Source organism: Peromyscus maniculatus, chromosome 1, assembly GCF_049852395.1.
Source record: "Peromyscus maniculatus bairdii isolate BWxNUB_F1_BW_parent chromosome 1, HU_Pman_BW_mat_3.1, whole genome shotgun sequence".
Taxonomy (NCBI): domain Eukaryota; kingdom Metazoa; phylum Chordata; class Mammalia; order Rodentia; family Cricetidae; genus Peromyscus; species Peromyscus maniculatus.
In genome coordinates this window covers 127,136,351-127,208,439 of record NC_134852.1, presented here as the reverse complement: position 1 = coordinate 127,208,439, position 72,089 = coordinate 127,136,351, and the positions used below count along the sequence as shown (strand labels likewise).

General features: G+C 44.2%; 1 long non-coding RNA gene across 1 annotated transcript; it reads right to left on the bottom strand.

Moving 5' to 3' along the window:
- Positions 1-39,174: 39,174 nt before the first annotated feature.
- On the bottom strand, positions 39,175-48,491 carry LOC143272361 (uncharacterized). Its single transcript, XR_013049871.1, has 2 exons — positions 48,368-48,491; positions 39,175-40,731 (listed from the first exon to the last, which is right to left on the bottom strand). It is a non-coding gene; the product is annotated as an uncharacterized LOC143272361 (long non-coding RNA).
- Between the last annotated feature and the right edge of the window lie 23,598 nt (positions 48,492-72,089).

The following is a 72,089-nucleotide window of genomic DNA, read 5'->3' as shown; positions in this document are numbered from 1 at the left end:
GATCTCTGACTGGCTTACACCACCATATTCCCTGACTTTTGCAGGGCATGTGATCCCTGAAAGTCAGACAGCATACTTATGAACGTGGACTTCTCATCCTTGCATGAACAAATGCATCAAAGGCACTTGGGAATTCTCTCTGCTGCAAGTAATGGAACGTGCAATTAGCAAATGTGTTCTCTCCATCCCTCTAACCAGAGAGCCGCTGACTTGGTTCAGAGGTAAAACAGCCTCAAGCTAGAATTATGCAATTCTCACAGCTTTTTCCTCCTTTTTACTTGACAACCAGTCATCACATCCACAGACTTCAGGGAATGCACGTGTGCCCACACATGTATGCATGTGTAATATTATTAGCATTGATAAGTTCAGGAATGGACTAGCACAGTTCTTTGTTAATCCTACTGATCGATGAGCATGGGAGATCTTTCTATTTTTTCTGATATCTTCTCCAATTTCTTTCTTCAAAGACTTAAAGTTTTTGTCATACAGGTATTTCAGTTGTTTGGTTAGATTTACTCCAAGATACCTTATATTATTTGTGGCTATTGTAAAGGGTGCTGTTTCCCTAATTTCTTTCTCAGCCTGTTTATCATTTGTATACAGGAGGCTACTTATTTTTTAAAAATTATTCTTGTATCTAACCACATCACTGAAGGTTTATCAGCTGAAGGAGCTCCCTGGTAGAATTTTTGGGGTCACTTATATATACTGTCATATCATCTGCAAATCCTTTCCAATTTATACCCTTGATCTCCTTTAGTTGTCTTATTGCTCTAGATAGAACATCAAGTACTATACTGAATAGATATGGAGAGAGTGGACAGTTTTGTCTTGTTCTTGATATTAGTGGAATTGCTCTGAGCTTCTTTCCATTTAATTTGATGTTGACTACTGGCTTACTGCATATTGCTTTTATTATGTTGAGGCATGTTCCTTGTATCCCTGATCTCTCCAAGACCTTTATCATGAAGGGGTGTTAGGTTTTATCAAAAGTTTTTTCAGCAGCTAATGAGATAATCATGTGATTTTTTTTTCTTTCATTTTGTTTATATGGTGGATTACATTGATAGATTTTTATATGTTGAAACACCCTGCATCTCTGGGATGAAGCCTATTTGATCATGGTGGATGATCTTTTTGATGTGTTCTTTGATTCAGTTAGCCAATATTTTATTGAGTATTTTTGCATCAATGTTCATGAGGGAAATTGGTCTGTAATTCTCTTTCTTTATTGAATCTTTGTGTGGTTTGGATATCAGGGTAACCATAGCCTCATAAAAAGAATTTTGCAATATCCCTTCTGTTTCTATTGTATGGAACAATTTGAGAAATATTGGTATTAACTCTTCTTTGAAAGTCTGGTAGAATTCTGCACTAAAACCATCTGGACCTGGGCTTTTTTTAGTTGGGAAACTTTTAATGACTCCATCTATTTCTTTAGGGGTTATAGGTCTATTTAAATTGTTTGTCTGATCTTGATGTAATTTTGGTATGTGGTACCTACAAAGAAAATTGTCTTTTTTTTTTTTTTTTAGATTTTCCAATTTTGTGGCTGTTTCTCAGAAAATTGGGAATCAATCTACTTCAAGATTCAGCTATACCAATCTTAGGCATATACCCAAAGGATGCTCAATCATACCACAATGACCTTTGCTCAGCTATGTTCATAGCAGCATTATTCATAATAGCCAGAACCTGAAAACAACCTAGATGCCCTTCAATTGAAGAATGGATAAAGAAAATGTGACACATTTACACAATGGAATATTACTCAGGTGTTAAAAACAATGACATCATGAAATTTGCAGACATATGGATGGAAGTAGAAAAAACATCATCCTGAGTGATGTAACCCAGACTCAGAAAGACAAACATGTTATGTACTCATAAGTGTATATTAGCTGTAAAATAAAGAATAACCATGATACAATCTATAGCCCCAGAGAGGCTAGGTATCAAGGAGGTCCCAAAGAGGGAAGCATGGATTCCCCTAGGAAGGGGAAATAGAAGAGGTCTCATGGGTAAACTGGGTAGAAGGAGAGGAGGACATGGGGGATTAGGTTGGGTGGGTTGGGGGTGGGACAGAAGGAGGGAGTAATGAAAACGATATCTTGATGGGGGGATGGCATTTAGGGGTTAAGGAGAAAACTGATGCCAGAGAAACTTCCAGGAATCCATAAGGATGACCCTAGCTAAGACTCCCAGCAATAGTGGAGAGGGTGCCTGAACTGGCCATCTCCTGCAGTCACATTGCTGACTACCCTAATTGTCATCAGAGAGCCTTCATCCAGCAACTGATGGAAACAAATGCAGAGATCCACAGCCAAGCACTGGGCCCAGCTCTGGGAATCATATTAAAGAGAGAGGGGAAGGATTGTACAAGCCAGGGGAGTCAAGGTCATCACAAGAGAACCCACAGACACAATTAACTTGGGCTCATAGGAGCTCACAGACTCTGGACAGTCAGCTAGGGAGCCTGCATGGGGCCAGATCTAAGCCCTTTACATATGTTGGACAGTTGTGTAGCTTGGTCAATTTGTGGGACTCCTAGCAGTGGGATCAGGGCTTGTCCCTAACACTTGGGCTGGCTTTTTGGGAACCTATTCCTCATATTGGGTTGCCTTGCCCAGCCTTAATACAAAGGAAGAACTTAGTCATACCTCAACTTGATTTGCCATGCTTTGTTACACCCATAGGAGGCATGCCCCTTTCTGAAAAGAAACAGAGGATGAGTGGATGAGGCAGGTAGAAAGGAGGAAGGGGGAAAGAATGGGAGTAGAGGAGGGAAGGGAAAATGTGGTCAGAATATAAGATAAATGAAAATTTTAATTACTAATAGAAAGCAAAAAAAAGAATGTGCATATAAAACATACAAACAAATAACAACAACAAAAGAGTTATGGTCATGGTATCTCATTACATCAATAGAACCCTAACTAGGACAGTAAAGAAGGCACCCAACTTTTGATCACAAACTTTCAGATCCACCAATGGTCTTAACTGTGCTAGACTTTACAATGTTACAAAACCAACCTATCAGGCAAGTTGTGGCCACTAGCATAATAGTGGTGTGGCTGTCATGGGTATAATCAACTGCTTTCTGATTATATTTTAAACGTGTTCAAATCTCAGAGTAGGGGATAGCTGATATATACATAAATTATTAACCAAGGTGCTTAGTCACTAATTTTTCGATGGAAATAGATATATCATGTACTTTTATCAGTGACTAGAATATGATTTGTGGAGCTGGTGGTTTAAATAAATAATTATGCCCCAAGACATATCCATCACAAAGGTTGTAACTGAATCCTAGTTGTATCTTGGAGAGGATAGAAGTGGTCAACCTACCATATCTCAAGGAGACCCTTCTGTCCACATCAACTCCACCTCTACCGCCCCTGCATCTGCCTCTATTTCTCCTGCCCCGCCTCTGTGTGTTTTCCCCAGGCCTTTCTATCTCAGCTCTTATAACAGATCTGTTTTGAATCTTCTTTCCAAGATCCTGCCAGACCCAGGACTGGCTAAATTGAGCAGGAAGAAAGGGTATGGGGTTTCAGACAGAAACCTGGTGTGCTGTGTTACGGTGTGGTCATGCCTTTTGCTTGCTTTTGCAGTCAAGCAACTTCTTTGACCTCTCTGGAGCTTAACTCCCACAAACAACCACAGGAAAATCAATACTTCCTTGAAAAAACAAGTTTTCAAATTAAATAACATTTGCAAGGCCTCTGACAGCAGCACAGAAGTTAAGGATATGTATTCTGGTTAATGTCTGTATTAGTTACTTCTGTCTTGTGATAAAACACCATAGGAAAAAAAAAGAGCAACTCTGGTAATTTCAATACAATTGGTCCCCATAATCTCATAGGGAGTAGCACTATTAGGAAGTGTGGCTTTATTGGAGTGGCTATGGCCTTGTCAAAGGAAGTGTGCCATTGTGGAGGCAGGCTTTGAGGTTTCCTATGCTCAGGATACAGCCCAGTGTCACAGTTGACTTGCTGTTGCTTGTAAGATGTAGGAATCTCAGCTACCTCTCCAGTATCATGCCTGCTTGCATGTTGCCATGATGATGATGGACTGAACCTCTGAAACTGTAAACAAGCCACCTCAATTAAATGTTTTGCTTTATAAGAGTTGCCATGGTCATGGTGTCTCTTCACAGCAATAGAAACCTCACTAAGACAGCAACTTACAGAAAAAAGAGTTGATTTGGGGTATGGTTCCAAAAGGTTATGAGTCCATCATGGCAGGAAGGTATGACCATTAGCAGCAACCATGGAGGAAGGAGAAAGAAGCTCAGAGACCACAGCACAATGGCTAAGTGGTTGATATCACTAACTATGATTCCAGAGGACCTGGATTTGGTTCCCAGCTCCCACATAGCAGCTTGCAAATACCTGTAACTCTAGTTCTAGGAGATCCAACCTCTTCATAATGCGTATAAAACACCCATACACATAAAACACAAATTAACAAATTGTTGAACCACAAGCATGAAGCAGAGAGAGAACACTGGAAGTGAGGTGAGACTACAAACTCTAAGAGATAATTCCTCTAGCAAGGCCCCACCTCTTAAGCTCCCCCAAACAGCATCGCCAACTGAGGACCAAGTGTTCAAATGCCTGAGCCTATGGGGAATGTTTCTCGTTGAAACCATCATAACATCTCTTCAAAGAAACAGAGATATAGATACAATTCTAGTTTGGATCCAAATCTAGCAGAGCTAAGACTCCAACTTCGAAAGAAAATAACTTAATCGTGAAATCAACCATTCCTCAAGTTTCAATCCCTCCATCCCACCGGTGTCTGTCTAACTTTTAGATAATTTACTTAGCCTTGTTGAGTTTCTATTTTCTTGTCTATAAAATATGTCTGTCATATTTAGCTGACTATTCATTCAGCAAACATGCACCTGTAAAAAAGTACTTGATAGATAATGGTAATGCAAATCTTGGGAAGACGTAGCTCCTCTTCTATGGAGTTTGGAGTCCAGTGGATGAATGAACAGTATAACTCAGAGTGCTTCCATCTTACACACTATAGTGTTTACACACCACTTTTTTATCACATTATCTTGGGTTTGATCATTTTTTGAGATAATATTTTCACTGTGAAACTCAGACTGGTCTCCAATTTTCAATCTCCCAACCTAAAGCCTCCCACAAGGGCTGTGGTTACAGACATGCACCCCCACATTCTACTCATCGTGCCAATGATCTCATCTGAGTCCTCACAATTTACATAAGTGTATGCAAATCACTATCCCCTAACTCTCTATGAATTATTGGTCAGTAAGGCCCCAGAGGCATCCAATATGAGAGAGGCTATTTCCATTCCCCTTGGTAGCACATAATAACTACATTATAAGACCCTATTGCTGAAGACACCGCATACTTTGTAGGTTACAGAGAGATCAGTCTTGACCTGACCAGGAAAGCTCTTCCCTGCTGGCTAGCTTTCATAGTGTCAGAGTGAGCTATGCAGGCCACTAGGGGACAAAAGACATCAATGATCTTACCCTGCACTAGACCCTGCATGCTACAATACAAACTTGTCAGGCAAGATGTGCCCTTTGGGGAAATAATGACATGACTGTTAAGGGTAACTAACTACTTTTCCATTGGATTTGAAACATGTTCCACAGAAGGGAATCCATGACTGGTACTGTAAATCTGGTCAAAAGCTCATGGCTAGAGAGATAATAAGGGGTGTGTTTTGAGACCTGCTATTGTTATTTTTGCCATATGGTTATGTTGTGACACTTCCTTCTAAATATTTATGTTTGTGTCTGTAAGTCAATGTTGCCCAAACTTGGTCAGAGTAAAGCTTCTTTTTGCAGTGGTCAATGAACAATGCAAAGACTTGCAATTGAGCCAAGTGCTGAGAGTAAGTGACCATTGAGTGTGCTGCCCTAAATGAGACATCTATATCAGCTCTCCAACCCAAGGCTCAGGAAACATCATAAACAAGGGAGTAGAAAGACTAAGAATTAGAGCATGGGGATGGCTGCTTTAAGATGTTTCTTTCTGGACATGGCATGGCTATTGAACATATTAAATTACAGCAGCTGTGTGGTTTTCTACACAAACCCTACACAAGATCAAGCCACTATTACTGGGGGATTTATTAAGGCAACTCCATGTAGTTAAAAAGGAGGTGTATTTTGGGGGGTAACTTACAGCTAGTAAAGGGATTGGTTACAGGGTCCGGAAGAGGTGAAGTGCAGTCCAGCTGTGTTCTCTGGAGAACTCCTGCTCTGTCTACCATCCAGCATCCAGGATCACCAGGAACCAAAAGAGCCAGCACATCCAGATCTCAGGTCTTAAGGGCTCCCATCTCAGCCCTGTCTCAGAGGCAGGTCATAGGCAGACGTGACAGTTACCAGAAGCCTCACTGGGGGTATTACTTCCAAGTCAAAGCTGGAACAGCTAGCTACCCACTACACAGCATGGATGTGGGGTGGGTGGGGAGATAATGAGATCCCATCCCTAGCTGAAGATCTACTATCAGGTATGAGTGCTAAGGGAAGGAAAGCCATTTTCCTTTGGAAGTTCGGCCCTCAGTAGGTTGCCAATGTTTCAGTGGATGGCCTACACCTTTATACTCAGGGGTAATAGTAACAAGATTTGGTGGAATATAAAAGACATAAGAATAAGACATGAAATTGGGAAGGGAATGTGTTTGGGTGGCAGGAGGACTTGAAAGGGGAGGGTGGCTATCACCAAATTACACTGTACTCATATGAAATCATCAAAGAATAAATGAAAGATATGAAAAGATGGCACCCCCATTTTGTAGATGGGGCGACCGAGTACAGAGAATCTAAGGGAACTATTCCTGAACACACCATCAATGGTCACATGAAGAGTTACACTCAGACCCACAGATCTGGTGTGACACAGGGCACATGGCAAATGCAATCTAATGAAATGTGATCCAGAGAACCAATGCTGTATTATCTCCAGTACCCTCCAAGTAATGCCTGTTGAGAAGGAGACTGAGGCTTTCTCTGAGGCCTGATGTATGGAATGTATGAAGTAGGAACACAGTTCCTAAGCCAAGAACATGCTTGGCAGAGCTGGTAATGGCCTGGAGCCAGGGCCTAGAGGGAGCTGCAGCTTCAGATCCTGAGAACTCAACTCTTCTCACCCTAAGGAGCTATGGTTATCAGTCCCAAGGTCATCATGTCCTCTTGAGATACCCTGTGTTCCCTTTGTATAACATTGCTTGATTGGCTTGCTGCAGACTTTGTCCCATTGTAGGACAGCTTTCTGTTGACTTTGTCCCATTTCTCTCTCACAAATAGTATGTAAGATGCTGTACTTCTCAGTAAGCTTGCTACATATAAGCCATAGCTTGTGCAAGACCTCCTTACCCCAGCCTTTTATCTTCTTACCTTCGAATGCCCTGGTCATCTCTCTTTAGACCTGTCACTGATGAATAGCTTTTTATAAAATCATAAAAACACCTGAGATAATGAACTCATAGAGAAAAAGGGTTTTTTTTTTTGCCTTAAAATGTAGGTGGTTCTAATTTATAAGCAGGGAGATTTATATAACAGTGGGAGCAGTGGGGGTGTGGAATGGAGGAAAATGCCCACCTCAAGGCCAGGAAATAAAAGGAGAGTGAGGATGGAATAGGGTCCTCTGTGAGGTCAGCCCCCAGTGGCCTAAAGACTTCCCACTAAGCCACATCTCCTGAAGGCTCTACCATTGCCCAGTACCACCACCCCAGGGGCCAGTTCTTTACTCTGTGAGCCTTTGGGGGACCTAGGACCCAAATCATAGTGCTGATCTTTGTAACCATGTGAGCCAATTCCTTAGAATAAATAATTAGTCACCCCTTCCACTCTTCCACACATACATACACCTCTAGTTTCTATTGAAGAAAGCCAATATAGGCAGATTCCGAAGGCCAAAAGAGAGAACATGAAAGAAAAAAAACCACAGGCTTATTTGACCTACATGTGATCATTTAAAAAATAAATTCTAAGGACAAGGGCAGAGGAGAAGACTTCAGGGCCTATGAGATTACTTCACTGGTAAAACAGAGGGCAGGCAAAGAGCAAAAGCTTCCTTCTTCTGTGTCCTTATGTAGACTTCCAGCAGAAGGCATGGCCCATACTAAAGGTATATCTTCCTACCTCAAGATCCAGATCAAAGGCATGTGGCTTCCAAGCCTTAAGATCTCCAAAGGTCCTGACTAGAAGTGGATTCGCCCCCTTCAAACCAAGATTAAATCTCTCATAGATGTGCCCTCAATTTCTGGATCATAGTTCATTCCAGACATAGTCAGGTTGACAACCAAGAATAATCATCACACCAGTCTTATTCAGACTCTTGAGAAAATGACAAAGAAGTGGACAAATTCCAAAACCCCTCATGCTTTTTTTTCTATTATTGTTATTGTGTGTGTGTGTGTGTGTGTGTGTGTGTGTGTGTGTGTGTGTGCGCGCACCTGATCTACAGAGCGAGAGCCTGAATAGGCACCAAAACTACAAGGAGAAACCCTGTCTCGAAAAACCAAATCAAACCAACCAAACAAACACAGAAATGGCTTTCCCTCACAAGCTACACAAGGCATTCGAGAAAATTCTTGTTAGAAAACACACACACACACACACACACACACACACACACACACACACACACACACAGTGGTTCTCCTGATTCTTAAACATAAGTCCAGGTTAGCAAGGCCTTAGGAGGGGACACAGAGGAGTTAGAGCAGAATTTTTTCTTAGGTTTCCTGGAGGTGGAGTGGTCTGCAGCTCTAGTCAAAAGAGCATGTCTCCTTGTCACAAGAGACCATCCTCATCAGGACACTGCTGGGATAAACAACAGGCTCCATGGTGTAGGCCTATAATCCCAGTTATTATGGAGCCTAAGATGGGAGGATTTCAAGTTCAAGGCATACCTGGATAACTTAGTGGGACCTTGCTTCAAAATAAAAGGTAAGGCTGAGAATGTAGCTTATGTGAGGACCTGGGTTCAATTACCAATGCTAGAATAAAAAGACAGAAATGATCTGCATCTGGGTCTACCTGCCCCCGAAGTCCATGCCTTTGCACCCTTGTCTCTGAAGACATGTGTTCAGGAAGTAGGTACCACCTGATGCAAGAATGTTTCCATGGCCCACCTCAGCTCTGTGAGAGCACCAAGCGGTCAACAGATATCTCTTAAGGACCCCAAATGGAGCAGTTAATTCCCACATACATGCCAGGCCCTTTTTGACACAGATTTAACTTAATCCAGGTATCAGCCAAATAGTCTTCAGTCAAACTCTCAGTTTGCAAGCAGAAGGCATGGCCTGAGCTACTGAGCTCACCACAGGAATAAGGATCGAGACATTTGGTTTCCCCAGCGCTGCAGGTTAGAAATGTTTTAGTGTCAATTTTACCTTCGTTTGCTCTGATAGAAACAGGCAATTAAATATGTCCAGTGAAATTTGCTTTTGAGGGAAAAGTATGCTAAGATGGTATTGGAATGTGCTGAAGTGTGCCAAATGTCAAATAGTAGCAGCCATAGAAAGGGTAATTGAGTAGTAAAGACAAACTTGCAGTGATTGATGCTATGAAACGTGGAGAATTTCAGTGTAGAGGATGAGATGCACACGGAGCCATAGAGACTCCTCCAACCTCCTCACCTACAATTTGGTGAATCTGAGTCATAACCCAGAACTCTCAATTCTCGGGCCTGGGAACCCACCATTAAACTGGAAGCTAAGAACTAAAAACCACGTAATGGATAACTCAGTCTCTCTCCTTGGGCCAAATTTCACTGACACAATTAAATGTTTCAGAATGCATGCCCAGCAGGAAACTTCCAGCACCTTCCAGAGAGGAGAGAGTGTAGGAGTAGTTGTGGGATCTGTCTAGAGTAGGCTTCAAGTCTGTGCTTTACCTGGAGAATGGCCCCAGGTAGGAGACATTTGAGCAGTGTTGGACATCTCACTCCCTTTTCAGAGGGTCTCAGCTCTCCCTTGCTTATTGGACGTTCTTTAAGATCAACAGTAAAGAGGACACAGCATTTGCTAAGTTGTGCAGCCTACTCTCAAGATCCCCAGTGGGGAATACCTGACAGAAACACCTTAAAAGAGAAGGATTTATTTTGGTTCACAGTTTGAAAGAGTGCAGTCCATTACAGTGGGGAAGGAACAGCTGGCTTGTGACTAGAGGAGCCTACAGTTAGAATACCTCCTACCAACACAGACCAGTAAGCAGAGAGTATTGGAGTTAGAACTTGTGCTGGACTATAACCCTGAAGGCCAAGCCAAGAGTGACTCACTTCCTCCAGTAAGCATTCACCTCCTAAAGGTTCCAGAACTTCCCAAAACAGCACCACTAACTGGGGAGCCAGTGTTCAAATACACGAGCCTGTAGGGCACATTTCTTATTCGGGTCATAACAATGTCTGTGATAGCAGGCATTCCTTTGGCACATCTGGATGGCTACTTACTAACCTCTGGAGCCATTATATAGTGAAATAGTGTTTGTTTGAACACAAACAAAGGAAAACTACAACAGTGGATGACTAAAACGGTTACTAAATGATTAATGAATAGACAGTGTGCAATGTATGCTTGCAGGGCAGAGGGCCATGGCACCCTGTATAGGACAAGCAGATCTGAGCTGATTTCTTAGTACAGTAAGCAATTTGAAGCTCATAAGTTGTTTATTTCTAGAATTTTCCACTTACTATTTCCATACCATGGCTGACCACAGACAACTAACATCATAGGAAGCAAGGCTTCAGATCAAGGAGGACTACTGGATTTTGCAAATGAAATCTCACCAAAACAGCTTTAAAAACTCTCTGGATTTTCAAGCCCCTATCTCAATTTCTTCTTTCTGAGCAAAAATGGGATTTGATTCCAACCCTAGGGCACATTACTGCCTCGATTCCAGACTGGGACCAAAGAAGTGATGCTGCAGCAGAAGGAGTGTGTCTTGTGCTGTGAGCTCCGCAAGAGCAGCCGATCTCAGCGAGTCCCTGTTGCTTTGTAGGGCGGTGAGCGTCAAGCAGAGGACACCAAGGACAAGAAAACATGACAGGTGAAGGAATAGAAGAGTTCTGAGGACCAGGAAGATGGTGGGTAAAGTATTGGCTGCATAAGAATGAGGACCCATGTTCAGATTCCCCAGCACCCACATAAAAAGCCAGCAGCAAGAACCTAAAACCTCAGTGCTCGAGGGTCAGAGTTGCCATGGACACTAGTAGATCCCAAGGACTCACCAGCCAGCTAGTCTCCCTGAAACAGTGGACTTCAGAATCAATGAAAGAGCTTGTATCAGAAAGTAAGGTAGGAGGAAGACACCTGACGTCACCATGTACACATGCCCATATGCCCATTCGTAAACACACACACACACACACACACACACACACACACACACACACACAAGCTTTCAAACATCTACCTAGTGTCCTTACGGGTAGGCCAATTGAATGATTCTCAAGTCAAAACATCAGTGTCCTTTGGCTCTCATGGAGAGCCTCTGAAAGATGTACCAGGATCCATTTGCCCAAGTTTCTAATTTGGGCCCAAGAACTTGCATCTCTCACAACTTCCTAGGTGATGCCGCTGCTGATGGCCATTGGTAATCTGGTAATCTATTTTCTTATTTTTTAATATTTATTCTTTGAGAATTCCATATAATTTTTTATCATATTCTTTCTCATCTCCCAACTACTCCCAGATCCCCCACCAACTTCTTGTTCTTTCTTTTTCTTAAAACAAACAAGCAAACAAATAAAACAAAGAGAAAAGTCACTAAAAGCCAGAGAGTCCAATTTCTGTTGGCCAACTCCAGGTTTCCTAATTTAGGGCTTCTTAAACTTTTCCCATTTCTTTTTTGCCTTGGCAGTGTTTTACTCATTCCCAAGTACACAGGTATATAAAATAGATATGTTAATAAAACCTGTACTGATTGATAAACCATAAAGAAATTTATTTTATTTATGTGAATGTGTGTAGATATATGCATGTGAATAGCAGTGCCCTTCATAGGCCAGAAGAGGACGTTAGATCCCCTGGAGCTATAGTTACAGGTAGCTGTGAGCTCCCTAGGAACCAAGTCTCTCTGTGAGAGCAGCAAGTGCTCTTTAACTATCTTTCCCATGCAAAACAATATTTTGAAATAATTCATTAGTATACATATAATTTTACCACCTACTAAAGAGGAAAGCAAATTTGCATGCTAATGAGAAGGGTGTGCTTATTTATTTTTTGCATGAAGAATTAAATCTTAGCTTACTAAAGGACCTGGAGTACCTTCAACATTTTTCAGAGTTGATCTATATTTACTGTATAACCATCAGTGCCAAGAAATCTGCTTCACAAAAACGTGCAGTTCAAAATGTCAGGAGCATGTTTAGGGCCATATCAGAAATTGTGGAAATTCTATCTTAATCTTGAACCAAATTTTATTTCATTTTTTATTTATGAAATCAAGTACTCAAATTTCAATTTTTAAAAGCCACACATTGCCGGTGCGACTGTGGGTGTAGCTTCTGGTGTTACTAGGAGACACAATCTCACAGCAGACTTCCTGAACCTCTGGCTCTTAATGATCTTTCTGCCCCCTCTTCCACAGTGACCCCTGAGACTCAGGTGTGGGAGTTTTGTAGACGTATCCATTGGAACTGGGCTCCACAACTCTGCATTTTGATTGGTTGTGGTTTTCTGTAGTGGTCTCCATCTGCTGCAAAGAGAAGTTGCCTTGATGAGGTACATCCATAAAGTCTCACCAACATGACTGCCCAAATATGAGCTGAATAATAGACAAGCCAAACTGGACAGGGAAAAGCCTATGAGGTCCCAACCCTACACAAAGATCTATAGGCAACTGAGAAAAACTGGGGGCGAAGTAGTCTTCCCAAGGGAATAACACTCCAATTGGTCTTCTGGTGCCAAAGAGTCAGCCCTGAAAACATACATGTAAGTAACATTATATGAACTAAGAAGGTTATATTTAGGAATATATGTATATGTATACTTATATGCACATAACAACAAGTAGTAGAAAAGGGGGGGCATGAAGTTGAAGGAAAGCAGGAGGGTTTGGAGGGAGAATGGAAAGAGAGAAGTCTTGTAATTATAATCTCAAAAAAAAAAACCAAACAAAGCATTGGAACACAATATAACTCAAAGATATGCCCACTTGATAGATGCTGAGAAACAATGGTAGAGATATATTAAAAGTCTGTTTTCTATAATTAAACCATTATGTTTCTATAAGAGCAGAAAACTTTGTATAGACGGTATAAACTGCAATCCATAAAACAATAATCTCACATATGAGACCAGGAGTCTCAGGCCGTGTTCTTTGGTCGTGAATATCATGATGGCATGTACAGTGCAAACTGTGCATATGTGTTTAGAACCAAGACTATAGTGAGATCACATGATGTAGCATGGGTAAACACTGCCTGGAACAGCTTGGGTTCACTATACACCTGATTTTAAATCAAGTTTTCATCATTACATGCTTAGAGCTCACTGGCCTGCCAGTACATCTGAATCAATGAGCTCCAGGTACAGTTGTCAAATTTTTCCTAACCCAACCCCACATTATGAGCTCATGAACCACATTTTAAGGCATGGTACAGATGATTCATTTGCCTACAATATCTAGCATGGATACTCAGACCACCTACCTTTAAGCTTCTTTGATGTAAGGTACCTTTTGTGGGCAACATCATTATTACATGGATGTTTTCCCCATTCAGCATCCTGGACCACCTCATTGGAACGTACCATCTCAATCACCCACACTGTCTGCATGGACATGGCTGTCAGTCAAGTGATTCTCACTCCCTGGTCAGAGGGTGGACATGTGGCTCTAACCATGGGAAGACCCAGCAACAGTGAGTGGGGAGGAGAAATGAAGAAGACGGATGGCACTTAGTTGTTTGTTGTTGGGAAATGAATAGAAAAAAAAATGTGGTGTTATGATTTATCTATTTTCCAGGTATTTGTTTTATGTCTATTCCCTCCATTTGGAAACATTCCGTCCTGGAGGAAGAAGGGAGAATCATAAGACTTAAGAAGCAACAAAACTTACAAGGCTTGGGAAGTTCATCAAAAACTGATTTAGCACAGGCCTCGAGACCATGTGCTGCTTTAAGGGCTTTGCTGAGCCCCACTGCAGGATGTGACTCGTCCCAACAGCTAAAACCTTGGTAGATCCAGGTGACTTAGACAAGTAAGAGTCAAGTTCATAAAGTGTTAAATCAGTCAGAAAAGAACAAAGCGGGCTGGAGAGATGGCTCAAAGGTTATGAGCACTAGCTGTTCTTGCAGAAGTCCTGAGTTCAATTTCCAGCAACCACATGGTGGCTCCCAACCATCTGTAATGAGATTTGGCTCCCTCTTCTAGCATGCAGGCAGAACTGTATACATAATAAATAAATTTAATTAAAAAAAAAAAGAAAAGAAAGAACAAAGCAAGTAAGAAGTCTGTCCAGCACACTTGAAGGCAAACATGGCAAGATTTTTGTCAAGTCAGAGTTCTTAAGGAAACTGCTGGCCAAAAGAAAACCAAATGCTGTGCTGGTGAGACTCGGCAGGATGTGAAGCCTGAGCAGTGGTTCAAGAATGCTGGACATGAGGAAATGATCCAGGTGAGAAAGAAGAAGCTAGTCTTGAAGATGAGTGGTGAGTGCTCCAGAATAGGCTGTGTGCACTTCTCCCTTGCAAGAAAGATACTCAGGGTGGACATTAGTCCCCTAGCCTGGGCCCTTTAAACATGGCTGATGGCAATACAAGGGCCATGCTACTGCCCCCGAGTTCATCAGAGCTGGGGAGCTGGTTCAAGCAGCAGGCATAGCAAGCACGGCAGGCTAGCCCATAGCCTTGGCCCCCCTTGGATCATTGTGGGTGGAGTGATACACAGGGGTGATTCAACTGCAACATCACCTGAGATGAGGAGGGCAGATGACTCCCAGACACGACTGTGGATTTGGAGGGCTGGATGTGGTAGTGCCTCCTATCTATGATTCTGTCCCCAACATTGTCCTTCTGACAATGATACAAGTGACAGGATCATTTCAAGCTGTACTGAAGCTTGTTAATAGTTCCTTTATAAACTCATAAAAGCGTCTTCTTAGCCTTTCAAAACTAATTCTTACTTGCTTGGAGCACCATCAGTAGACCTTCATAAATCCTGCTCACCTCCTGTAAGACAGTTTCATTATATAATGTCAACCCTAAAGTGTCATATAGACTTAGAAAATCATCTTTATGGGTATAAAAAAAATAGCAGTCAAGGATTTTAAGTGAACTCATTCTATGTGAGTATGAAAGGGTACTCACATAAGCCGTAAGCTTATTGAAAGAAAACTCTAGTGCCAGGGCTGAGCTACCTCCCTATGAGTGGTTGACTACAGAGGCTGCTTCAATCCTCCAAAACAAAGTGACCATTGCCACTGGTTTCATACCAGAGCTATGCTCTAAGCCCATCCTGTTGAATACACAACACTCTTTGGTTGTGTTTCATGGAGAAACCCACCTTGGACTGAGCTCCAAGTTACCTCCCTGTGGGTTGGTTTTTGTCTTGTAAGAACGATTATGTGGGCTGCTGGGGGAACAACCGTCCTGCTCAGTTATGGACCTTGCATACTACACTACTGTTACTTCTGTCTTAGTGTTCTGCTGCCGTGAAAAGAAACCAAACCTCAGCAACTCTTATAAGAGAAAGCATTTAATTGGCTTGCTTATAGTTTCAGAGGTTGAGGCCAGAGAGCATGGTGGATGCTTGCCATGGTGGTATGCTTGTCATGGTGGTATGCTTGCCATGGTGGTATGCTTGCCATGGTGGTATGCTTGCAGGCTCTGGAACAGAAGCTGATGGCTCTATGTTTTGTTCTGCAGGCAGAGAGAGAGAGAGACAGAGAGAGAGACAGAGACAGAGAGAGAGACAGAGAAGAGAGAGAGACAGAGACAGAGAGAGACAGACAGACAGAGAGACAGACAGATAGAGACAGAGAGACAGAGAGAGAGACAGAGACACAGAGAGAGATTGGACCTGGTGTGGGCTTTTGGGCTCTTGAAAACTCAAAGCCCACACCCCCCCCCAGTGACACGTTTCCTCCAACAAGGCTACACCTCCTAATCATTTTAAATGGTTCTAATTCCTGATGACTAAGCATTCAAACATATGAGCCTATGGAGACCATTCTTAACCAAACCACGACAACTACCAAAATACCACATAGAATGTGCCTCCTGGAGCATTAGTGGCCAAACTCTTGTAGGTAAAATCAATTGCCTTCTGATTAAACTTAAGACCCATTCCATAGGAAGAAATCCATATCTGGTCAGATAATTTAGGGCACAGCCCTGAGATCATAGTGAGGCAGGAACAGGTAGGGAAAGCTTAGCAACTGGGACTCAACTCAGTTTGATCTAAACACAGTTCCTCTCCTGGAACACTGAACTGCATCAAGCTACATTTACACCCAACTTCTGGTGTAAAACTGGAATAAGTTTTCCCTCACTAGCAATCATTAGTAACTTCCCTTTTATGGTTAGTTTCCACGTAGGAGCTAGAGCCAGGAGTCAATCCAGCCTGGACTGGTTTTGTACGTACACACAGCAAGGTAAGTTGTGTCCTCTGAGTCAACTTTTAGGGGAAAACTTGTATTTATCATCTTATGCCTATGTATGTCTAAGTATGCTTGTGATTAAAATCAAATGCATCATTGGAAAGACCATGCATAGTGAGTGAAGGTTTACATAACTCATGTCTGTCAATCAAAACATGAAACCACCCAAACTCCACCCCTTGGCAATTGAGTTCTCTTCTTCTTAGACACCTAATAGGAATCCCTATCAAAACATTTTGTTTTGTAGTGAGTTACCTCCCATGACAGTGACTCATAACTGGTTAAACTTCTAAGAATAAATGATTGTTGTAGCATAGGCCTAATGCTTACCTATAAATGCAAGAAAATATTGAGACATTTCCTAAGGTTCCGGGAATGTTGCAGAAGAGGAGTGGGAAGAATGCAAGAGCCAGAGAAGGGTAGAGTGTCACATAGCTGTGCCATCTAATTTTAAACAGTCTTTCCTGGAGGAAGGAATAGGCATATCAAACTCAGAAGCTGATAAAATTTACAAGGCTTAGGAAGATGAAGAAATGTACAAGGCTCAGAAAGCCTTTTCCCAGGGTGAGGAGACTCTCTAACCAGCCAAGCCACCTGTAAATCATGTAGGGAGCTTAAGGAATGCAGCTTCTGTGAGATTCTGGAGTAGACTTTTGGAAGATTCAGCTGCCGTTGAGCCACCCATGTTCCCATAAGCAACACTAATAAACTCACTGGTTCACCAAGTTAGACTGTTTCTTTGGCGTGCTTCTTGGTGTCTTATCTGGAGGTAAATACAAGTTTGTTCACATCTCTGCAGGAAAAGTTACACATCTAAAAGCCCTTCTTTAGTATTCTTCAAGATCATCTCAGTAGTCATGTCCATGTCACTTTAATCTAAGAATACATCACTTTAAAATGAACCTCTTGGTGATGACATGCCATATGCTCCCATTGCCTGATGTGCTGCTAAAGTTCATGGGGCCAATGGACCATGGACTCAAGATCCGAACATGTGAGCAAGGTAAATCTTTCTTCCCTTAAAAAAATGAGCAAAAGGGTATGAGGAAATCCTTATTCACTGTTGGTAGGAGTGTAAACTGGTGCAGCTATTGTGGAAATCAGTGTGGAAGTTCCTCAAAAGCTAAAATTAGAACTGACTTATGACCAATTTAAGCACTACTGGGGATATACCAAAAAGACACTATATCCTACTACAGAGATGCCTGACCATCCTTGTTCACTGATGCTCTATTTATAATGGTTCAGGAATGGGAAAAGGCTAGCTAGCTATCTACCAGCTGATGAAGGATTATGGTAAAATAGTGCATGTATACAATGAAATTTTGTTCAGCTGTAGAGAAAAATGAAATTATGAAATTTGAAGGATGGAACTAGAAATACTATACTCAGCGAAGTAAACCAGACCTAGAAAAATAAATGTTGCATTTTCTCTCTCATATATGTGTCTTTGCTGTGAATTCTTAGTGTATTTATGTGGAGTACACACAAACAGAGGCCATGAGGATAGAAGGGTCCAATAGAGGATGGAGGGGGTAAAAGAGAGGAAGGCCTAAGGGGAGGGGAGAGTCACAGGTGCTATCAAAGTAGCAAGGGGATACTGAAGTAAGTGGAGATAGACTGAGGGGAAGGGCAGAGGAGGACATGGGCATGGGATAACCAACACTAAAGATATATGAAAAGGCTGGATGGAACTTACTATTTTATAAGCTTATTAAAATAGAATCTAAAAGTTTGGATGGAGATATCCTCCATAGGTGCATAGTGCTGCTCCCAGAAGAACCATAAGTTGTTAAATAAAAGTCCCAATGCCATACATGAGATATCACCTGCTCTAGTTTTCTTTCTGATGCTATGATAAGAACCATGACCAAAAACTACATGAGGAAGTGAGAATTGACTTCAGTTTACTGGTCACAGTTCATCACTGAGGTGAGCCAGGCCAGAAACTAAAGGAGGAAGCTGGAGGCAGGAACTTAAGAGGAATGCTGCTTACTGGCTTACTCTCCATGGTTTACTCAGTTTGTTTACCTGCGAGTGTGTGAGTGTGTGAGCGTGTGTGTGAGTATGTGTGTGTGAGTGTGTTTGTGTGTGTGTGTGTGTGTGATTTATTTTAAAAAGAATAAAACAGAACTTATTAGTACTTACCCTTGATCCTTGTTCCCTTGTTAAAAAGGAAATTCATCTTGCCTTCCTATATAACTCAGAACCACCTGGCCAGAGATGGTACCATCTACAGCAGGTGGGGACCTCTCACACCAATCATCAATCAAGAAAATGCCCCGCAGACATTCCCATGGAACAACCTATTGAAGGCAATTCCTCAACTGAAGATCCTTCCTCCCTGACTCTAGTTTGTGGCAAATTGACAAACAAACAAACAAGCATACAAATAAAACCTATTTGTTTGTTTGTTTGTTGTGGGGTTTGGGGGGAGGGTGGTTAGTTGTTGGTCACAGAGACCACAGGGGCACCCCAAACAGTGCAGGTTATTTCTATTTATTTTTGGTAAATCACCAGAATTTGATAATATGTTATTGCTATAGACATCATCAGTCACATGACATGGAGAAATCAAGGTGGGGCCCACAAAGATGTCTCAATGGCCAAAAGCTGATAACCTGAGTTCAATCCCATTTCCCATCCCCAAAGGCCACGTGATAGAAGGAGAGAACTAATTACTGCAGCTTATCCCATGACCACATGCACGCTATGACGCTCATGTGTACAAACAAGTAAATAAATGTAGAAAGGAATAAATTGGACACTGAGCTAGATGCTTCCTCCTTGCTGGCTTAAGTTCATGGTGGTAGAAATTACTTTGCATACCATTGCTGAAGAGAAGTCATCATCTTGCCCAGCTGTGAACCCTGTGAGCTACATTAATGACTAGCTTGGAAAGATGAACCTATTGGTCCAATAACAGCATGACTGTCATGGGAATAATGAACTGCTTTCTGATCTCTCTCCTCTCCTCTTCTCTTCTCTTCTCTTCTCTTCTCTTCTCTTCTCTTCTCTTCTCTTCTCTTCTCTTCTCTCTCTCTCTCTCTCTCTCTCTCTCTCTCTCTCTCTCTCTCTTTCTTTTCTTTATGGCCTCCTCCTCAGGGGGAATGCATGCCTGATACTGTGAACCCAATCAGAGCTGGAGGCTTGATACCCCTAGGGGAGAACCCATTACCACCGTTTCGTTAAATGGCCATGTGGTCAAACTGCCTTCTAAATACACCTTTATACTCATAATCAATGCTTCACCAGCCTTCCTAATGCAAAACCCCCCAACTGGCCAAGGAGCAGAGAATGAGTGACGTTGAGGTCCTCAGCTCTAGATATTATCATTTCTTCCAAGGCTCAGGGAAGGAAGGAAGAACCAGAGGAGCATCTTCTATGCTGTAGGATGGTCTGTATGTCAAATCTGTTGTTCTGACTGGTCAATAAATAAAACACTGATTGGCCAGTGGCCAGGCAGGAAGTATAGGCGGGACTAACAGAGGAAAATTAAAGAACAGGAGGGAAAGGGAGTCACTGCCAGCGGCCACCATGACAAACAGCATGTGAAGATGCCGGTAAGCCAGAAGCCACGTGGCAAGGTATAGATTTATGGGAATGGATTAATTTAAGCTATAAGAACAGTTAACAAGAAGCTTGCCACAGTCATACAGTTTGTAAGCAATATAAATCTCTGTGTTTACTTGGTTGGGTCTGAGCGGCTGTGGGACTGGCGGGTGACAAAGATTGGTCCTGACTGTGGACAAGGCAGGAAAACTCTAGCTACACATCTACATATGACAGCTTTCTGCACAAGATTTATGAGAAGGGGGTGTCACTTTATTCAGTGGTGTAGCCAGTGATATGCTGCCCATGCCCCAGTAAATAGCATCCCCCATGCTCCTCCAGGCAACCCTAATTAAGGTCAGTGGGTCATACATACACACACACACACACACACACACACACACACACACACGACATGAAATCTGAAAGAAGAGCTGTTCTAAGAAGAACTGTTTCATCGGGAGAAAGGGGAAGATAAGAGAGAGTAATGGAGGGGATGTGAAAACATCTAAAATCCACAATGCACATGCATGGAGCTCTCAAAGAATTTTTAAAAAGAAAGGAAGGATAAGCTTATTTGTGCAATTACTCCTTGTTCTAACCAGAGCCAATCAGACTATTGCACCTGGGAATTTGAACACAAATACATAAATCAGTTCCTCAAGCTGACTCTAGACCATTGGAGCCATGGGCACCCTGAAAGGTCATTGTATTCCTGTTCATGGTACCTGGATGCCCCAGCTGCCCTAGGTCTGACATACCTGAAGCCAGTGATATCACTTCCACTTTGTTTTGCCATCACCTCTCAGTTCTCTTTTGTAAATTCCTCCCCTTTCTTTTCTAAGCATTCCAGTCTGCTTCTGTGGCTTAAGACTTTGCAAACAATCTTACAGAATAAAAATGAGAGCTCCTCATCTTAAGCAGAAAAGATGGGATATGAGCCTTAATGCTCAAGCTGCATGTTCTCCATACCTTGGAAACAACTCTGGCAGTTTCTGAAGAAGTTGAAGTTCCTGGAGACACCAACAGAACCCTTTGGCCTACAACACCTGCTCATGTTTGGGGCACATTTCCAAAGTCAACGAAGAGATAAGGGCTTGGGTGGAGTCTGCTTAGTTTTAAGGGTCAGTGGGTAAAATATAGAGTTCTTCCTTCAAATTTTTAATTATAAATTCCAATATTAGTTCATCCTCAATGGACTCCCCCCAAACCCTGTTGTCCTGGACCACCTGGTAGTTTCTCAACTCAACACAGATGGGCTTCAATCTTTGGCTCCAGCACACATCTGAGGACCTGCTTCCTCCAAAGAAACACAATAGAAAATAACAGCAGCAAATGAGCCAACACACATTAATTTCAGAAAAATAGTTAAAGAGCAGGCATCTGCAAAGATGTGGCCACTGAGGAAGCCCACACAGCAGAAATACTGAATGCTTACAGCAAGGCCCCACCAGGACTGTCTCACAGACTTCCATACTGAATTTCTTCCGTTGGCCAGCTTCTCTAAGTGTCTTCAGGAAGCAAGGGCCCTGCCACCAAATTTGGGGCAATTTTGCTTCTAGATTTGGCTATTTCATGAGACAGCATATGGGCCCCAGGAAATCACACAAGCTAAGTCTAGACTGTTCTATTTTAGAAACTAGAGGCTCCAATTTAAGAGTTTGAGACAAGTCCATTCTCAAAATTGTCTTTGATTGGGACACTCCACCCAAAAGATAGGAGGCCTTAGCAATGCTGATTACTAAATCAGTCCAACCAAAAACCTGCTCATCAAAAGAAGCACTTTAAAGCACTTCTGTCATTTAAGGGCCAGAATTTGAGAAACACTGGGTTATATTAGCCCATTAAGGGATGGGATCATTTAACAGAGAACAGGACAGTCCATGAAAGGACTCAGACTCCTCTGAGTGTTCATTAGTCATTTAAGGAATCATGGGTTCAAGTACTTTAGAGAAGTCCAATCATGTTCCCAAAGTAACTATCTTGATATTATAAATCCCCATGTTAATTCATTAAAAAAAAACTTCCTGAAGAAAGTCAAAAGAGTATGAGGATTCCCCAAAGCCCAATCCCATCTTGGGACTCTTAACCTGCAAAGAAGTCAGGGATGAAAGGAATTGTTCCTGGTACATCTCATCACATTTGTTCAAACATAGAAAAACTACTCCTGACAGAGGCTTGACATACTCTCATAGCAGTCAGAGGCTAGACCTATTGCCATACCTGTCAAAGGCTAGACCTATTGCCATACCTATCAGAGGCTAGACCTATTGCCATAACTATCAAAGCCCTATTTAAACCCTTTCTCCTTTAAGTCGCTTTTGTCAGGGTGTTTCATCACAGCAACATAAAAGTACCATCTTTGGACCCTTGTTCATTTATGTCTTCTCTGTAGTTGAACATGTGTCCTGAGATGCCCCCACAGCCCTACAAATGCTGGCTTTTGTTTATAGTTGATTTCTTCTCTTGCAACCACAGAACTTTAACAGACACAAAATTCCAAGTTCCTAAAAAAAGCTAGCCCCCATGATCTCATCTCCTTTCTCCTCTCTATAAAATGCCTTCAAGCATGTGCTGCTTCATCTGAAAAAGTAAAATGTCTCCAGCTATGTTTCTGCATCCAAACATCTGCATGGCATTTCAGCCCACAGTTTCACACCTTCATTAATGGGGGTAGAGTCCTCAAACACTTGTGAAGTTAAAAATAAGGACTGTTGGCGTTATCTCAACTTTACAGAGAAGAAACAAGGTTTCTGAGATAAATGATCTTGTCCCAAGATATCATAGCTCACATGTGGAGCAGGAACACAGAATCAGTTGTGTCTGTGTCTTGTCTACTCTGAGAGTTCAGTGTTCACTGTCAGTCTTTGGTGCCTCCAGATTGATGTTTATAACACTGTGTTGGGATCCTGGATTCTGATTTAGTGGTCCACCGTGACCGTGATATGTGATCTTGAACAAGCTCCCACCTGCTCTGAATAAGGTTCAGCATCCATAAATTAAGGACCGAGCAGCAACCTATTCTCATTAAGTTATCACATTGACTGATTGACAAAAGATCCTTAGGGAATAGGAAGTAGGCTCAACAAGGTCAAAAGACACTGTTTTATGTAGAGAGATGCAGAAAGTGAGAGAAGAGGGAAAAGAAGGAGGGGAGGAGAGAGAGGATTTCTCACAGCACAGGAGGCTGAAAGCAACCATTCAGACCCAGAAAGCCTTGTTTGGCACAAAACAAGGGAAGTAGACATTAGGAAGCAGATTCCAGAGCCAAAATAGCACATTCAAAAAAGCAGTGGAGCATGGATTAAACATGTCTGACCCTGAATTCTGATAGTCATTATTTACCAACACAGTTAGGGATGTGCTTCCTAGTTTCTAAACTTCAAAGGAGATAACTACTATTCTACTCTCAACTTCTTTGAGATCAGTGTTTAACTTTCACATGAAAGTGGGGTCACAGTATGTTTGTCTTTCTGTGCCTGGCTGTATCACTTACCATAATGTCTTCTAAGCTCAACCTATCAGGATTTCATCCTTTCTATGGCTGTACAATTCTCTCTCTCTCTCTCTCTCTCTCTCTCTCTCTCTCTCTCTCTCTCTCACACACACACACACACACACACACACACACACACACACAAAGACAGGCAGACAGACAGATTTTTTTCATTATTCCATGTAAACATGAATCAGAACATTACATAGCTCATAAGCATGTATGTGAAAGAGATGAAATCAGAAGACCTCTTTGAGCACCAGGAGAGCTAAAGAAAGAGGAAATGTGATTGATTGATGTGGGAGCAGTGGACATCATTAGTTGACTCTCAGATTTCTCACATTAGGATTCAGGTAGATGGAACAGGACCCACAGGAAGCAAACACATCTCAGCAGACAGTCTGGGGTGAGCAGTGTGGTAGATACCTCCTGTGCTATCAGGATGCTCAAATGAAACATGAAGTCAGATGTTCTCAGGAGCTGGACCAGTTATCAGAAAGTCCACCCCTCTCTCTGCTGGGTTACTCTGCATCCAATAGCTGGTCCTTTAGGAACTCAGTGTATTATCCCTAGTCCTACAGAGCCCAAACCCTTCCACAGCACACACACACTCTCTGTGTTTGTCTGTTTCTCTCTCTTCTCTCTCTCTCTCTCTCTCTCTCTCTCTCTCTCTCTCTCTCTTCTCTGTCTACCTATGTCTCTTTCTCTCACTCTCTCCCTCCCCCCTCTCCACATAAATCAACAGAGAGCTATGCTCCATCCCAGGTGATAAATGAAACCCTTCCCTAAAGAGCTTGGCCCAAACCCAAAGCAACAGCTTGCTTGTCGATTTATTGTCCATTTAAATCATTCTTGCCTCTCCTGACAAAATGTTAATGACAAAATATAGGTGATCTTCCAAGAGATGGAAAAGCCATATTTTTGTAACTGGAAATTAGAAATGCATTATTAACAATGAGCATTAATTATATATTTGAATGCCCACATGGGAGGGGTGATGGGGGCATAATTTGCAGAAAGGGTGGGGATATGGAGTCCAAAACTTAGCAGGATCATTTTATTAAGCACTGATACTATTTCCTGCATCTATGAATATTTCATTTGGAATATTTATTCCATCTTATTATTCAGCCATTGCTCCTCAGCTAAGCCCTGGTTTTAGACAAGTTTCTCACTTTTCCTGATCTTGTTCGTAAGAGACTGATCCCTTTGCAGAGGTGATATATGGTTCTGAAAAAAGAAAATCCTGGAAACAAATTAAAATCGACTCAGCCCCCACAAAGATACATAAGCAGTGGTGGCCCTAAGTGCGTGAAGGGCAGTGAACAGTTCTATGGGCAAGGATGGAGTATCCTCAGTGCTGCAGAAGTCTTCCTCATCCTTGCAATAGAATCCCTGTCCAAGTCTAGACAATGCCTTGTCCTGCCCATGTCACTGGCCCCCTACCATGTCCTGACTGAATGTGCCAGTCCTGGGCAGATGCTCCAAGCATGCTTTTTTTTTTTTTTTTTTTTTTTTTTTTTTTTTTTTTTGGTTTTTCGAGACAGGGTCACACAGATAAGCACAGACATGTAAACACACATGGCCCACAACATGTAGACATCTGAATACACAGGACTCACAATAAATGGTTATAAACACATAAATTGATCTTCAGACATGCACACTCACATAACTCACACCCCAGTACATGTGACCAGCTTCTTGAGGGTAGAAATGGCAGCTATGTTTGTATCTGTGTCTACATGTAAGGCCATTCCTGTGACTTTTGTGATGATATAAATACTGTGTCTCATTTCAGAGGTTACCTTGTGCCATACTCACAGCAACCAGGTCTTTATAATGGGCCCTTTGATACAGACAAACAGAGCTTCACAAAGGCTAAGAAAACAAGCCTTATGGACAGACACTGGTACATGCTTGTACAGGACTGAAAATGAAGACTGAATGGCCAGACAGGTGCTCAATGGTTAAAGCCCCTACCATGTGGTGGTTAGTTTTAACATTCAACTTGACACAATTTAGAATCACCTCTGAGAATCTTACTGAGGATTTATCTAGATCAGGGTGCCTTGTGGACTTGTCTGTGGGGGATTGCCATGATTGCTGACTGGGCTGAGAAGACCAAGCCTGAGTGTGGGCATCACTTTTTCATGGGCTGTGCAGTGGACTGCCTGAGAGTAGAGGAAGCTAGCTGAGTATTAGCAAGAAGGAGCCATGTGTTTCCTCTGCTCTTGAATGTGGTCTGGGGATTTAAGTTCCTGCCTTGATTTCCCTGAAATAACAGGCTGAATCTGGACTTGTACACCCTATAAATCCTTTCTTCCCCAAGGTTGCTTTTGGTCAGAGTATTTTACCACAGCAACAGAAATGAAACTACAGCACCTTGAAAGCATGAGTACCAGAGTTCAAATCCTTCAAGCCCCATAAATGCTCAGTGAATGTGGCAGTGGCCTGCCTGTAATCCCAGCACGAGTGAGGTATACACATGGGACCCCTAGATAATCCAGCTACCCAGAATAACCATATTAGTGAGCATCAGTTTCACCTGCCTCGATGAATCAGGTGAAAAACAGTGGAAGAAGACCCCCAGAGTCAACCTCAGGTTTCCATAGGCATAAACACACACACACACACACACACACACACACACACACACACACACACACACACACACACTCACATTGATGTGAGCATGCAGACCCACATTCACTCCATACACATGTATTAGAAGACAAAACTGATTCCAAAGCTGCTACATTCAGCCACTGTATGTAAGACTGCTAAGCATCACTGGTGTCTTAGGGTTTCTATTGCTGCAAAGAAACACCATGACCAAAGCGACGTGGGGAGAAAAGGCTTTATTTGGCTTACATTTCCACATTGCTGTTCATCATTGAAGGAAGTCAGGACAGGAACTCAAACAAGGCAGGAACCTGGAAACAGGAGCTGAAGCAGAAGCCATGGAGGGGTGCTGCTTACTGACTTGTCCCTCACGGCTTACTCAGCCTGCTTTCTTATAGAACCCAGGACCACCAGCCCAGGGGTGACACCACCCTCAATGGGCTGGGCCCTCCTCAGTCAATCACTAATTAATAAAATTTCTTACACCAATGGTTCTCAACCTTCCTAATGCTGTGACCCTTTAATACAGTTCCTCATGTTGTAGTGATCCCCAACCATAAAATTATTTTCGTTGCTACTTCATAACTATAATTTTGCTACTGTTATGAATTGCAATATAAATATTTTTGGAGATGGGGGTTTACCAAAGGGCTCTTGACCCACAGTTTGAGAATAACCACCCTACAGGCTTGCCTATAGCCTGATCTTATGGAAGCATGTTCTCAATTGAGGTTCCCTCCTCTCTGATGACTTTAGCTTGTGCCAAGTTGACATAAAACTAGCCAGCACAACTGGCAAGCTTGAGACAGTAACAGTCTTGATCTTAAGCAGCAGGACTACATCCTGTGACCACGGATGAATCACTCCTCATTTCATTCTCAAGTACTCATAGAAACTAAGCATGCTTATTCTCCCTAGTCGTCTAAGAGAAGGTAAGCCACTTACCCCCCCCCACACACACACACAGCATGTAAGTGTTAATCAGGACTAAAACCTCCACCTCTAAGGCAGGAGAGTTCCCCCTTGAATCTCAGGCAGCAACGCCCAAGGCGTGGGACACTTTCCCAGCAAGCTGCAAGGTTCCATGTGATGTTTCCTTGGCTGTTATATTCCTTCCTGTGTTGGGCTCCAGACCCCAAAGGCTTGGTCCTGAGTTCCCACTTTCTGCCTCAGAGTCCCTGAGAAAATAGGTCCCTAGAAGTTGCCTTTTCCCCCCTGCCCAAAGATGCTCTCTAGCTTTGGAGTTTTGTTTTGGCTTGGAAATAAACTCCAGTGGGGAAGGTCGGGAAGAGACTTCACTGAAATTTTCTTCTGGAGCATATTCCTCAATGAATTATCAAAACCATGACCTCAGAGGTTCCTGAGTGACTGCTAAGAACTGCCCCCCATAAGATGATCCTTTCCTCAAAACCCTAAACAAATAGCATATGCAAGTGGAATCATACAAAGCCCCTGAAATAGAGTATGAAGTTCAAAGCACCGTTCCCATTTCCTAAAGAGCATTTGGTGACATTCTCATGGAAGCACATTAAGGACAAAAGAACAGCAGGTTTGGAAGCTGTGTGAAGTGTGTGATCACAATTAAGTAAATTATCTGGAAATGTGGTGGGGCACAAGGATCGGCTGGATAACACACAGAGATGCTAACAGCGTTCGCTGCTACATGAACCCTTTAATTTTCTTCTCATAGGAATTTTTTTCTAATTTTTCTCAGTTTAATAAAAAAACACAGTTGTCTTTGTCACCAATGGAAATAAACATTTAAGAAACTACAACACATTAGCTGTCTAGCATTTAAAATCTACAAGGAGGCCCAGCATCATAGACTTGGGAGAGACTTGCAAGATTCTCCAGTGTGCTCCTGTGTCCACCAATGCTAGTGTTCTGCTTACCAATTTCCTCTGTTCCTCCCCTTCAGAGATAACAGTGTCTGTGCTAAACAAACGCTCCCAGAGGATGTGGCCTGGCATCTGACCACAGCTCTCCTCTCCACCTTGGGAGGCAGCAGAGGAGCATTGCCACCCTCACTGTCTGGCACATACTCAGCACCTTCCCAGGCAACAGTTGCTCCTGATTGTGTCCCTGCTACTGCCAAACTCCTGTGTGCCTCGCGGGTACTGACTGTGGTGTGTGGAAAGCATAAAGGGAGGAGACTGGGCATTTTCTTACCAAAGACTTCTGCAAGACTGAAGCCTCCTCCCTACACCATGCCCCAGCCAGACATGCCAGATGCAGAAAAAGCCATGCGGACAGTCAAGTGTCCTATATTTCTATGGAACCCATGGGCCTTCGTTCATATCTCCACAAAACTCCACAAGCAATGGCATTAACAAATGAGTAAACAGGTTCTGAGGACTGTACAAAAATTCATCCCATTTACCATAGATCTTGTTTTCCTGGAAATAGCCATGAGAAAACAATTGTTTCTTTCAGACTTGAGGTGAACTTTCTACTCACTGTCTGGGCAATTCACATTTACAGTCACCTTAATCCTATAGAAATGAAAACTTGATTTAAAAATATAGAAAGAAATGAGAGCTGTCAGTCTATTTTCTAGTGGTCCAGGTTTTCCCTTCAAGGCCAAAGCTATAACTTTAATATTAAAATATATCTTCATCATGGTCCTTACCAGTGCCTATTAAGCCAGGGATGAGGCAGGAAGCAGAAAAGATCGACAGTATATTTTCATTCAATCTCTCTTAAAATAATGGTGCATGGAACTTCATGTCATTACTTTTTAATGATCTTAGCCTAGTTAATAGCACAGTAATATTCCAAAAAGGAGTGGGGAATTATTTCCACATTTAATTTTCATTGCAAAAAATTGAAAGGAGCCGTCTCTATTTTTTTTTCTTTTTGTCAGAGAAGCTGCCTGCTGCCTGTGACTGCATTAGCTCTGCCACATTACAGCTGAGCTAATGGATCAAAACCAAGTGATTAGTCTCCTATTCTTCTGAGCATTTCCGAGCACCAACGGACTGGCTCCCAGAGACTTGGTCATTCCAATGACTACATGAAGTTTGCTTGATTTCCCATCAAGTTGGGTCCTTTCCACCTTCCAGGTCACATGACCTGGGGTTGTGATAAGTGCTGATTGATGTCTGGGCTACAAAGATAATCAGGACAGAGAGTAGCAAGACAGTGCCTACAGAGTGTAGATGTTCTGATGTGGCTCAGACAAGGATCTGCTATCAGTTCATGGTTTGTTCATGAACTATTCTGTGCCAGGAACTGTCCTAAACTTTTACTTTTCTCAGAGGGTGTTCCTGTGATGGACTTGGGTTTGTTTGTTTGTTTGTTTTTTCCAATCCTGCTGGTTTCCCCATTTTAAGAGGATCTTTGCATGTGTGGAGGCTGGGGGATAACTTTAGGTATTATTCCTCAGGTACAGCCCACCTTGTTTTTGAGAGACAGAATTTCATTGGCCTAAAACCCACCAAGTAGGCTAGGCTGGCTGGTCAACAAGCCCCAGGAAACCGCTTTCTTTGCTGCTCTAGCAGTGGGAATATAAGGCATGCTGCCATGGACAAACATTTCTTCTGTTTTTTAAAAAAATGTTAATTTTTGAGACAGGGTCTTACTATGTACACTGGTTGGCCTAGAACTTACTATGTAAACCAAACTGGGTATGAAATCCTAAGGATCTACCCACTTCTGCCTCCAAGAGTTAGAATTAAAGCAATGTACCATCACATCTAGCCATGGTCCAACTTTTTAATGTGGATTCTAGGGTTTTAACTCAAGTTTTCAACAAGCATGGTACCAACTGGGCCATCTCTATAGATGCAAGATCACTCTTGACTAAAAGTAGAACTGACATTGATGAGTGTAGGAGCTTACACCTTTAATCCCAGTACTTGGGAGGTAGAACAGGAGAATTACTGCAAGTTTGAGACCAGCCTGGTTTACATAGCAAAGTCCAAACCAACCAGGGATATAAAGTGAGACCCTGTCTCAAAACAAAAACAAAAACAAACAAACAAATGAGTACAACTGATTTATAGGAATGTTTGCAGATGAGGGAGAATGAAAGTCAAGAACCTAACTTCAACAGCTGAATGCATGTATGGTGCATCCCAAATGGCATGAATTTTTAAAAACAGAAGTATGTCATTGGACTACAATGAGATGTGATATATCTGAAGGAATTGCTAAAATTAAAAAGACTGCCTTATGGAAATTTACAAGTTCAAAGGCTAGTTTTAATAATGGAATTTGAACAGAAATGCCCTGCATGGGTGGACAGTGCTGCTCCTAGAAGCTGTGAGTTATTAAATGAAAATCTTAGCTCTAGTCACATGTTACCTACCTGCTAGGCAGAGACTCCAGAAGTATCCCAAGTAACAAAGACTACTGCTGTTGCTCTTGGCTACCCACCATAACTTCATTATAAGTCTCCATTCTGGGGATACCACCCTTTAGAAGCAGGACATAGAGACACAGATAAGTCAATTTTGAACTGATGGACACTGTATACCTGTTTGACTTTCAGAATAAGGTATCACATGGAATTCTAGGGAGAAAAGACCTTAATGATCTTGTCCAGTACAAGACCTGGCATGCTACAATGTACACCTGCCAGCCAAGATGTGCCCACTGGTGAAATAGAGGCATGATTGTTATGGAGGTAACGTTACTTTCTTATTGATTTTGAAGCCTCCTCCACAGGTGGTAATTTATGCCTAAGATTATAAACCTGGTCAAAAGCCCATGTCTAGAGAGGTCATGGGCCCCGGGGGAAACCTAAGTTGTTTCGCTAAGTAATCATGTTGTCAAATTGCCTTCTAAATATTTATGTTTATACCAATAGATATATGCTGCTTCGGTCTTGCTTTTCTTTGCAGTGGCTAGTGGTTAATGCAGAAATTTTTAATTGATGTATGAAGAATTGCTAAATGGTCTTATTAATAAAAAAAACTCAGAGCCAGATGTTGGGGTGAAAACTGAGAGATCAGAGGAATAGAACAAGCCACAGCCAACCTCAACCTTACCAACTCCTCAGCCTCCAGAGAGAGCCACTTCCTGTATACTCACTCCTATGTGCCTTTCTGTGCCCTTCACTCTTACTTTCTTTCTCTGTCCAGCTTCATCACTTCCTCTTTCCACCCAGCTCTATCAGATTCTTCTTGCCTGTCTGTCCAGACCTCCAGACCTCTATGGCTAACTAGTGCTAGGATTAAAGGTGTGTGCCACTACGCCTGGCTCTGTTCACAATGGCTCTGTTTCCATTGTGGCCTTGAACTCACTGAGATCCGGATGAATCTCTGCCTCCTGAATGCTAAGATTAAAGGCGTGTGCTACCACTGCCTGACCTCCATGTTTAATATAGTGGCTGGCTTTTTCCTCTGATCTCCAGGCAAGCTTTATTGGGGTGCACAAATAAAATATCACCACATAACTGCTCAAAGTTCCGAGAATAAATGACTCTGAGTGTTCATTGGTGGATGGATCATCTACCCAATCTTCTGCAGGAAACATTTTGGAAGAGAGAGGGCAAAGAATGTAAGTGCTGGAGCACATGGAGGAGAGCTGTGAAATGCTGTCCTTTGTATATGATATGGCCATTGTACACATGAATCCACAGTACTTGTGATTACCTGCACAATATCAAGCCAGTTAAAACTCCAGCATGGAAGGCAGAGGGGCTCCCATGGCACCACCCCTAGTGAGAAGCGACTGGTAGCTGATAACAGATGGAGAAGGAAGATTTATTTTTCTTTTGGGCCTGTGACTAAACTCAGTGGGTTAATTGGGAAGGAAACACATTGGGGGATCCCAGTGAGAGCTAGAGGGGGGTAGGGATGGATGTGATCAAAGTATCTTCTATATATGGATGACATTTTCAAAGGATAAATTAAAATATTTTTTTAAAGACAAACACCACAATAATTTTTAAAAGTTGCAAAGGAAGTGTGAACTTCATACATTTTCATTTTGAGTATAAAATAAAGTGAATGGTTCTGACAGTTTCTTACAAAACTAAACTCACACCTATCCTTTGAACTGGGCCTTCCACTCATAAGAAACTATCCTAAAAAAAAGTGAATCGAACCTTAACAGAAGATGTGTACTGCATTGTCAGTAGCAGCCCTATTCATAACAGTCAAAGCTGGCACAAAGACCCAAGAATGAACAAACCAGAGCATCTCATTCAATGGAGTACTGCTCAAAAAGCAAAGAAACAAACCACAGGTCTCTGCCCCAGTAGTGATGAATCTCAGGCACTAATGAGAGTCATGATGCAGGAGTATGTGTAACAGGACTCTGTGAATATCGAACAGGTAAAACTAAGCTGTGGTAGAAAATGAATCAAAATAGCTGAGGCATCTTCAGAATTGTGGATTATAAGGGATGGTTTAGGGATGTGTAGGGTAACACTTGTGTCCATTGGCATGACTGGTCCTTAGGTTACACAGATCTTCATTTATCAAAACTCATTCAATCCTATATATAAGAATTGTCGATTTCATGGTCCATGCAGCCACCGAGGGCTATGTTGATGTCCAAGGTCTGTGCTGCCCCTGGAGACCATGCTGAGGTCTGTGGTCCAGGCTGCCACTGACTATAAAGGGCTAGGCAGCTTTTTTTTTTTTCCAATGGTATGGATGACTGCACACTCACAATTGAGAAATAAAGACATGGAAAGCTTCTATGACAACATCCCCTCCACTCTCACCTGCCCCCCCTCACACACAAAAGAAACAATCTAGACAGGAAACCATTGAAGAGAACTCTAAAAATTATGACAGGGATGCTGAGGTGTAGCTGTTCACAGTTGATGGCTTCTGGTGGAGGTGAGGGCTCAGTTTTCTTTAAGAGGCTGGTCACTGAGAGTTTGACCATGCTCCAGTGAGTATATGAACAACACAAATTAGTCTTGGTATATTTTTTCTTCTTTTTTTGTGGGGGAGGCCACAAGGATGGGGCACATTATGTTAAATGCCCAAATAGTCAATAAAAATATTACATTGGATAAAAGAAATTGTCCATTTTATTGTTTATAAAATGTATTTTAAAATATCTCTGGATTATTGGCTCTAAATAGGATATCTGTATCACTTCCTCCAAGGCTCAAGAAACACTGTGGAAGAGGAAACAGAAAATATGACAGAGGACTGGGAGATGAACAGTGAAAAGGCATTTTCTGAACATGACATAGACAGCATGCTTATGAACACACTGCAGCTGAGTTTACCTGCACAAGACTGGGCCCCTTCAAATTTTATCATGGATGGAAAGGGGCGCATGGAAGTGAGGGACCCTGCTGGCAAATGATGGTTGTTGGGGAAAGAGTATCACTTTTACCAGTGGTGTTGTGGTATAGATACTGATAAATATCCTTACTTCAGTAAATCACCTCCCACCCACACCCAGGCATGTCCACACATGAAGGGAAGATATGAAAGTGGAAAGGGGACTTGTTGAGAAAAACGGTTCCAGCAGGAGAAGGGGCAAATAAAAGAAAAGTGGAGAAAAATGATTAAAATTAATTTCAAAGTAAAAAAAAAATCTGAACTCTAGTTAATGAAACATATGCTGATATCTGAAAGCTGTTCTGAAATACATCGATAATATTGGATGGATAAATGGGTAGATGGATGGGTGAATGGATGGATGGGTGGATGGATGCATGATAGATGATGGATGGATGGATGGATGGATGGATGGATGGATGGATGGCCCAGAATAAAACAGGAGGAGGAAACCATCTAATGCAGGTAAGCTCCTCAACGAGGGTTTGAGTTTGCTAAGTGCTTCACCATTGCCCCAGGCATCAGACTCCAGCTTCTTCAGCCTTTCAGTATAGACTCACACCAGGGACTCACTAGTGAGCTTCCCTGCACTCAGCCTCAGACTAGGGTTGTGTCATTGTTCTGAGGCTCCTGAATTCAGTGACCAGATTCTCTGCCTCCCCAGGGTGCTGATGTCCAAGTTGGGCTTCCTAACCTCCAATGCTGGAAGCCAGTCACTAGTTCCCTAATGTAGAGCTACTATCGCATGAACATCAGTGGCAAAGTGTGTTCATAAATTATCATCTTTTACCCATCTTCAGTTTAGGAGTCATTGTACCTGATTTGCAGGTGAGGACACAAAGATTCAGGCAGTTTGGGAAATTCTTGTAAGGGTACATAGCCATGATGGACAATTTAGTACCAACATTAAAATCTAGGATATCTGATTTTAAATCCTGTATGTTTTAATATGCCCTAGTATCAGTAGTTAGACAAAATAATCTTTAATGTTCTTTCTCATTGCTTAATTCTAATTCTATAGGGGCAAGAACCATTGTTGATTATAGTCATTAGGTTTAAAGGGTTTGCTGGAATTAAGTATAAGTTAATATCTCAGACTATCTGAAGTCCCTGCAGACTCCTGAGACATAGCGCAAACAAAGCCAAACACAGCCAATGACACAGATCTGGGAAAGGAAGCCAGCTGTCCCCAGGATCCGAGGATGAGCTGATTGCTACAGTGAGCACTGAATGCTTTTCAGGAGCTGCAGCCAAGGGAAAGTATGGACAGTTCATGGCATTTGTTCTCAGAGCAAACAAGTGCATTGATTTTCCATGAACCACTTGGTAGGAATGTACCTCATTCTTAGTCAAGAAATGATAGCTAAACAGTGAGGAGTGTCTGACTTAAACAACAAAAAGAAGGATAAGGAAGCATCATTCTACTAGACAAATCCGGGGCATGATCCGAAGCCACGATAGAACCTTACATAGAAACTAGGTGAAATCTTTGCCTAGAATTGAGAATTAAGCTCATGTATTTCATTTCATGATAATCTCATAAAATATTGAATTATAACTGGGAGACTTGGGATAAATGATGGCATTAACTGGTCTTTCATTTGGTCTGGGGCTGAAATAGATTAATGACTGGTTTCTAACAGAAGTTCACAGAGTTCACAGGTCAGACACGCTCTGTGGTTATTGTGCACACATTTCACATTCTGCTATTAAACGTTGGGAATGTTTCTCACTCAGGTGATCAGTTAAACTGTGGCAATATCCCCTTTTATAAGCAGCATTTTTTAGCTTTCGAAGACTTTGAACGCCATTCTCACGCTTCCCTTCCCTTTCTCCCTCTCTCCCTTCCTCTCTTTCTGTCTCTCCTGTCATCCCTCTCTTTTTCTCTCTCATCTCTATGGTAGAGCATGAGGCACTTATTTTCACCCACCACACAAGAAAACAGAAGGAGGGTTATTGAAGCACCCTGGGCATGACTTTGCCTTCCTTTCCCCTATCACAGCAGTAATAGAAATATCAGAAGGAATAGCCAGTCAGGTATCTGTAGGTCAGAGATTCTCCAGCAGAATATTGGAAGCTTCCTGAGCTCAGCATCGTCCTCTCCTGGAGGATTCAAGAAAGGAAAGTCTGTTTTATTTTGACCACCATTTTGAGATTCCTCACCTCTGCCCAAACATGAAGTGGAACGTCCTGTCTGGGCTGATTAAATGTTCAGACCTCCTAAAACATCCCATAAACTGGTAGTGAAAGGACCAAGAAGATGCCACAACAGGCTGCTCAGTCTTCTCTCAGAGATCAGGCCTCAATATTAGTTTCCTGAAACTTAAGCAAGCAGTTTCTGAAAGGGCTAAGACATAGTTCTTGCAGTAGCTCCCTTTCTGCACGTACTCTGACTGCTCAAGGTTCAGCCAGTTGTTTACTGTCTGGGATCCCCCACCAACTTAGAGCTACATGGATGGGTCAATGTGAACGTGTGAGGCCAGCCAGCCTCCATGGCAGCTCAAGGACAAAGCCTGGGACTTGTCCAGGCCTGCCCAAAAATGATAACTGTAGCCCTCAACCAGTAAATTCAAAGGTTACACACCCTCACCCAATCATATGATACAAAGGCTTGTACCACCCTGCTTGCAGTTTTTTCCTTTAAAAACCCCTCACTCTGGGAGCTCGGGGCCGTCCTCCTCCACCCGCTGTGTCGAGTGTTGGACACGGACCAAGCCCTCGCTTGCTTGTTATCAATAAACCCCTGTGTGTTTTGCATCGGATATCGGCTCTGTGGTAGTCTTGTGGGGGCGGGGGGATCTTGTGGCTCTGGCACAACAGTAGCAGTGAGAAACTCACAGAGAAATAATTTTTCACCCTCTCAATTTCAGCAATGCCCTGAGACCTGGGCCTTCTAGATTAACCTACTTGTGATATCTATTTGGTCTCTCCCCATAGAAGGCATGTGCTTAGGATTTCCAGGTGGTTTGGGGGACACATACTTTTTATTTACTTCTCCTTATTCCTTAAGGGAAAGCTGGTGGATGCAGAGAAGGCTAAAGTGCGTGCTCTATGCTAAGATTCATGAATCATGGGCATATTATCAATGAAAGCTGGTTCATGGCCACCTCTCCTCCAGCACAGGCTGCCACATTCAATCTCTCTAACTGAGCCTTTTAGAATACCCATCTGCCTATAAACTAATCAAAAGTTGCAGTGACCCTATGTGTAAATTCTAATTTAACATTTTACAATTAGGTTTGTTCTTTGCCATTAGATCATATCCATTTAAATAACACATTTGATTAATCTCTTCCTTCCACTCCCCATCTTCCTCTCATTCCTATTGAAACTTCCTCCTCCCTACTAGTCCCTTTCCTAGACTCATGACACATGATTTCTGTTTTCTCCCCCTACATTCATGACCCCTTTAGTTTAGACAGGCTTATCATCGGTGTGACTGCTGGTTTGGAGCTCTCCACTGTAGCCTGTAAGGACCATTGTCTGGTAAGACACAACCTTTGAGTCATTAACCCACAGCAGCTACAGATGTTTGCACAAGATCTGCGGTGCTTGGTTTCTTGTCAACCTGACACAAGCTAGAAGAGGGAAGAGGGAATCTCAATTGAGAAATTTTCCCACAAGATTGGTCTGTATGCAAACTTGTGAGACATTTGATTGTTGATTAATGTAGGTGGGCCCAGCTCACTGTGGGTGGCGCTTCCCCTGGCCAAGTAGTCCTGGAGTGTATAAGAAAGTAGACTGGGCAAGCCATGGGGAGAAAGTGGGTAAGCAGCAGTCCTTCATGGTTTCTGCTTGAGTTCCTGCTTCCAGGTTCCTACCTTGAATTTCTGCCCTGACTTCCCTTCATGGTGGACTATAACTATAAGATGAAATAAATCATTTCCTTCCCAACATGCTTTTAGTCATGGTATTTTATCACGGCAATAGAAAGTTAACTAGGACAGGGTTTGCACAAAAGTGGGCTCATCAATTCTCAAGCAAAGAGAGAGGGAGGCTCAGGGGACTCTAACAATATATTATAAATTGTGTGTAAGCTTTAATATAATACAAGAATGAACAGCATTCCACAGATACCTATATGTGCACATACAAGCAAGGGTCATTTATCTATTTATCTAGACACTACTGAGTCAAGGATAACAGATGTGTATGTTCATGACATAAGATCACTGTGCTTCTTGGGCTCATGGATGGTTCTGTTCAGTGTTTGTGAAGCAGTAATTGAGCTGTGCAAAATTCATTATGCTTCTTCTCAAATGTGGTTCAGAGGTCTTTGATGATCCATGGGCCATACTCAAAAATAAACTAGGGGTGGGAGGTTGTTTATTTGGGAAAGCACTTGCCAAGTATTATGAGGGTCAGAGTTCAGAACCACAGAACCCAGGGGAAAAGCTAGGATGATGGCATGCTCCTATAATCCTAGTTCTGGAGAGGGAGAGACAGGAGGACCCTGGAATTGCTGGCAACCTGTCTAGCTGAATCAGGGAGCTTGAGTTTCATTGAAGAGACCCTGTCTTAAAAAACAAGATAGATAGGAATTAAGGAAGATACCAGATGTTGACCTCTGGCCTCTACACACATGTGCACCCTTGCACACACACAAACATATGAACCAATGAGCAATGATTGAGCTCCCACACAGGAATAAAAGAAAAAGAAAGAAGTGAATCACAAATAACCACCAGAATCTCTGCTCCAAGAAAATTGCATGGCCTGTCTCTCCCTCCACTAGTCCTTCATTTCCTGACTGTAACTGACCCACCTTCCTAACGCCCTCCCAGCAATGCCTCAATACAGCTCATAGACAACTGAGCATTGCCAACTAGGTGAGGTCATGAGGTGGAGGAGGGTGACATGGCTGCAGCCTGTGTGAGTCTACAGTGAATCCTTTATTGAGCTCAAGGCTGCTTATGAAGTGAGATGATTTATGTTAAATCTCAGCACATAATAAATGCTCAATAAACATCATGCCCTCTCTATCCCTCTTCCTAAGGAACACAGTTTATTTTCTACCTGCTGATTAATTAGTGAGAAAACTGCATAGCTGAGCGGCGTGCCATTCAGACCGTGGACACTTGGTTCATCATGAATAATGTAATGTCACAATCTGGACTATTTATATTCAGATGAACTATACCTAATGTGCCACCCATGCTAAAGAGGAGCATTAATATTCAGCATTCCATACTAACTATGGGGGATTAATTCGGCCTTTAACTCTATGTCTTCTTTGCAGAATTCTCAGTCTCCTCTCTCTTCTCAAAGGGACACCATAAGACATATTTCATAAGAACATAAGCAGGCTTTGTTTAGGCACTGCTAAAAGCAGTTGAGTGGGATGTTTCAAGAGCCTTAAATGTCTCCACATAGCTGTTCATCCAGATGTCTCAGTTCTGAGACTACCCTAAACAGACATTCCAAAGCATGGCAAGGTAGTGGTGGGGGGTTTCTTTACGCACAAATGTATAATGATAGATGATTGGTTGAGTCATTCATTCATTATGTGGAACATTATGCAGTCATTAAGAATGATGTACACAAAACATTAACAGCACAGGAACATATTTCTGTCACAGATTAAGTAAAACTAATGAACACAGAATAAGGAACGGAAGGAAACACCAATGAGCTCATGGTGACTGGCATTTTTGTTTTGTTTTTGACAGACTCTTCCAGTATGCAAAGTGTGTGTTCATATCCCCTTCCCCAATGGCCTGCATGCATTCCCATCCTCTTGCAGGTGGTTTTGGCAACTGTGTTCATGATCACAGAGCCATCCTTTTAAACATGTATTTATAGCCACAGTCTGGTGCAACATTCTGCCGTAGTCAGAGAAGCTTCTTGGCCATGAGTGACAGTCACAGCAGATACTCAGCACTTGTCAGAGCGTTGAGAGCATGAAACTGTTCAGCCCTCGGCCCTCACTGGGGCACCTGGAGTACAGCAAATGCTCTGAAGAAAAAAATCGATCTGCTGATTCTTCCCTTGAGTTTCTAGGGATGGATTTCCCCATTTGCTTTTGTAACCGGTGAAAGGATCCTTTATAAATAAGCTAAACATCCCCAACTCCAAACTCCCACTCCACGAGGCCAGAGTCTTTGTCTCTTACTCACGGTGGTGATTCTCACTTGAGCACAAGGCCATCCCACCAGCAGATCTGGGGGAGTGTTTTCCACTGAGTCTTCGGCAATAGCTTTTGTTAACTCTCTTTTCCTCCAGTATAATTCCCACTGGTCATCATTGTTGTGTGGCAACTTCCTGGAGCCATGAACAATGGGGACAGGGGGAATGGCAGTATATTGAGCAGCTCTGTCATGCTGCCCATGGCACCTGCTCTAAACACCTTCTGCCTAATCCTTTTACTAGCCTTAGGATAGCTGCCATGTCTATGCTTTTCACACAGGGGATCAGGCATACAGGGAAAGCTGTGGAAATTGCTGGAGTCCTGTCCCATGGTTATGTGGGAATCAACCAAAACTACTTTACTCCCATTTTTCTAATAGGGATCACCTAGCTACTTGGACAATTTTAGCAAGCTCTATAAGCTCTCTTGATACAAAGGCAGACAAATTTAATTCATATTAATTAAATATGTAGGCCTTGTGTATTTCATGCTACTCTTGAACTTACCCTGTGGTGTAGGATACAAGTGAACTTCTGATACTCCTGTTTCCACCTCCTGAGTACTAAGATTATAGATGGTTACTAGCATGCCCAGTTTTGTATGGTTCTGGAGCTTGAGCCCAGGACTTCAAGGAACATACGAAATGAGCCACATCCCCACTTTTAATATTTCAGTTTCTCATTGCAGGTTTTCCTGACAGTTTCTTGTGAGGACACATAACAAAGATCTACAGGACATTAAGTGGACACTGTTGTACCTTGCACTCTGCTAACCACATCCGCTCTGACACTTATACTGAAGCCTTAGGACTCAACCTTGAGACTCTTGGCTCCCTGGCAAGATCCTGACCTATCTTGGCCATACTCTTACCCACACCATGAACACAGATACTGTGCTCACTACAGACTCAGCAGTGAGCTGTGCTGGAGGCCTTTTCATGTTGGATTTGCAGGATGAGGTCTCACTGCCTTCAAGGATCCATCCTTCTTTCTGCCAACACTCACTGGGCTGTAGCTGTGCCAGGGTAAGCTAAAAGTTGAATTCTAAGAGCATCCAGATCCAGGTCCATCTGTAACACACACATACATGGATGGTCAGAATCACACATAGAAGCATATAGACCACTCTGCCTGGATGGAAGAATGCATGGAAATTGTACCAGAGCCAGAGACCACCTCAGAGCTCAGAGATCACTGAGGGCTTAGGAAGGTTGAGAATTAACTTATCCTGAGAAAGAAAGTAGGATGGAAGGAAGGAAAAAGGGAAGGAGGTGGGAGGGAGGAAGGGAGAGAGTGAGGTGGTTTGAATGAGAATGTTCTCATGGGCTCATATATTTGAATGCTCAATCAACAGTTGATGAACCATTTGAGAAGGATTAGGAGATGTGGCCTTGTTTGAGTAGGTGTGTGTGTGGCTTTGCTGAAAAAGATGTATCACTTTGTATCATTTGGGGTGGACTTTGAAGTTTCAAATGCCCATACCCGGCCCAAACTCTCTCCCTCTCCCTCTCCCTCTCCCTCTCCCTCTCCCCCTCCCTCTCCCTCTCCCTCCCCCTCTCCTCCCTCTCCCTCTCCCTCTCCCTCTCCCTCCCCCTCTCCCCCTCCCCCTCCCCCTCTCCCCCTCCCCCTCCCCCTCTCCCTCTCCCTCTCCCCCTCCCCCTCCCCCTCCCCCTCTCCTTCTCCCTCCCCCTCCCCCTCCCCCTCCCCCTCTCCTCCCTCTCCCTCTCTCCCTCTCCCTCTCTCCCTCTCCCTCTTCCTCTCCCTCTCCCCCTCCCCCTCTCCCCCTCCCCCTCCCCCTCCCTGGCTTTCTCTGGCTCCTGCCTGTGGATTAGGATGTAAAGTTCTCAGCTACAGTTACAGCACCATGCCTGCCTGCTCCCCTGCTCCCCACAGTGATAATGGACTAACCCTCTGAAACTATAAGCAAGCACTTAATTAAATTCTTTCCTTTATAATTTGTTTGGGTCATGGTTTCTCTTCACAGCAACAAAATAATAACTAAGACAAAAGTTGGTACCAAGAACTGGGATATTGCTGTGACAGGTCAGACCAGGCTGTTGTTTGAAGGAATGTGGAAGATTTTGGATGCAACAAAAGCTGTTGAACTCTTTAAAGCAGAGTTTGCTGAACTACCCTAGTGGGAGCATGGAAGACAGAGATGTTGAGAGTGATATGGCTTGTAGTTAGAGTTTTCCTGCCTTGCCCACAGTCAGGACAAATCTCTGTCACCCGCCAGTCCCACAGCCGCTCAGACCCAACCAAGTAAACACAGAGACTTATATTGCTTACAAACTGTATGGCCGTGGCAGGCTTCTTGTTAACTATTCTTATATCTTAAAGTAACGCATTTCTACAAATCTATATCTTGCTACGTGGCTCGTGGCTTACCAGCATCTTCACATGCTGCTTGTCCTGGCAGTGGCTGGCAGCGTCTCCTTCTGCCTTCCTGTTCTTTTATTTCTCCTCTGTTAGTCCCGCCTATCCTATACTTCCTGCCTAGCCACGACCAATCAGGCTTTATTTATTGACCAATCAGAGCAACTTGACATACAGACCATCCCCCAGTACAGCCAAGTGCAGACCATCTCAGACACCTGCACTCAGGCCCATGGTCCTAATCATCCTCTATGCAAACCTGCTGGGTAACGCCACAAGGAACCCAAGAAGGGCTCCCACAGGACATACATTAACATCCCACAGCAGGCCCTCCTCAGAGTTTCAGAGAGGAAGAATTTTAGCAGCTGGCCTAGAGACCATTCTTGTGATATTTTGCTTTTTGCCCTTGTCCTAAAAATTTACAGAAGGCTAAACTGAAGAGTTTGGACTAATGGTAGAGGAGTTTTCAAGACAGCCTAGTATTGACTGTGTCCCATGGTTATTAGTGATGACTCTTATGCAGATTTAAAATGGAAAGGAGCAAGTGGGACAATGAGAAATACAAAAAGAGTACCAGAAATGTAATGTTTGAGCCAAGTTCTGTGCTCAAGGAGATAATGAGTTTAAGAAAAGCCTGATTCAAAATGGAATAAAGGGAGTAGTACCTTCAAGGCAAGAAGACCCTACCCAGCTAAGTTTCCAACTTATGGAAAGGAATAAAGGAAAGTTTAAGCAATGAAGGAAGACATCTTCAGAAATCTTATGCAAATGCAATGCAAGGAGAAGCCCAGGTTCCAGCCTTGGCAAGCAGAAGACCTTGGCTGCTTCAGCCACATGGTTCTGGCTTTAGAGTAAAGGACACAGGACAAGGAAAGGGTTATAGAATTTCCCTCCTCAATTAAGGAAATCTGAGGCTGGGCATTTGTCAGGGTAGTCTCTGCATGGAGGCCAGAGAGGCCACTGCATGTTGTTAAGGTGAAGTTGGATTGCACTGAAGACCCTAACACATTGGAGATGCCAAAGTCATGGGATACCTGCCCACGAGAGCTGCATCTTGCAGACAGCAAAGCTGGAAGGAGTTGGAGATCTGAAGAGAGTTTTGACTTCAGGTATGGAGGTACAGAATTTGGAGTTTGCCATGCTGGTTTACCATCTTGCTTCAGATCAGTATTCCCTCACTATGCTCCCTTTCCTCCTTCTTGGAATGGTAGTATATTTTGTTAGATCTGCCTTTTGATTTTGAATTTATAGGTGGTTACAGTTAAGAGATTACTTTGGGTCTCAGAAGTGACTTTAGATTTTTAAAAAGTCTTGGGACTGTGATAAACTATGGGGACTTTTGAAGTTGGACTCCATGCATGTTGCACTATAATATGGCTATAAGCCTGTGGGGGCCAGGGTGTGGAATGTGATCATTAGAATGAGAATGGCTTCCTTAGGCTCACATATTTGAGTACTTAATCGCCAGTTTGTGAACCATTTGACAAGAAGTAGAAGGGTTAAGGGTTGTGACCTGGTTGAAAGAGTTGGATCATTGAAGCTGGGCTTTGAAGTATCAAAAGCTCACGCCAGGCCCTGTCTTTCTCTCTGCCTGTTGCCTGTGGACCAGGATGTAAAGCTCTCAGCTAACATTTCCAGCCACCATGCCAGTCTGTGATGATAATGAACTAACCTCTCCCAAAAAGTAAGCAAATCCTTAATTAAACATTTCCTTATAAGTTTCCTTGGCCATGGTCTCTCTTCACAGTCACAGAGTAGCAGCTAGGACAGGAAGGAAGAAAAGTTATTTGAAAAAGAAAAGTGGCCAGAATTTCCTAGAATGACAGGAGCAAATGAGAATATACACCAGAGAGACGTAGAAGCAGGTACAGAACCCCGTGTGTTCTGCCTTCACCCTGCAGCACAGGAAAAGTAATTGCTGCTCACTAAGGCGGCTCCGTTCGCATCTACACAGGGATCTCTTTTCCAATGTGGGGAGTGAGCAGAGAAGCAGGGGAGGGTGGGTGGCTTCCCTTGACTCATGCCATTTCGAATGCCATCTTTTTGATGGATTCTTTTTTTTACCACAGAAATCCCCTCGAGGCCTCTAGTACCCTGTGCCATTCCTGCCTTAACACATGTCACAGAGTGACTGGAATTCTAGGGGCTCAGGCTGTCAGTCAACACAAATGCCAACGAGTGGAGACAGGAGTTAACTCTTAAGGTATGCTTTATTCAGAGTTGGTGGTCTGAGAATATGGGGAGAATCACCTCAGGAAAAGATGCTATGTTATCTCTGTGAGATCAAAATGAGCCATCTTAGAAATAAGACCAAAATGCTTTCACCCAAAAACTAAGGCCTAAGATTTCTCCTCCTAGGAATAGGCCAATAGTTACTGAAACAAGTCAGTCCAGATTCCAGAAACCAGGAAGTGTAAAAGTACAGAGTCACAAGGTAGTCACAAGGTAATGCCTGGCGGACTAGGGAACGTCCACTCCCTGGTTTCCAGGGTAACTGACCATAAAAATGGCCCCACCTGAGGGCAGCCAATGAGAAATGGTGGTGGGCAACCACTCCCTTAGAAGTAAGATTAAGCCATGATTTCTAGAAAGCCCCTAGAAGCAAGCCAATCAGAATTGTACCCGTACTAGCACCCCTAAATGATGTAACCTTGTGGTTTTTCCCTTTAAAAACTGAGCTTACAGACAGGCGGGCACTTCCTCTAGCCTCCACTGCTTTGGATGTATTGGACGAAGTCCCTGCCTAGGCTTGTATTGCTTTTGGATATCCAGAATTAAACCTTGCTTTTGCATTCCGGCATGCTCGTCTTTGGTGGTCTCTCTGGAGGTCACGACCTGGGCACAACAATCTCCAGCAGTTCTACAGGATGCAGCACAAGGCAGTCATTTGGGCTAAGGAAAAGGCTCAGTTAGTAAAGTGTGGTCAGCATGAATATCTGAGTTTGCTTCCCAGCAGCTACACAGAAAAAAGCTGGGCATGATAGCACATGCTTATAATCTCGAGGCCAAGGAGATGGAGTCAAGTAGCTCACTGAAGCTGGCTGGCTAGTCAATCTAGGCAACTTGGTGAGCTCCAGGCCAATGGGAGACATTGTCCCACAAAACACAACCCACACCAAAGTAAGGACTCCCGAGGAAAGATAACCAAGGCTGATCTCCGGCCTCTACACGTATGCACTCTCACATGCACATGCATGCACATGTACTCACAGGTACACACACATAAATCATTTTCAAAGGCACTCAGTGACCCCAGAGCTCAGCCTTGCTGATTCAATCAGGTGTCTGCCTCATGGTGTTGAGGCCTCTCTCCTTACTCCCTCCTACACTTCTTCACCGATGTCTTTCTGGACATCTGGGGTAGGGCACTTGGTGACTATGCACTTGGTCAGTGTCAGCTGCGGTCAGTCATGCCGTCCTCTGGCCACCACTCTGCCTGGGGAACATGCCAATTTAGAATAAGCAAACTGAGTAATGTTCTATACTACACTACAGACATGTATGTCCAGATCCCTTCCTGCAGTGTGGAGATCTAATGTATGCTTATAATATATGCTAAAAAAGTAACCTCAGGCCAGTTATAGGGCTCAATGGGTAGAGACACTTCCTGCTAAGTCCGATGGCTTGAGTTTGATCCCCCGGACCTACATGCTGGAAGGAGAAAACCGACTCCCAAGAGTTGTCCTTTGGCCTCTACCTGCAAGTCTTGGCAGGTTTGTGTATGTGTGCACACACACATAAATAAATACATTTTTTGAAAAAAATTCCATACAACATCTTCTGATCAAAGTTTTCCCTTGTCCAACTCTTCCCAGATCCTCCAACTCAACTCTATGTTCTTTCTTTTTCTCTCTCTTTAGAAAACAAACAGGCAAACAAAAAACAATGAACAGAAAGAAACCCATCACCTCACACCATGAGGTAAAATGCACCAACCAGGAGCCCACCAGCACCGGGCCTGGTGACCGGGCATTATAATGATCTCTTTGTGGTGAGGAAGCGTGGAACTCTGTTCTAGTGAACTAAGTGAACAAGGTGACCCATATGCAGGCCTGGGGCTGACCACCCTGGGCTCTGAGGAGAAAACATGGGCCCACCTGGCACCTTGTAGCACCAACCAGATGGGCACTATTAGTGTGAACAGAGGTATGGTATGGTGGTTTATGGAGAGAGAGAGAGAGAGAGAGAGAGAGAGAGAGAGAGAGAGAGAGAGAGAGAGAGAGAGAGAGAGAGAATGGTTCAGGTCCTGTGGACAGAGGCATATCTGAAGAGACTAGAGAGGAAGGAATCGGGGGAAAGCTTGCCCTGCATGTTGTCTGGGCAGCACAGCAGAGATCACCCTGTTGATGAAAGCACAGGTGAGCCCACCCTGAGAGTGTGACCCTGGGAGACCTACCCCCACCCCTCATCTTCTACTTGGCTACATGGGCTGGGGAGAGATGCCCTTTCCCCGCCCCCGCCCCCCAACATCTAAGGCAGGTGGAAGAGGTGACCCTGACTTCACAAGAGTGGGAAAGCTGTCCCTGCTTCCCACAACCTGCAACACTCAGAAGAGCAGGTCCTGAACTTTGCCAGGGCAGCACAATAGAATCAACCCTGTTAGCAGAGGTGAGGGTGAGCCAGCCCCAAAGTTGTGAGCATGGGAGAGATGGGTACATCTTTTCTTGTGGTGCCATGGGTGGGGAGAGTTGCCTTCCGCCCCACTGGCCATCAGTGTCTGGGACATGTGGGAGAGCTGTCCCTGTGCTCATAAGAGTGGGAGAGCCAACCCTGTTAGTGCAGGTATGGGTGAGCCAGCCCCGAAGTTGTAAGCATGGGAGGGCTGTCCCCATTTCACATCTGGCGGACCAACCCTACAGCTGCCTAGGCCCAGGCTCAAGGTTATGACCTGGCCTACCCCATCATCCATTCTGTCTATGATCTGCTGGAGCGCATGAAGGGACCTGACCTGCAGACCCAAAGCTACAGGATCTCCATAATACAGGGCAACAAACAGGATATCCAGGAGGAGTTCTAGTAAGGGCCCAATATCAATAGCACAGAGGAGACCAGAGGCCTTGAACCAGACCAATGACTCTTTGCAATGAACACTTGTAAGTAAAGATATATCAACAAAGGGAGTTTACAGCGTAACTCACTGTGTCTGTCACACTGCAGCTTTCATGAAGACGTTTTTAAGTTTTTCCCTTTTTAATTTTATTATTATTATTATTTTCTATTAAATTTTGTATTTTGGGGGGTGCAGGGACAGAAGGTGGATGAGAAGGGATGGGGAAAAGATGGGATCAGGATACAAGATGTAAAAGACACATAGAATAAAAAAAATGAACAAACCAGAATTTCCTCTCTCTCTCTCTCTCTCTCTCTCTCTCTCTCTCTCTCTCTCTCTCTCTCTCTCTCTCTCTCTCTCTCTCTCTCCCCGTCTCTCTCAGTTTGGTTTTTTGAGATAGGGTTTCTCTATTTGTCTCTGGTTGTCCTGGAACTCACTTTGTAGACCAGACTGGCCTTGGGCTCACAGAAATCCACCTGCTTCTGCCTCCTGAGTGCTGGAATTAAAGGTATGCACTCCATGCCCAGCTCCACATACACTTTTTAAAAGTGGCCTGTCTGTCCTTCTTGTACCCTCTCAATATTATACTGGAATTGTCCCTGTAGTTCTCTGCCACATTGCCAATCTACAAAGCTCCCTGGATGCAGATATCATGTTTGTTTATGCATTTGTATATCTGCATTGGCACCAACAAATGTTGGTACATGGAGCCTTTCTACCCATATTTATAAAATGACATCTCATGGAGGGTCTGCTGTGTCCTAGGTATCTTTCTAGTCTTGTCCTGGGTACGAATTCACCAGATTCTTGCCTTAACTCCTTTGCAGAAGAGTCTATAGCCATCCATGACTGTACCCGAAAAATTGTCAGGGAAGGCTGGGGAAGAAAGCCTGGTTACATGGCTGGTGTGTGGCCCCATTGCGTTTCCTGGTCCCTGCTCCCAAGCACGGCACTGGAATAGATTAAAAAGGAAGGATGCATGTGTCATAACCAGCATTTAATTGTGTGTGCTAATGGCTTGGAGCAGCAGGCTGAAGCACCCACCACAACGGCTACCCTCACAACCAGCACTCACAGCAGTCCCTGGTGGACACCATGATACATGCGGACTCTTCTCAGCAGACTGACTTCCGCAAATTACCACTTAAAATAGCCAATGACAAAACCCATTGCTGTTCCCTTAGCAGCAATCAAACTAATGGGCAGGAAGTAACTAAGAATTAAACTAGCTAAGCCAAAAAAAAAAAATCCTCCATCAACAAAATTAATTAAGCACTTACTTCCTCGGATCCCAATATATTTCCAGGCTCAAGACCCTGCCAAAACTCTCAGGCATGCCACAGTCTTCCTTTTCTACTTCTGCCCATAGTCCCACACATTTGTGTCTGCTCTTCACACACAACTCCACCGAGGCTGCGGCTGCTTCGATATAAGCATCACTGTGGACCATGGTGCTGTTACAATGCTGTCTCTGAAGCTGTTTGCTCTTTAGAGTCTGTGCATGTGGCACCACCGTCTCCTTGGACACCAGCCCTGCTAAGCGCCTTGGAAAGGGCTCGTTGGTTTGAAGAGTACAGTGTCCCAAGGATCAAGCATCCAGGGTTTGCTGTACCTCTTTCTCACCTCATTAGAGCCAGGACTCAGGGAGTCACACCACCTCTTTCCACCCTGAGTTTTAACCTCTGTGTACTGCTATGAGATAATGACATCATTCATCCCCCATCACCCTCTTTGTGCCCTGTTCCCTTTCTTTCATCTTCCCAAATGGTCCTACTTCTGCTTCGACTCCGTGTAGTGGGTAGCTGTTCCGTGGATTTCTCATAATAACTCCATAGTAATGTTTGTTTTGTGAGTTTGGATTATTTCACTTAATATAATGATCTCTAGTTCCATCCATTTTCTTGAAAATGACATAATTTTGTTCTTTGTGGCCGAATAGTACTCCATTGTGTACTATATTTTCTTCAGTTTTTTATCATCTTAGGCTGGTCCCATATCTTAGTAATTACGAAGAAGCAGTAATAAACATGGGTGAGCATATGTCTTTGCAGAATGCTGACTTAGGGGCTTTCAGGTGAATGCCCAGGAGTGGCATAGCTGAACCACACTACCCTGACACCCTGTTCAATTCTGACAGTGGAATCCAGTAACAGTAGGGGCTGGCTTGGCCCGCCAGGCTGATTTCATGTTTTGTTTTGTTTTGTTTTTATGCTGACAAAGAATTTTCTTTAAAGACACTAAGGCTCTACACTTCAGAGGTGTCTTGGGATTCCATGGGCAGGAGGTCCCTGAAGCTTCGTTAGAATAGTATGGAGGGAATAAGATCTAGAGTCCTGGTATCTGAGATTCTGGATGAAATTCCAGTTCGTCAAATCCCCAGTAGTGTCAATCTGTATGCCCACACAGAAGCCTTTGGACGCTCAATGCCTTTGTGAGAAAAACAAGAATGATTGACAAGAGAGGAAGGAACCAGTGGAATTGTTTTTAAACAAGAACCCTGGCCTGAGGAAAGCTCCTTCCTCCCTTTGCCCAGTAGATTCTCAGTTTTGAGCTTCACCATGGTTGTGGTACAGATCTGAAGTTCCCTGCAAATGTTCATGTATTGAGGATGGGGGTATTATCTCTGTATTAGTCAGGGTTCTCTAGAGAAATAGAACTGATAGAATACACACACACACACACACACACACACACACACACACACACACACACACACGGGGGAAGAGAGAGAGAGAGACAGCACCATCATAGTCTCCAATGCTGCATTGTTTAGAGATGGTATTTGGGAGGTGATTGGGTCATGAGGACGGTGGTCTCATCAACGCACTAAACAAATGATGGAGTCATAGCTCAACAGGAAGGTGGTGGAAACTCTAGGAGGTGGGAGGATGTAGATCACTGGGTGTGCCCTTAAATCACATATTTTGCCTCCGTCCCCTTCCCCTTCCTGCTCTCTTTGCTTGCTGGTTGCCATATGGTAAACAGCTAGACTCTACGATGCATGTTTCACTATGGCGCTCTGTCTTATCTCAGACCCAGAAATAGTGGAACCAAGTGACCACCTACCTGCTGAAACCTCAGATGCTATGATCCAGGATAAATCTTTTCTCCTTTTAAGTGGCTTTCCTCAATGTTGGCACACCAACAACAGTCCCCAACTTTGCATGGGGGACTGTAGTAGGGCCACAGAACCAGCACCAGCTGGTGAGACATGGGTGGAAATCCTTCATGGGCCTTTGGGGCTGAAGCATTTATGAGCCAAGGTCAGATTCCCCTGCAGCGTCTTCCACTATGGCTGCAAGCTGGCTGTGACATTATCTCCATTCTAGCTCCTTGGGTTTCAGAGTCACCCTTGATGGCCACATGTACAGCTTTGGGACTTTTCTAAATGATATATGAGCCTTCATGTAGTTAAACCACTACAGTTTAAGTTCTGGGTTGGCCCATTTCCACAGCCCAGCTGAGCCTGCTTGGTTAAAGATCACACTCCCTGGAGTTCCTTGCAGGACGCACAGGGGTAAGGAAGCTTCATCCCTATTTCAGCCAAAGCCTCCATGACCACCATCTTCTCTTTTCTTCCTCTTCTCTTCACACCCCAGCGACAAATCCCTTATTTTCATCTCTGAAGTCCAGAGAGTGTAGATGACTTACCTAAGGCCACACAACTCCAACAGTTGCACAGCCAAGCCACAAATTCCGGAGCCCTGGCTCCAGAGCTCCAGCCTTCCTCTCATCCCCTTGACACCACCTCCCAGAAGCTTCTGACTCTGACATTAATGTTCTGAGCTTGCCATACCTTTCGATCACTCTAAGTGATGCAGTCCACGCTACATTAACACACTAATTGCCAGCAGGGCGCATTACCATGCCCTAATTACTAACAAGAAGGATTGTCAATCTGCCATCATGCCTGCAGATGGTCCCAGGTCTCTTCTCAAGGTTGGGCATGAGGAGGAGAGGCAGGATACAGTAAATGATTCATTCATGTCCTACTGATAGCCAGCCACCCAGAAGATCCTTCCAGGGCCTGCTTTGGGGGCTAATCAAAATCCCACAGATCCTCAAAGGAAGTGTCTAGTGGAACCAGGCTGAAGGGACTGGCAGTGTGCTGAGCTCTGGGGACAGAACTACCCACCAGTGTAGAAACTCAGGGTCCTGAGTTATTCAGTGCCTTGACTCTGATCCTAGGGTGGAGATAAAAGCCACACCTGTCTTTTAAGGTTGTCCTGGGAATTCATCCATATGTGATCCACTATGCTGCACAAAACAGTACCCAATGGCGGTCTCCACTCCTACTGACTATGAGGAGGATTGCAGGGGGAGAATGATTGGATTCTCTCCCTTCTCCTGACTAAGCAACCTGTCCAGCCCACCCCTTATTAACAGATGTTAAACATTTGCTTGTTCTATGATGCCTGCTTTCATGGTAAGGACATAACTACCATTCTATCTTCTAAGGTTATGATTAATGTTGTAACAGATGAGACAATTCAGGCACAGAGACATTAAGTACCTTGTCCAATGCCACACAACGTGTAAGAAGTAAGAAGTAGACTTCAGTGTAAGGCTGCTAGAATTGCTTTGTTTTGAGACAAGGTCTTACACTCTAGGTCAGGCTGATAGACCCCTCTCCCTGTGTGTATGTGTGTTCATGTGGGTGCAGGTGTGTGCACATGTGAGCAATAGCATATGGAAGAGCGTAGGCCACCCTCATGATGTTGGTCTTCAGGTGCTTCCCACCTTTTACTTGGGACAGGGTCTCCCATTGACCTGGACCTTACCAAGCAGGCTATCCGGGCTGGCATGCACCGCCACACACAACCTTCTTTCCATTCCTTCATTTCACAGCCGTGCACTAATTCAGCGACATTCTCTACACACTCTCAGCCCGAGCATGTGTATATGTGGGGACGTCTAAATGAAATCACCCCTGAGGACAGAAGGACAAGCACATTCCAGGGTTTGCATTTGGAATGTACACAGTGGTGTATACTTACTGAGCATTTACTATGAGCCTATGACATTGTTCAGCCCTGGGCTGTTACAGATAAAGAACATACAGCCTCTGCCTCTAAGCCCCTCAGGATCCAACAGGAAGACTGGGGGAAAAGTGAGTGCACAAAACAGTACCCAATGGCGGTACTGTTACACACCAGACTCCTATGGCTGCTGCTCAATAAAATCACGATCACACAGAGGAGGGGTATACAGGAGGGAGTTAGAAAAAGCGAAACCTAAAGCTCGGCTTGAAAAATTAATGAACCCTGAATGTAGATTTGGGGAGAAGCTGTCAGAGACTCAAAGACAGCATCCACCAAGGCATGGAGACACTATCAAGCAGGATCTCTCCAAACCAGACAGGCAAGCAGGTTCTGCCAGGGTTGCCTGTGTGCAAAAGGAAAGGAAATTTTGGATTCCAGAGGCAGGCTAACAGGACGCCCAGCAGAGTCCATGTATTCCATTGGAAGACAGCAGAAGCATCCTTGACTTTTAAGCATAGTGTGTGTGTGTGTGTGTGTGTGAGCTGTGGGGGGCGGGTCAGACAAGCCTCGGCACCCATTCCTCTATGTACTATATGGAGTCAAGTCAGAGACCAACTCCATCAGCATGGAAGACTCACCAGGGAGTATTTAAAAATATCCAGTGCAGGTCCTTGCCTCAAACCAATGAAACTGCACATGGGAGGTGCTGTCCGGGCACTGTTACAGTTCAGAGCTCAGACGACCACTCTAATGCACTGCCGGGCATCACACTGTTGGTGAGGCAGCAGGAGGCTTGGCGAGCTCAGGCTAGAGGAACAGAGAGTGAACAAAGAGAAGGGATCCGATTCTAAACAACAATATTTTAGGAATTAAAATTGACCACTGTGATTGATAAGCTGTGGGCGTTGAGAAAGCAGGTGGAGAAGGTTGAGTGGGTGAGGAGATGTGTTGGTTTTCATCCTCGTGTACACATGTGCATGCTCACTCACATACTGACATGGGTTCTAGCAAGCCCACCAGTAACTGCCAATGCCTCTCCTTCCCCATGGGAGTTATAGAGGGATGCCACAGTAACTCCAATAATTCAGGAAGGCAGGACCTGTGAAGCACCGTCTTCCATATTTAGGGGCCCATAATCATTCTGATTGCCTTGTACCATCTACAAGGGACCGCTGGGGCCCCTCCTGGCCTGTTGAAAGGGTACGGCTAGGGAACTGAAAAGGCGGAGAGCAATCACTGTCTTGTTAGGGCATTATTTACTGTGATAGAGAATTCTAGCAACTGTAGCCCAGGCTCACTGTTCACATGGTTGGGCAGGATGTGTAATGGGAATACCATTAATTTGATGGTTTTACAGGAGGTGATTTCCAATTTGAATTATTCTCAAGTTGTGAAACGAGTCTGAGCCAGTTTGTAAAACAGCAAGGAATCAATGCACTGTATGACCTTGATTTCTTTTTTTGTCCCAAAGCCATGAAGGAGAATTTTTCTCCCCTTCAAATCCATTATAGGGGGTTTAAAAAAATAATAGCGTCACCATCTTCCCACCCCCTTAGGCAAATTATCAAGATGAATGTTAGCACACAGCTCTGCAGACAAACCATTGTTTACTGAGGGGAGAGGGAAGAAGATGCTACAAGATAAATCATGCTGACAGTTCAATCAAAAAAAAAAACTCAGAATATATTATTCATGCTGCTTCTCAGAAGCTGGAAGGAAAATGGACAGGGAGAGCCAAATATGGACCTGTGTGCTTTATTTACCCATAATAGCGATGGGAATTCCAGAGGTCCCTCCAGCTTGATAAAAATCTGTGAGCCAACCTGACACAGCAGCCTTGTTCAGTGTTTGGATTCAACTCTGACTCAGCCGGTACTTGGCAAGGGAGGTAAGCAAGCCAGGGAGTACCTGCTGTTTGGAAGCTGAGTTTCAGTGGTGAATGGGGGTGGTCAGACAGACAGACAGCAGGTGTGATAGTGGGCTGTGGTTCATGATGCATGCCCCAGGAACAACCAAGCAGGTGGCATTCTGAGGACCATCTAAGGGGCTACTTCCTATTGGGCACTGGGCAAGAACTGTGTATACAGGTGACATTTAAGTTGGGTAAATAGGGGATGTCTGGAGAGCGTTCTTAGGGAGGGATCCCATCAATGTAAAAATGCTAGTCCAGTGCAAAGGGTAACAGGCCTATAATCCACTAAGCAAGGCATGAAAACTGCAGAGCAGTCTGAAGAAAGGCAAGGCCCAGCCAAAGCAGGGCCTTTGAAGTGACTTCCTCTTCAGCAGCCATAACTACTACTATCTCTTAACTAGGGGCGGTGTTGCAGGACCCCTTACCCATTAGTGCCAGAATTTCAGTTGTCTTGATCTTGTGTGAGTCTGGTATAGGCAACCACAGCTGCTGTGTGTTCATGAGTTCAGTAGCCATTGTTATGTCCAGAAGACAGAATTTCACAGTTCTTCTCCCCATCCTCTGATGCTTATATTCGTTCTCTCTGACCCTTCTCCCATGATGTTTCCTAAGCTTTAAGTAAGGAAAGGATTAATATAGATGATTCTTCTATGGCTGAGCTTTTAAAAGTCTCTTATTCTGAGCACTTTGAATAGTTATGAGTCTCTGCATTAACCACTACCCACTGTGTGTGTGTGTGTGTGTGTGTGTGTGTGTGTGTGTGTGTGTGTGTACATGAAAGGACATTAAGTTGTGGGAAAGGAAGATGTATTGGGAAGGCTTAGGGAAAGTTGAAGGTAGATATGATCAAAATACATTGCAGATATGTATGAATTTTTCTGAGGATAGCTGGTCATGAAGCATGGTTCTGTATTGACCACTGCACCAAGGGCACAAAACCCTGGGTCACATGGCAGGTGACTCCAAGATTCCTGGATCTCAGTCCAAAGCATGTGACCAGAACCTCCCAGAACCTCAGTCTCTCTATCTGCAGCATGAACATCACAACTCTAACCTGCCAGGCTATGACCACACTCAGTGATAGTTGGACCAGGGACAAGTGGACACTGAGAGAGTGAGACAAGTTATATGGTGGTTTCTCAACAGCGGACTCACAATGTCTCAGTCAGTGGTACAAACTGGGGAATACTGGGAACTGGTATCAGAAGAGGGAAGATTGGGTCTGGGTTCCCTCAAACATGGGAGTCACTTTGGGGAAGAAACCCAGTCTTCCTGCTTTGGACACACAGACACACAGACAGAGAGAGAGAGAGAGACAGAGACAGAGAGAGAGAGAGAGAGAGAGAGAGAGAGAGAGAGAGAGAGAGAGAGAGAGAGAGAGAGAGAGAAAGAGAGAGAGAGAGAGAGAAAGAGAGAGAGAGAGAGAGAGAGAGAGAGAGAGAGAGAGAGAGAGAGAGAGAGAAGGCATTCACATACATGCATGCATGCATACATGTTCCTCAATACAGAAACACATGTATCTGCACTGTGTTAGTTTGTGCAGGGTGCTGTAACAAACTGCCATTGACCAGAAGACTAATAAGCAACTGAAATTTATTTCTTATAGCTTTAGAGGCTGAGAAATTCAAAGGCAGAGTGCCTGCAAACCCATTATCTGCCCACCCAGATCTTAGAAAGGTTGTTTTCTTGATGCTTCCTCACATGGAAGAAGGAGCAAGGGATCTCTCTCGGGAGTCTCTTTTGCAAAGACACAAACCCATCCTCACAGTTACTTCATCTCCCCAAATCTGAGCCTCCAACCACACACACACACACACACACACACACACACACACACACACACACACGCATGCACGCACACACACACAGGAGATTCAGTTTCTACATGCAAATCTGAGGGAGACACAAACTCAGAGCATGCCTGGGTTCCACCCTATCCCACCCTAGCAGGTGTCTTCCCTGAACATGGCAGCTGCGATTGTTAGCATAGGTGACTCCATCGTCACACCTGGAGAATGGTGTCCATTCAACTCCACAGGGAAGCTGCTCCTGCGGGAATTAGTTGACAGTGTTACCCTCTTGACACTGACATTTGACACAGACTAATTCTCTATTGTGTGGCAGTCACAATGCACTGTGATTGTGTCTGGTGCATTAAAGGGCATTTAGACACATCCCTTGCCTCTATCTTCATTGTTTGGGTAATCTCTAGTTGAGAAGCATGAAACTACCATGGTATAGAAAAATAAAATCATGTATGTCGATGGACAGAAGTGAGACTCAAACTCCACTTATCTTAGTAGCCACGTGGCCTTTGGCGAGCCACCCCCCACCCACAGGACTCTGTCTTCTTGGAACATGGAGTAGGACTCCTCTGTAACATGAGGATGAGTCTGTGCAAAGATCTTAGTACCATGCTTAGCACACAACTTGTTTGGAAAAGACTCTTATTCCTATCTCTTGTCCATGGGTAAGAGATAGACAGACTCTAGAAAGAACCACTCACCTGGGTCCCCAGAATAAAACCTTTCTGTTCCCATCCTTGGTGTCACAAATAGATACTGGAGATTAAGGCACATCTGTTACATAAATGGTGGCTCTCTACGCCAGTCAGTCTCCCTTCACTGTGACAAAACACTTAAAGAAAACCGCTTAACAGGGAGAAAGGGATTGGGGGCTCAGGATTTTAGAGGTTTCAGTCCATGAACACTTGTTACATGGTTTGGAGGCAGAACATCATGGAAGGACATATGTCATAGAGCAAAGCAGCTTGCCTCATGGAGGCTGGGAAGCAGAGAGAAGGAGAGGAAGTGGCCAGGGCAGAAAATACGCCCTTCAAGGTGACCCAGTTCCTCTACATAATGATGAAGTCAGAGCCTTCGTGATCCAATCACTTCTCAGATGCCAAACTTCTGAACACAGCTGCTTTGGAGTCCAAGTCTCAACACACGAGCTCCTGTGGGACGTTTTAGTTCTAAATCCTAACACTACCTCATCTACAGTATGGCTATTATTTGTTTAAGACTACAGCCAGGCTGCAGGGAAGCTCAGTCAGGAAAGGGCTTGCCTTACAAGTGTAAAGATCTGAGTTTGATCCCCAGAACCTACATTTCCAAAAAGCCAGGACTGGTGGCATGGAGCTCTAACCCTAGCACTGGAGAGGCAAAGGCAGACTCCTGGGATTGGCTGGCCAGCTAGCCTAGCCTACTTGATGAGTTCCTAGCCAAACAGAGACCATTTTCCTTCTTTGGAGGTAGCCAAGTAGGGTGAAGACAGAGTCAGGAAAACTTCCAGGCAAGGGCCCAAGCTGTCCCAGAACACCTCCTTTGGTACATGTCCAAAGCTATTTTTTAAAAACTGTCTTTAGTTTCTTCATTTAATTTTATTTTCATTTTACATACCATCCTCACTTTCCCCTCCCTCTGCTTTTCCCACTCCTCCACTTCCTATCCACTCCTCAGAGGGGGTAAGGCCTCCCTTGGGGAGTCAACAAAGTCTGGCATACCAAGTTGAGGCAGGACCAAGCCCCTCCCCCTGCATCAAAGCTGAGCAAGCTATCCAACCATGAGAATGGGCTAGTTGATGCACTTGGATAAGTCCTGATCCCACTACCCGGGGCCCCCCAAACTGTCCAAGCCACACAATTGTCACCCACATTCAAAGGGCCTAGTTCGGTCCCATACAGGTTCCCCAGCTGTCAGTCCAGAGTCCGTGAGCTCCCACTAGCTCAGGTCAGCTGTCTCTGGTTTTCCCCATCATGCACTTGACTTCCCCTGCTCATATGATCCCTCCTCCCTCTCTTCAGCTGAACTCCAGGAGTTCAGCCCAATGCTTCAGTTACTGGAGGTAGGTTCTGTGATGACAATTAAGGTAGTTACTAATCTGATCATAGGAGAAGGCCAGCTCAGGCACCCACTTCACTATTGCTAGGAGTCCTAGCTGGAGTCATCCTTGTGGATTCTTGGAAAATTCCCTAGCACCAGGTTTCTCCCCGACCCCATAATGGCTCCCTCTATCAAGATGCCTCTTTTATTGCTCTCCCTCACTATCCCTCCCCCAACTTGACCATCTCGATCCCTCATGTTCCAATCCCCCATCCTACTCCTACTCCACCTCCCAGTTTACCCAGGAGATATTAACTATTTCTCCTTCCTGGGGCCCTCCATGCCTGTCTCTCTTAGGGTCCTCCTTTTTACCTAGCTTCTCTGGGGTTGTAGATTGTAGCCTGGTTATCCTTTGCTTTGTGTCTAATATCCCAGAAAGTTGAGAATCCTCTGTTTAGTTTGATGTTGGCTGTTGGCTTGCTGTATATTATTTTTATTATGTTTAGGTATGTTTCTTGTATCCCTGATTTCTCCAAGACCTTTATCATGAAGGTGTATTAGATTTTGTCAAAGGCTTTTTCAGCATCTAATGAGATGATCATGCGATTTTATTCTTTCAGTTTGTTTATATGGTGGATTGCATTGACAGATTTCCATATGTTGAACCATTCCTGCATCTCTGGAATGAAGCCTACTTGATCATGGTGGATGATTTTTTTAATGTGTTCTTGGATTCGGTTTGCCAGTATTTTACTGTTTCTTGTCCACCCCACACTTGCCACAATATTCTCAAAAGTTTTGATCTATTTCCTGTTGCCTCCTCCATGCAATCCAGCAAGGACTCACTCAGTCTGTGAATATCTATTACATGACCATGTCTTAAGTGTGCCTCCTCAGAGCAGAGGCAGAGACTGGGCAGTTTGTGGAGAGAAAGATCTTCAATAACAGTCTTCTAAGGGAGGAAGGGAAGCAGAGCATGAAAGGGCAAAAGCCAGAGTGACTACCTAGGCAGAGTCTATTCCTGATCCTCAAGAGCAAAGCTTGGCAGAGGTTTTATGTAAAGGGCGAGTTAGTGGATACTGGAGATTACAAGAACCCATGGGTCTCTGCCATAACTGCTCAGTGCTTCCACTGAGCTCAAAGCAACACAGCTACATCAATAGATGGATATCATTGTGGGATCCAATAATGCAATTGTCTTATCCAGGGATATAATCCATGTCTAGAGTACTAGTGAAGGCAGGTTCTGTCACACCCAGAGGCCCCAGATACCTGGTGTGCCATACCCGAGTTGCTGTGACCACTGGCTGTGATGACTTTCAGATGACTTCCACCAGAGAAAAGTATTCAACACAATGTTCTCTGCATGAAGGACTTTACCTCCTCTCTCCAGAAGCATCCATACCCAATGGACAATGGGTGCAATGGTACAAGAAGTGTCCCTTTTGTCTCATGGGAATATGTCCACTCTACAGTATATGCTACAAAATTAGGATCAACAAGTTGTACCTAGTAACATGTTACCTATTATGATTCAACCCCGAATCTTCAGACTAGCATGGAAGAAGGCAGAGTGAATGGTTATTGGCTAGGATGGATTCACATTAGGCCTTGAGAGATGGGTCACATTGGGCAAGGTTGGGAGCAGAGGATTCTCTGGGGTCTTCCAGCATGCATGTCATGTACGTCCATACACATAGTTCCATTTTCCAGCTGTGTTTCTCCCTGGCTCATTCTCTCCTTTTATTCCTCTTCCACACTCACATTGGACAGATGAGACCCCAGAGTGAGTTAATTACCCCCACCAGAGCCCCAACCCATCACAGAAATCATGCTTCCCACACAGGGATGATTCTCCCATGGTTATTAGTCCTGAAATTTACTCCTGTCTCTCCTGCTAGGATGCTGGCTTCTTGGGGCAGAGAAGCACCTGCCTTGAATACTCTGTGATTTTTAACATCTCAAGAACATGGGACCTGTGACATAGGAAACCTTCAGTGCAGTGTTTCAGCAACCAAATGGGTATATATGTAATGGAAATATGTAAGGGAGACACCTACATTTCCACGTTTGCTAAAGCAGGATTCACAATAGCTAACTTCAACATCCACAGATGAATGGATGCAGAACAGATGATGTATATATGTAAGGGAATATTATTCACCCTTTAAAAAGAAGGAAATTCTGTCATTTGCAATAACACAGGTACACCTGAAGGGCATTTTATTAAGTGAAAAGCCAGACACAGAATGCCAAGATCATGGGACCTTAGTTAGCCATGGAAACATGCAGAGAAGTTGAAGGTTTAATGTAACAGATAATACTGAGGTCTACATTTGCATCTTATGTGTTACATTATGCATGCTTCAGGCACTAGCAAGCATTCCTTGCGCACTTCTATGCCAAAGTATGAACTATACACACTCGCTGGAAGCTTTACATTTACTCCTGATAAAAAGCAAGGAAGGCACACTGTTATTCTCCTTACTTCTTTTATAAGGAAACTGATGCTTTCAATAGTTGTATCAAAGTGGAAGCAGGAGCATCAGGAGTTCAAGACCATCTTCAACTATATAGGCAGTCCAAGGCCAGCCTGGGTTATCTGAGAGCCTGTCTCAGAAAAAATATATACATACATACATACACACACACATATATATATGTATATATATACACACACATATGTGTATATATATATATATACACACACGTGTGTGTGTGTGTGTGTGTGTGTGTGTGTGTGTGTGTGTGTGTGTGTATACAGTAGCATCACTGCCAAGGTCAAGAAGCTGGAGCCCCAAATTGGAATGCTACAGCTGAACACTCCTGACTGCCCAATCACCCTGTTCCATGACTCTACAACTGTGGGGTCTACTGGGATATCTCAGAAACTGTGAGGTTCTGTTGCTCCCAAAGAATTGAAGGCCTTGGTGGGAAGTGATACACCTGGAGGGCCGAAGGAGCTACAAGAAGGAATACATTGCTGAAGTGTGGCAGCCAATCGTCAGGGAAATTAACCTCAACCACAGCTGCCTGGGTCCCTTCCTCCCTCACCATATATTTCTGACACAACTATTATTAGTGAGCAGCCTCAGACACTTGCCACCTTGTCTGATCTGAATTGATCAAATAAAGAATTCTCTAAAAAGCACCATTACTGTGATTTATAGTCTGATTTTAGTTGCTACAGACTCCAAGTCAGACATACAGTTTGGGAGAGAGGACAAGAAATCCCCCACTCATGTGGAATCCAGGCAAAGGCTTCAGTATCAATAGAGAAGTATGGTTGGCTGGGGAAAGTCATTTCTTTTTTTTAAGTTTACAGCTACCACTCTTGCTTTGAGGTTGCTATAGTAACCAAGGGCACGGGAGTGGTGGGGCTCTGAGGATCTTGAGCTAGGGACCGACAGCTGATTGATAAGTCTCCTGAACACTGTTTAGACACTTCGGTGCTAGGAGCCAGATAACACTGGTTTGTTTAATAAAATACTTTCTGAGACACCAGTCATTTCTGCTGCCTGCCATTTCATCGTAATCGCTGTTGTTAAGGGGTTGTTAACAGCCTCCCAATAGAGATGGAAGGCAGGGCCCATTAGGGAGCAAAGCAGCATTTTGCAGGGGACAGTCTGTGCAGGTGTGTGTGCCTGGTGCTGGGTGCCTGCGGAGGTTTGTTTTGCATAATGTGTCACCTCTCCCTTCCCCATCGAGACCCACCAGGGGTGTGGGAGAGTGAGGAGCATGGCTTATCCAAAGGAAAGACCCCACCCAAGGCCTCTGTCTGATGAGACACTGAGCGGACATGGCCTGCATGGGTGGCATCTGTGACCTGGGCAAGGTGAGTATCATTAGGCCCTATTTTCAAACTGTCAGAAGTGTCACAGCTTCCAAGCTGGCCCACAGCTGTTTTCAAGACAAGTTAAGCAGAAACCCCAGGCTTGGTGCTTGCTAGATTTGAAATTGAGAAAACTTTTTAAGCCCCCTGCGGACCTGTTTGGAAATGGACATTATTATGGTTTGGATCGGAAGTGACTTCCCTCCCTATAGATAAAGGACTCTGTCCAGTGTTAAAGGCTTGCTTCCTGGTGTGATGTTCATAGCTAGGGTTGTAAGGAAGTGATTGGATCCTAAGGGCTCTGGCCTTATGGATGGCTTAATCCATTGGTAGATTCATCATTGGCTGGCATTATTGGGGAGTGTCGGGAACTATGCGGTGGGGCCAGGTTGTAGGAAGCAGATCACTATGGCTATGTCTTTGAGAGCCATATCTTGTTACAGTCCCACTTCTCCTTCAGCCCCTTCTCCCAACTCTCTCCTCCTTCACCTCCTCCTGCTGCCCCTCACCTCCTTCCTGCCTCCATGAGGAGAGTAGCTTTCCTGTACCTCCTGCTTTTGCCTCCTTCCTGCCTCCATGAGGAGAGCAGCTTTCCTGTACCTCCTGCTTTTGCCTGTGTTGTTCTGCATCACAGGCCTGCCAGTACCCACAGGCTAAAACTTCTAAAGCCACATGCCAGCCTTCCTCTTCTGAACTGTATCTCACAGGCACTTGTCACAGGGGTGAGAAATCTGACAACCCAGGCATACTGACCCCTTCAAGGTGGAGTGTAAGTGAGACATTCTTACCCACCTTCCACTAGGATGAGCACATCTAACTTTCCTAGCTTGCATGGTCTGTGGAGGAGCCAATGAGGGCAGATAAGAGGTGGGTTTGCATTCATGGTCATCCTAAATCCCGCATTCCATTGCAGGTTTACTGCTAACTATAGCATACATGGTGCAGCAGGTTGTATCATCTACTGTAGGTTGTGACTTGGTTGTGTTACGCATACTCTGGGAGGGACAGTGACCCTCATTTCACATTGAGAGTACTGGAGAGCTTGTAATCAGCTTAAAGAGAAGACAAAAAGACCTGGCACACCAGTTTGGTGCAAAGCAGTTCTTTTTTATCCTGCACTTCATTGTCCCTGAGTTCCCCACTCACTGAGTTCTTCAGGGAGCCACAATCTTCATGGAGTCTACCATTGCCTCTCCCACCCAGCTCCCTGTTTTATTGGTTATCCAGTGCCTATCCTGGGGCTCCAGATTCTCCCCTTTTCTAATATTTGAGCTTGGTTGCATAGCAGACTGCCTGTGACTTTTCAACCCTAGAACAGAGAGCACTCAGACAAGCAGGCTCCAGCTGCCAGCTGTGAAGACAGAGGCCTACTGCTCCCTGCTTATTCTTTGATGATCCCTAGACACACCTCGTATCGAAAATGGACCACAGTGGTTTATTTCTATAAGTCTCCTGAACACTGTTTAGACACTTCTGTGCTAGGAACCAGATAACACTGGTTTGTTTAATAAAATACTTCAGTTTGGGAGAGAGGACAAGCTTCTTAAGCTATGTATTAAGCTAAGAATTAAGCTATGTAGCTTAAGAATTAGAAAGAAGTGTAGCATTCTAAATGAGAAATATAAGACTCCATGAAACTACCTAACCAGGAAATAAGAGCTATTTTACCAAAGAAGACCCTGAGAGACAAATGAAATGGTCCCTCTTGCCTAAGAATACCAGCAGTCTCCAAGTGGGCAGTCAACTCTTGCCGTTCCTTATGACACAACCTTTCCGCCATTGCTGCGAGGTGAGCATTCTTGTTTCAGATCTACACACTAACCCAAGAGAACCCCAGAGAGAGTCAAAAGGGCCCAGCTTGCCGGAAGCACTGCAGGGATTCAAACCCATGTCTTTAGAACTCAAAAGGTATAGGTTCTGCTGTGGGGTTAACAACACAAAATCACAAATGACTCAACGACAGCAAATTTCCTTTGGTCATTTTTGAAATCTGTATAGAACACATGGCTTTTCTCAACTTCATCTCTGAGCAAGAACTCCAGGCTTGGCTTGAACACCCAGAGGCACTCGAACACCTCATTTCACAATCATACTTAGAAAGTTCTCCCTTGTAAAAATCTCAGAACCCAGACATGATGTCCCTCATTCAAAGTGACAACGGCACAATGTGTTTCCTTTTGACATATGAGCCAGCGCACATTGAGTGAGCATCATTCTGTCCAGCTTCTGTAGATGTGCATCATCTGTTCAGTTTCTCATTCACCTACCCACTCACATCTAATGGCTCACAAAAGCCTGCTGAGGTGCTACCACAAGCAGGTGACATGGCAGATGCTTGATAAGAGTGCTGAAGGGGACAGGCATGTGGCAAAAAGGTGTGAGAAAGGATTTTTAACATTATTTGTTCATAGAGCTGAAGAATTAGAACGAAGTATAGCATTCTAAATAAGAAATATAAGACTCCATGGAACTACCTAACCAGGAAATAAGAGCTATTTTACCAAAGAAGACCCTGAGAGACAAATGAAACAGGATATAGCCAAGAAGAAACATTCTAGGAGAGGTGAGCAGCATGTGCAAAGGTCCTGAGGTAAAGATGGAGGCTGTGAGGCTGTGAGGAACTAAATTGTAATAGAGTTAGTAGTGCCCCCTGGTACTTGCAGAGCTCAGGCCACCCAGTTACTTGTCTCTGATTTTTCAACAGTGGAACAGAGAAAATCTGAATAATCGAACCTATAGAGTAGAAATTCTTAGGTTCATTAATATTTCCTAGAGATTTCACTCCCTGAGGTGCTGGTGGCTGAATGTGTTTGTGCCTTCCATTGTCATCTTGTGTAAGCTCACAACTGTGTCTCCCAGATTCTCTTTCCTTGTATTTTTATCTCTTTCCTTGTTTTTACTCTTTAAATTGTCATTTAGAAAGAAAGGAACCTTGAAAGCAGGAATCAAGCCACAGCCACAACCCTCAACTCTTGTGTCCCATGGGTGAGGGACAGTGGAAAGTGTCCCCTGGAGGTTTCAGTCTCTCCTCTTTATCCCCATGTTGCTACCTCAGTCTCCTTGACTGCTGGCTTTGATGAGCACAATTAGTATACACAGCCTCCACCAGACTTCTGGCTGCAGACTCACAGAGACACTGCCACACAGAGACACGAGCTCACTGAAGTTTCTTTCAAGTGTCCCTTTCTGCCCCACTCTTCATCTGGTGTGCCTGGAGCCTTGCATTTCCCACACAGCCCAGGGTTCCCGGTGTATGGGTGGTGACAGTGGTAATCACCTTTGCAAACCTTCTCTTCACCAATGTTTTGTTTGTATAGGTGTGTGAAGTCTAATTCTCATAATGCATCTGTGCCCTTATCACCTCTGATGGTTTGAATAGGAATGGCCCCCAAAGACTCACATGCTTGAATGCTTGGCCCATAGGTTGTGGCCTTGTTGGAGGAAATGTGTCACTGAGGGGTTATGCTTTGAGGTCTCATATGCTCAAGCTATGCCCAGTGGCACAGTTTCCTTCTGCTACCTGTGGATCAAGGTGTGGAACTCTCAGCTCCTTCTCTAGCACCATGTCTGACTGCATGTTGCCATGCTTCTTACCATGACAGTAATGAACTAAACCTCTGAAACTGTAAGTCAGCCCCAATTAAATGTCTTCCTTTTTAAGAGTTGTGTGGTTCTGGTGTTTCTTCACAGCAATAGAAACCCTAATTAAGACATCACCATTATCATCTTCATCTTAATCACCATGAGTATCGTTGTCACTGATGTCTTCATTGCCATTGTCTTTGCCATCTGCATTATCATCATTTTTGTCATCACCATATCACTATCATCATCATCATCATCATCATCCTCATTTTGTCATCATCATTATCAACAATGTTCCATTATCATCTCTGTCAACACCATCACTGTCATCCTCATCCTCATCCTTATGGTCATTACGATACTTGTCATCATCATGGCTTTGTTTCCCTTATTGAAACATGAATTATCACATGAATGTTACAGAGAGGGTGGAGGAGGGGAGGAGAGCAGAAGAGATGGGAGGGAAAGGTAAGGAGGGAGTGGAGATAGAGGAAGAAGCAGGAAAGAGGGAGTATGGGGGAAGGGGATGAAAGTCTACCCCATTACTCCATGATGAAGATCCATCATGGTGCCTGAAGCCTAATTCTGTGCTCAGCCACTGACTCTGCCACTTTCTAAATGTGATCTCAATCAAGGCATCTCACCTCCTATTTCTTTATGTGACAATAGAAATGACAGTGGTACTCAGAAATTTCCATGATGCTAAGGATAGAAAGTTCTCAGCCCAGTGTTTAGAAGTTAATGCCTGCTGTTGTGCCTTCAATGATGGCTCAGGAGTCTGGCTTTTCAGCTCTGAATGAGGTGACACATGAAGTCACTTTTTATGAGATTTTTGACAATTCTTACTTGTGTAGGGTATTGTGCTCATATCCCATTCTCTCTTTATCCCTCTTATTCCCTCTCCCACAGCGCTCAACCTCCTTCTTTTGCCAAACTTCCGTCTTAATGACTCATTCTTGTACCAGTCTTATGCACGAAGTCTCAGTTGCTATGTTCATGGTAGCAGCCACCATGTTATATCAGGGAGACATTTCACAGTGCCAGTCTGTGTGCATGGTCACAGCCACCATGTTATATCAGGGAGACATTTCACAGTGCCAGTCTGTGTGCATGGTCACAGCCACCATGTTATATCAGGTAGACATTTCACAGTACCAGTCTGTGTTCATGGTTGCAGCCACCATGTTATATCAGGGAGACATTTCACAGTGCCAGTCTGTGTGCATGGTCGCAGCCACCATGCTATATCAGGGAGACATTTCACAGTACCAGTCTTTCTACCCCTGTTTTGCAGCATCCTGTGGGCCTCGGTGTAGGTGGCATTGATGTCTCAGTTCAGACTGAGCTCTCAGCAGTTTCTACTTTTTTCCAGGTTTTTTCACACTGGCTGTTTGACCATCCTCGCTTGCATCGCTTCCCCTGGTCCTTTTAGCTTTTGAAGTTTTCAGTCCGTGTACAAAATGTGGCTCCTTGTGGCATTTTATGCATATCTATCACTGTACTTTACTGTTATCCAAGTTTTTGTCCTCTACTGACCTTCTATTATAAAGAGAACAAAAAGAAATCAGAATTTCCATTCCCCCTACAATTGAAGGTGAATTCTGACTCTGGTGCCTGAGATGTGAAGGGGAAATAACTAGAGAAGACTGTTTAGGAAGGATTTGTTGCTCCTCTGAAAGAGAAAAGTTGCACTAACACATTTCTTCCTCTTCCTTCCCACCTTCATGTAAATGTGATGACTCATGTCACACACAAGGACGAGACATAGGTCAGCATGGTATGGATCCTGGATCCTCCCTAACAGCCCTGCATTAGTGAACAATTCTTGAGACACGTATGTAGTTTTATGCTTGAAGCCACTTTTCTTCAATAACCTGCTGCTTGCATGCACTTTTAAAAAAGACGTATTTTATTTTTTAATTGTGTGTATATATGAGGGTATGTGTATGTGCATGCGGGTGTAAGTGAAAGCCAGAGGCATCAGATCCCTTGGAGCTTGAGTTATTGGCAATTGTGAGTCCTCTGACATGGTGCTGGGAACAGAACCCAGATCCTCTGTGAGAGCAGTACATTCTCTTAACCAACGAGCCCTTTAGAAATCATTTTTAGCAGATACAGGAGTCTCCCTGCATTATTTGCACATGCAGGCTCAAAAGGTTCCAAAATTTCTCCCAGCTGTTAAGTTGCAGAGTTGGAATTCCACCCCCAGTTCTGTCTGCTTCCAAAGATCAGGCTGCCCACAAATATCACTCTCCTGAGATCTGTGAGCATAGTCTCCCTAAGCCACCATCTCCCCTGTGCATCGAAACTCCATGGTGATTTCTAACCAGAGCCTGGAGCCTCCATGGTCTCCCAGTCAATCCCTTAGGAGCTCCGGCTTCAAGGACTCCTATGTCATCATGAAAGCATAATGCTGTTCCATAGTTTTCAGTGCCTCAAATGCATGGACCCATTGGCGGCATCCCCCCTCCCCCACGGTGTCACTTGTCCCTTAAGGCCAGAGAAGTCAAGTCAACTTGGAAGCACCTAGATCGGGGGAATTATTGAACAAATCTGGTCTTTTAACCTCTTGGGTAACTTGTGATTTGGGGTTAATAGGTTCATCTCCCCACACCTCATTCTGCATACTGTGAAAGTCACAGGGTGTGTTGAGATGTTAATGAGGAAACTCTTGGCAAAGAGTTTCATAGAGGGCCTGACCCAGGACAGACATCTGGAAATGAGTGCCACCTCTGTTGATGCCAAGTGTTGGACATTCCAGGTGCACTGTTAGTGTGGGGCAAAGTGCCAGTAAGTACTACAACTTGTAGCGACTTTGCAGAGTGGCCATTGACTCTGACCATAAAAAGCACTCTGGGGTGCTGTTTTATCTTGGACAGCATGCTAAGTATCCAACTGTAAAGACTTTTTTTTTTTTTTAGCTAAAATAAAATACCCTTGTTCTTGACATGTGAAGAAACAACTATGACTCAGTGGGACATACTCCATAATAAAGAAGCCCACAGTGGGTGTAGGACTGGGGAGATGGCTTAGGTAATCAGGTGTTTGCCATTCAAGCAGGAGGACTTGAGGTTAGATCTCCAGCACCAATGTAAAAAGCCAAGCACCCCAGCATCCCTGCATCCCCTTGCTGGTGGGGAGAGGAGACAGGAGGATCCCTGAGGCTCATTGGCTAGCCGAGCTAGACACACCAATGGGTTCCCGGTTCATTGAGAGAGACCTTGTCTCAAAAATAAATGAATGAACAAACAAATGAACAAATAAATAAAAACAAAGCAGAGGACTGACAAGACGTCTCAGTGGGTAAGGGTGCTTGTACACAGGACTAAGGACCTGAGTTTGATACCTGGATCCCATAAGATCCTCTGATCTCTACACAGACATCTGATGTCCCATGAGAGCCTTCCATCCCACCCCTCTCAACACACACACACACACACACACACACACACACACACACACACAGGAAAGGGAGGGGAAGGGAAGGGAAGGGAAGGGAAGGGAAGGGAAGGGAAGGGAAGGGAAGGGAAGGGAAGGGAAGGGGAGGGGAGGGGAGGGGAGGGGAGGGGAGGGGAGGGGAGGGAGGGGAGGGAGGGGAGGGGAGGGGAGGGGAGGGGAGGGGAGGGGAGGGGAGGGGAGGGGAGGGGAGGGGAGGGGAGGGGAGGGGAGGGGAGGGAATAAAACCCATAAGGTTTTGTGGGGGACTCAGAGGAGGATACTTTTTGTGTCTAGGAAGGCTTTCAGGAGGAAGTTCCACACTGACAGAATCTAGGCAACAGGCACGAGTCCCCTCTGGTTTTTAGGATAGTCATCCTTGTCAGGATCAGCTATGAGAACAGCAGAAGGAGTAGCCTGTGAGCCCAGTGAGTGGGGACTCTCACTCCTGTCTAGGCAAGAGCTTCCATAGCTCTTGCCTTCTGCCTGGAAGCTTGGTCCGCAGGAAGGAGGCTCCTTTGTCAACCTTCCATTTCTCCTCTTTCTGAATGGTAAACCTGCATCTTTTCTTTTAAGCTTCCCCAATTTCCTTTCAGCAAGATGTATCTTAAAAGCAGCCTTCAGAGAAACAAAGGTGAATTCTGCAGGGCACAGATTGCCAACTCCACGTTCTTATTTGAAGTTTTGACTTAGAAAAGCAACATGAGTTTTCTTTCCCCTACAACATTTCCTCACATCTCTATCTGAGGAAGATCTTCATCTCTGCTCTGTGCGTGGGCCAAAGTCACAGGCAAGATTTGATTTGATTCTGCTTTTTCTTGCAAGGCAGGAGAGAGGCTTTGTGGGCCCTTACAGACAGATTCCCTTCAGTAAGGGATGCTCTCAGTTGGAGGCCTTCAGTTGTGCCAGCCTGGCCACATGCAGGGGGCTGTAAAGTCAGTGGGCAAGAACAAGGCTGCAGTAGTGCTGACATGGGTCCCTGGGGATGGCGCATTTATGAAATATCAGAAGGCCACAAAAGTCACCCTCAATTGGCTACTGTGCTGCTGAGGGGCTATTGTCCTCTATCTGGGAGCCTCTGATTGCCCAGTGCCAGTCTGTAAGGACACAGAAGTGCCAATCCTAAAAGCTTTCCAAGGATTTCTTTGTGCTCTCAATAAGCATCCTGCTGTGTAACATGGATGGGAGGGGTTCTGGTGCTCTGGGGATGCTTCCCTCATTCACCAAACAGTTAGTGAAAACCCACAATGCACCAGGGAATCCATCAGCAATGGTCAAGCAGAGCAACCCATATGCTGGTAAAGCTCTTATACTGCATGGTGAAGGACAAGAAATCTCACAAGCCAGAAGCCCGTGCAGCTGTGTCTGTCAGTCACCAGGATGTGACTCCAGTGTACCTCTTTGGGAGGCCAAATTTCTCTAATTTGCATGAAGGTGCACAGGGGTCCATTGAGTCTAGATTCTACTTAGACTCAACGTGTGCAGGACAGACAGAGTGCTTACATCCCCACTGTTTCTATTCTTTGTGCAATAAGCAAAGCCAGGCATGGTAGCCCACACTTATACTCTCAACACTCAAAAAGTTGAGGCAGGAGAATCACAGGGTCCAGGCCAGATTCAGCTACATGGCAAGATCCTGTCTTTAAGTAAAACTAAACAGAAAACAAACTAGATTGAGAACATACCAGAAAGTAGACAGGTAAAAGGCTGCCTAAAGACATTAAAGATGACTTCAGTTTATGGTAAGTGTAAAGGAGGAAACTTGTATTGTGGTGCTAATGCAGTGATGGGGAAGGGTGTTGTGCTAATACAGTGATTTGGAAGGATGCTAGGCTAATGCAGTGATGGGGAAGGATGGTGTACTAATGCAGTGATGGGGAAGGATGCTGGGCTAATGCAGTGATGGGGAAGGGTGTTGTGCTAATACAGTGATTTGGAAGGATGCTAGGCTAATGCAGTGATGGGGAAGGATGGTGTACTAATGCAGTGATGGGGAAGGATGCTGGGCTAATGCAGTGATGGGGAAGGGTGTTGTGCTAATGCAGTGATTTGGAAGGATGCTAGGCTAATGCAGTGATGGGGAAGGATGGTATGCTAATGCAGTGATGGGGAAGGATGCTGTGCTAATGCAGTGATGGGGAAGGATGCTGGGCTAATGCAGTGATGGGGAAGGATGCTGGGCTAATGCAAAAATGGGGAAGGATGCTGGGCTAATGCAGTGATGGGGAAGGATACTGGGCTAATGCAGTGATGGGGAAGGATGCTAGGCTAATTCAGTGATTGGGAAGGATACTGGGCTAATGCAGTGATGGGGAAGGATGCTGGGCTAATGCAGTGATGGGGAAGGATACTGGGCTAATGCAATGATGGGGAAGGATGCTGTGCTAATGCAGTAATGGGGAAGGATGGTGTGCTAATGCAGTGATGGGGAAGGATGCTGGGCTAATGCAGTGATGGGGAAGGATGCTGGGCTAATGCAGTGATGGGGAAGGATGCTGGGCTAATGCAGTGATGGGGAAGGATGTTGTGCTAATGCAGTGATGGGGAAGGATGCTGTGCTAATGCAGTGATGGGGAAGGATGCTGGGCTAATGCAGTGATGGGGAAGGATACTGGACTAATGCAATGATGGGGAAGGATGCTGGGCTAATGCAGTGATGGGGAAGGATACTGGGCTAATGCAGTGATGGAGAAGGATACTGGGCTAATGCAGTGATGGAGAAGGATGCTAGGCTAATGTAAAAATGGGGAAGGATGCTGGGCTAATGCAGTGATGGGGAAGGATGCTGGGCTAATGCAGTGATGAGGAAAGATGCTGCTGTCTAGGTCAAGGTAATGCCTGTGATGTTTAACGTATTGAGTTGACAGGATTTACTTACCTTAGAAAAACACTTATGGAAGTGTCTGTGAGGGTGTTCCCAGAGAGAACAGACTGAGAAAGACCCACCTTGAATTTGAGTGGCTCCATATCCTGGCCTGGAGTCCTGAACTGAATAAAAAGGGAAAAGCTGTTTGAACAGCAGCATTTGCCAATCTGTTCCAACCATGGGTGCAGTGTGTTCTTGTCACCCTGCCTTCATGACAGAATGGACTTATTCTCATATTGTGAGCCAAAATAAACCCTCCCTTCTTTCTTTAAGTCGCCTCTTACAGGGTATTTAATCAAAGTAACAGCAACAACAAAACCTAACACATTCCACTTCCTGGATGATTAGCCCTTGAGTGGGCTGAGGGCATGGAAGACCTAATGACTGCAAAGCTGGGCATCACTGGGGCTCAGAGTCTAGCAGTGTAACAGCTGGAAACTGAATGTGGATTCCTTAGGATGTCTTTTGAGAGAAAGAGGGCTTCCCATAATAGGATCTGCACTGCCACCTGTGTCCTGACATTGTTCTTGTTCTCTGAGTCGATCGATTCCTCGCTATTCTCAGAC